Source organism: Peromyscus eremicus, chromosome 4 (assembly GCF_949786415.1).
Source record: "Peromyscus eremicus chromosome 4, PerEre_H2_v1, whole genome shotgun sequence".
In the NCBI taxonomy this organism is placed as follows: Eukaryota; Metazoa; Chordata; class Mammalia; order Rodentia; family Cricetidae; genus Peromyscus; species Peromyscus eremicus.
In genome coordinates, this window is record NC_081419.1 from 53,844,057 (window position 1) to 53,915,150 (window position 71,094).

The window sequence follows — 71,094 nt, forward strand, 5'->3', positions numbered from 1 at the left end:
TTAGGGTCTTCAAGGCTATTTAGTCAAAGAATTTAGGAGTCCCAGGAAGCCAGAGAACTATTTAGATGAAAAATTAAAAACTTGTGCATCTTGCTGTAGACAGCTTAGAGCAATGGATTTGACCCTCTTATTCTGTGCCTTTCCATGAGTTTCTAGGGGTGGTATGAGGATTACTTCTTGTCTCAACGTGATACACTGGCATTTGGGAGGTGACGAACTGTACATATTTTTTTTCTGAAAAAGAAAATCAAAGATTTCATGTTTGCCAGGCGGTGGTGGCGCACGCCTTTAATCCCAGCACTCGGGAGGCAGAGCCAGGCGGATCTCTGTGAGTTCGAGGCCAGCCTGGGCTACCAAGTGAGTTCCAGGAAAAGGCGCAAAGCTACACAGAGAAACTCTGTCTTGAAAACCCCCCCCCCAAAAAAAAAGATTTCATTTCATGTTTGTTACATAACATTTTTGGTTTATCATCTTACTATAAAATCTAGCCAAGTAATTGATATTCAAAAGCTGATACTAAACAGCATATTTTGAATAGCAAAAGACACAACAAAATGGAAACTGTGTGTCATTTAAAAAAAAAAATGCTGACCCTTTAATTCCACAGTGGCTGGCAGATCTCTCTGGGTTTGAGACTAGCATGATCTGCATAGTGAGTTCCAGGCCAGCCAAGGCTATATAGTGAGACCCTTTTCTTAAAAAAAAAAAAATTCCCAAAGGAACTCTATGGAGAGAGATGATTAGAAGATAATTTCAGCTTTATTTCAAACTGCAAAATGCCCTTTGTATTTATGTGGAGAGACAACAGGTAGAGAGGCTGGGAAGATATAACCCATCTTTGAACCACATTTCCTTGGGAGAACCCTCAGAAAAAGCTCTTTCCTTCGACACAAATGATATCATATATTACTTTCATTACAAAGTTATGCCATTTCACTCTTCTCTGAGACAGTATCTTTTGTGAGGAAGTAGCTAGTGGCTTACTTTATACTCAACTTACAATTCTAATTAGGTGAATAAATACAATTAACATCTAAATTTCACACTATTTGGGAGGAAAAAAGTCTTTGGTAAAATCCAGTGTGAGGTCTAAAAGAGAAAAAATAATACCTCTAAGTAGAGGGCTTGGGGATTTAGCTCAGTGGTAGAATGCTTGCCTAGCAAGCACAAGGCCCTGGGTTCGGTCCTCAGCTTGGGGGTGGGGGAGACTCTAAATAGGAAGAGCAAAAAAAAAAGACTTGAAGTTCACCAATTTGCCCAGTAAGGTTTGAGGCCCAGGGGGATGTGCCCGAATTGCTGTGCCTCTCAGCTACAGCAACTGCACAAGTTTCCCAGCCACACTGCTAATAAGAGGTAATTCGGGGGAGCAAGATGACTGAGATAAAAGAGCTCGCTGTGCAAGCCTAGAGGCCTGAATTCTATCCCCAGAATTCACATAAAACTGAGAGGAGAGAACTGGCTCTACCAACTTGTCCTCTGACCACACACACACTACGACACACACACAAACACTCCTACATGCACACACACACACACACACACACACACACACACACACACATAATAAAGTTTAAAAAAAATAAAAAGGGGCCAAGCAGCAGTGGTGCACGCCTTTAACCCAGCACTCAGAAGGAAGAGCCAGGCAGATCTCCATGAGTTCAAGGCCTGCCTGGTCTACAGAGCGAGATCCAGGACAGGCACCAAAACTACACAGAGAAACCCTGTCTTGAAAAACCAAAAAAAAAAAAAAAGGTAAAAGTAAAAGAGGGATTCAATATTATAGCTTATTTTTCTTCTGGATATAAGATCTCACCATGTAGCCCAGGCTGGACTTAGATTCATGGTCCTCCCACCTTAACCTCCTGACCACTGGAATCAGGTGTATGTCAGCACACCTAGAAACTTGCATTTATTTATGATATTTCCCCAGTCTATTGGGTCAGCTGTGGCTGTCATTTAGCGAAGCTTCTGCTTGGTACCCATCATTTTCCTCCTGCACAAAGGCCCAGGGATGCCTCCACAGCTGGTCAGTATGGCAGGGTCAAGAACCGGGAGTTACTGCTCTCTGTTCCTAACTGGACCTCAAATCACGTCCAGTCTTTTATCAGCTATATGATTATAAACAATTACTTAGCTTCTCTGACTCACAGTAACTTTATGTCTTCCATGGAAATAATAAACCTCCCTATGGTCAACCACAGGATTAATTTACAGCAATGTATATAAACACTTTTGACAAGGGGTGGGCTCTTTATCAAAGTTTCCACCCACCTCCGTCTTTTAAATAGAAGTGGAAATAGGAAACCACACTGTTCCTACTTTGTTATCTTTGTTGCTTAGAAATTCAAGCGCACAACACAGGAAACAAAAGTACAGAATCTAATGCTGGAATTGACGGAGAGCCAGGAAGGCAAGATGGCTGCCTTCGCTGCCCTGGGAACTGCTTGACTCCAGACAAACAAGTTCTCAAAGGAGCAACAACAACAACAAATTAATTTTAGTTTTTTGGTTTTTGTTTGTTTGTTTGTTTTTTGTTTTTTGTTTTTTGTTTTTTTGGTTTTTTTGTTTTGTTTTTTTGATTTTTCGAGACAGGGTTTCTCTGTGTAGCTTTGCGCCTTTCCTGGAACTCACTTGGTAGCCCAGGCTGGCCTTGAACTCATAGAGATCTACCTGCCTCTGCCTCCCAGTGCTGGGATTAAAGGCGTGCGCCACCACCGCCCGGCTAATTTTAGTTATGTTTTTAAAATATATTTCACTATGTAGGAATTTGACATTTTGAAAGTTTTTAGAAACAGTCTCTGTTCCACAGAGTAAGGAACACTTTAATATCATCCTCTTCGTTTCTACTATGGTGTAAAAAACACCTCGGAAAGAATGTGATATTCTTGGCAGCTGGAACTAGCCTGGTGGCTGTCCTTTCCATCCAGATGCTAAAAAGCTCCTTTCGCCTGGGAAAGGCGTATGGCCATGAAAGTAGGAACAAGACTGAAGTGTTTGTCACAGAATTTAGCTTGTGGATTTCAGCACGTAATTCCTTTGTTTGTTTTTGTTTAGTTTGGTTTGGTATGCTTTAGGATTTTATTGTTGTTTTGCTGTTTTTAAAAACAGGGTTGCCTAGCTGGGCGGTTGGTGGCACAGCCTTTAATCCCAGCACTCGGGAGGTAGAGCCAGGTGGATCTCTGTGAGTTCAAGGCCAGCCTGGTCTACAGAGTGAGTTCCAGGAAAGGCACAAAGCTACACAGAGAAACCCTGTTCCAAAAAAACCAAAAAAAAAAAAACCCAAACAGGGTCTCTCTATGCAGCCCTGGCTATCCTGGAACTCACTATATAGACTAGGCTGGTTTTGCTCTCACAGAGATCCTGCTGTCTATGTCTTCCAAGTGCTGGGATTAAAGGCATGTGCCGCCGGGTGGCGGTGGCACACATCTTTAATCCCAGCACTTGAGAGGCAGAGGCAGACGGATCTCTGTGAGTTCGAGGCCAGCCTGGGTTACAGAGTGAGTTCCAGGACAGGTACCAAAGCTACACAGAGAAACCTGTTTCAAAAAACAAAAAACAACAACAACAACAAAAAAAAGGCACATGCCACCACACCCAATTTATACTACTTATTCTTAATAGTTGAGATATCTTATTCAAGAGAGCATATCAATATATAATGATTATATTGTAGAAATAAATCATTTGTTATAGAATAACAAGAAGAATAAAACGTAAAAACTAAGGCTTTTCTTTTTTCTTTTTTCTTTTTTGAGACAGTGTTTCTCTGTGTAGCTTTGGAGCCTTTCCTGGAACTCACTTTGTAGCCCAGGCTGGACTCGAACTCACAGAGATTTCACCTGGCTCTGTCTCCCCAGTGCTGGGATTAAAGGCGTGCACCACCACTGCCTGGCCAAAGATTACTTTTTTTTTTTCCTCGAGACAAGGTTTCTCTATGTAGTTTTGGAACCTGTCCTGGGTCTCGCTCTGTAGACCAGGCTGGCCTCGAACTCGCAGAGATCCACCCAGCTCTGACTCCCGAATGCTGGGATTAAAGGTGTGCACCACCGGTGCCACCACCAGGCTTTTCTACAAAATAAAAATTTTAGCTGGCCAATAGTGGTGAACACCTTAATTCAGCACTCAGGAGGCAGAGGCAGGTGGATCTCTGAGTTCTAGGCCAGCCTGGTCTACAGAGTGAGTTCCAGGACAGTCGGGGCTAAACGGAGAAACCCTATCTCAAAAAAACAAAAACAAACAAACAAAAAAATTTTTTTCAACACCAATGCTATATTTAATATCTATTAAATTTAGTACATAATGCTTTGCTGATGATAAAGGTCAAAGAATCAGTTCAAAGTTGGTTCTGTTTTCTGTAACAGAAACCATAGGAATAGCCACCCATTTCGTGTATATGAATATTTTGATTCTGGATAGCACAAATTAAAATGAAAATGTATCTTACCCAAGTGTTCAGGAGACAATTATGTTGTGTCTTAGTGTGGTTACTGTTGCTGTGATAAAATATGTCCACATTAAAAAAAAAAAAAAAAAAAAAGAATCAGATACTTACCTGGCAGGGGAGATACCATGATCACGAAGGTGGTTTTCCCAGGGCGAGGCTTATCCATTGCACGCCGGATGTTTTGACCCCTGCGATTTCCCCAAATGCGGGAAACTCGACTGCATAATTTGTGGTAGTGGGGGACTGCGTTCGCACTCTCCCCTGAAAAAAAAAATATGTCCACATAAAGCAACTTAGGTAAGAAAGAGTTTATTTAGCTTACAATTCCTGGTTACATCCCATCATTACTGGGAAATCAAGGCAGGGACTTGAAGTCATATCCACAGTCAAGATCGAACAGACAATTAATTAATGAATGCTTTTAGTGCATTGGAAGACTAAAATGATGTGTTAATTAAAGGATTTGGGCTACATAATATCTAAAGTTTCTTCTGTATTTAATTTCTATCATAAAATTTCATAGACATTGAAAAGGAAAAACATAATCAGAGAATCAGTGAACTAAGGAAACACACAAGGCGCCGAATTCCTTCCAGTTGTCCAACTAGGCAATTATTTGATTAAATTTACATGAAACTTCATCATTCTAAAAGGAATTATAGTCACTCAAAAGAACTGAGGTCCCTGGGGAGTAAGTGACATGCTCAATGTTAAATGTCAGTTTTATAGACATTTGTTAAAATACTCGTATGACAAGGAAGGAAAAACTTTAAATAAGCACATTAGATTTGGTCTCTGGTTTAATTTTACAAGACAGGGTTTCATGCATCCCAGGCTGTCCCAGAACTAGCCATGTAGCAAGGATAACTTTGAACTTCTGACCACCTAGTCTGAGGTCACAAGCATGTGCCACCACACCTGGCTTTATGAAGTCCTGGAGATGAAACCCAGGGCTTCATGCCTGGTAGGCAAATATTCTACCAACTGAAGGCCCCAGCCCTGTTTCTTCCATTCATGGGCACTATCTGCTAGAATGTTTGAGGTCTCTATGAATCCAGGAGCCCAGACACAAGACGCAAAGCTCAGAGCCATGCCCACTGGAGGACCCAGAGCACTAATTTCCCTTGTCAGCTTCTGTTTCAGTCTTCTTCAGAATTTAATTAAAAGTCCTGTAAACCCAAGCAAAGAACAATCAGACTGCAACCCACAGAACCAGGGAGGCTATATAGCAGGGGGATCCTAGGATGACTGTGGCTTATAATAAGTTTTGGTCTTACTCAATTACTGGGCAAGCCTCAATGAAACATTTCACTATTAGGATAAGAATTTATACTGTATCAAGCTGATAATAGAAAAATAAATAAATAAATAAATAAATAAATAAATAAATAAATAAATTTAAAAGAAAAATAAAGCTACCCTACCCATCTAGGTCAAATGAAAAAAAAAAAAAAAAGTCCGGTAAAACTCATTGCAGCCATAAAATATTCTCATTGTCCTTAATAAAAGTTTGATTCTTTTGAAAATTCTAAATATCTTCCAAAGGTTTTTATTTCTATTTATTTATTGTTTGAGACAAAGTTTCACTTTGCAGCCTAGGCAAGCTCGGAACTCACTTTGTAGGACAGGCTGCCTTCAGATCCCCAGAAATCTGCCTTCCTCTGTTTCCTAAATACCGAGATTAAAGGCGGTCACCACCACTCCCAGAGGTATTTATGTGAGACACAGTCCTGTTCTGTAGCCCAGGCTAGACTGGAACTTACTATGTAATCCGTTTGGCCTTGAACTCGTGGCAATATGTACGTCTTAACCTCCTGAAGGCTTGGAGTGCAGACATGAGCCACACCGCTCATCAGATGTGTCTCTAGCAGATGAAAGACTAGAATGAGAAATTCAGGATCTATGTTTGATTATGAACAAAACATAAAGGGGCTGGATGGGGTGGCAGAGGCCTGTGATTCCAACACTTAGGTGGAGACAAAAGTCTCAGGAGTTCAAGATCATGAGCAGCTAACAGAGTGAGTCGGGTCCATCTGGCCAATTCACTCCATTTCCCTTAGCTTACTTACCTAAAAAGAATAGCTTACTTACTAACTTAGCTTTACCTAAAAAGAGTGAGAATAATAACAGGACTCACCTCTTAAAGTGGTTACGGGAATTAGGACTGGGGATGCAGTAGCTCAGTTGGTATGATGGAGTGCTCGTTTGGTATACACAAAGCTCTGATTGAATATGACTGAGGCCTCCTAGTGACTGTTGCAGATCAGACACTAGCACTAATGCAAGAGTTTGTAAACCAGGTTCCCAAGATTTATGTACATAGGAAGAGAAGGGCTGAGTAGATAAGTTTCTGATGGGCTTAACTCCATAAAATGCTCTTAGTAGCGAAAGGACTATGTAGTGACAATTTCTATTCCTTTAGAGTAGTCAGTGGTTTTTCTTTTCCTTTCTTTCTTTTTCTTTTTTTTTTCTTTTTTCTTTTTTTTTTTTTTTTTTTTTTTTTTTGGTTTTTCGAGACAGGGTTTCTCTGTGTAGTTTTGGTGCCTGTCCTGGAATTCATTCTGTAGACCAGGCTGGCCTCGAACTCACAGAGATCTGCCTGGCTCTGCCTCCGGAGTGCTGGGATTAAAGGCGTTCGCCACCACCGCCCGGCTGACCTTGAACTTCTTATCTCCCTATCTTTGCCTCACAAGTACAGGGATTACAAGTATGTTGCTCCTATGTCTGGCTCAGGGTAGAAATATTCATATAAAATTGTCCTATTGGGTTTGAAATCTATTTGCGTTTTCACATGAAATGACATTACATTTGTCAGTAAAGAGAGAAGTTGTTTGATTCTTTAGATAAAATTATAATTGTAAATTTTGAATGGCAGTGAAAAGTGGTTTTAAATATTTTATCACCCACTTATGTGATCAGAGTCCCGCAATGATAATGAGGATTCAGAATATGAGGAACTCATCATTAAAAAGTCTGAATCAAAAACTGCATAAAGCCACTTCAACCATAAAATTCAATACTAAAATATAGTTACAGGACCAAGTTCAAAGTGATCATTAAAAAATGGAAATTTTTATTTGAAAGTTTTATGCAAATTCCATTTGCAATATCTCCCCTAATAATTTGCATCTTATTTTTTAATCACAATTATATAAAGAAAATGTTATGAAAGTTTTAAATCAGCCATTACTTAGATGGCTCCAAATCGCTTGCCTCTTACCCTACCGTGCTTTTAAAGATGATTTTCTAAATTCAGGGTCACCCTCAGTTACACATTGAGTTCAAAGCCAGCTCCGACTGCGTAAAATCCCATCTCAAAATGTTTTTCTTATTTTCTAGGCTTGGTAGTAAATGCCTTTCATCCTAGTACTTGGGAGGCCGAGGCAGGCGGATCTCTGTGAGTTCTAGGCTAACCTGGTCTACATAATGAATTTCAAGCAAGTCAGGACTACATAATGAGACTGCCTCAAAAAAAAAAAAAATGTACCTTGGGAAGTGAAAGTGGAAAGACCCTCCTATAAAGTCTGTGGGCCATCCTTTCACACTGACACCCCATTTCCTTGTTCCCCACTTCACCCTACACTCCCTCATTTCAAAGAAAGTTAGGGCTACAAGGATGGACAGAAGGCAAGGTTCAACAGGTTTGAATGTACATTTTATAGGGTCAACAGCTAGATCGGGGTATCATATCTGAGATCTATTGGGCCTGAGAACTGGAGGTACTTTTAGGGGGGCGGGGAAGCATAGAAAAATAGCTAGGCATGGTTGCTCACCCATAGTGGGAGCTTTGCCAGGTTGCTGTGCAGCGTGAACTCCAGGCCACCACTACATAGCAAGACCCAGTCTTTTGTTTGTTTGTTTTCGAGACAGGGTTTCTCTGTGTCACCTTGGCTGTCCCAGAACTCACTCTGTAGAACAGGCTGGCCTTGAACTCAGAGATCCACCTGCCTCTGCCTCCCAAATGCTGGGATTAAAGGTGAGTGCCACCACCGCCCAGTAAGACCCAGTCTTAAAACACAAAACCCACCGGTTGGCGGTGGCACACGCCTTTAATCGCAGCACTCGGGAGGTAGAGTCAGGCAGATCTCTGTGAGTTCGAGGCCAGACTGGTATACAGAGCAAGATCCAGGACAGGCACCAAAAACTACATGGAGAAATCCTGTCTTAAAAAAACAAAACAAAAACAAAAACAAAACAAAACAACAACAACAAAAAAACAAAAACCACAAAACCCACAGGAGGGTGGTGGCAAAGCCTTTAATTCCAGCACTTGGAAGGCAGAGGCAGAGGGATCTCTGAGTTCAAGGCCAGCCAGGTCTACAGAGTGAGTTCCAGGACAGCTAGGGCTATACAGGAAACTCTGTCTTGAACTCCCTGCCCCACCCCCTATAAAAAACAACAACCGAAAAATACCCTATCAAACTACAAAACTCTAAAAAACAAAGCAAAACAAATCAAAAATAGAAAATAGTATGTCAGGGATGGTAGCTAATGTCTGTAATCTATTTGATAGGCCAAACCAGGAGGATCTCTTCAAGTTTGAGGCCAGCCTGAACTTCATAATGAATTCCACACCAACCTCGACTACAATGAGACTCTGTCTTAAAAAAAAAAAAAAAGAATTAGTATCTAAAAACCATTTACAATCAGGGGACAATCCAAAAGATGACATACCTTCTTCCCTGATAGAAGATTTAGTATTCCAACTCACCCTATTTCTCAAGTTAACATAAAAATATAATACAATTCAAAGAACGAGAACAAAAAAATATTGATTAGAAATGATTTGGTGAGACAACATGCAGACAGACAGACAGATGACTGCAGATCTTCACTGCGAAGCCTGTCCCTTTTCCTGAGTTCTCACTCAGAGTTTATCTTCTTTTCTCTTTCTTTGGATACTGGCCAGAGCCTGTAACCATGCTTTCCCAGACACACTGGACCTCCTGTTTCTATGAAGAACATACCCCCACGCCCCACTTTTCTACAGATGCTTGCCTACCTCCACGCCCTACTCCAAAGGAGTATTCCTCTTCTCTGCTTACAGCTTGCCTACTCGTACTTTTCCTCCCAAACTCTATTAAAATGGTCAAACTTCAAAAAGAAAGAAAGAAAAAATCCTAGACAACATAAAATGCCCTATTCTGAAGCCAGGTAAGTCTGCAGTATTTCTTAGCGAAGTACAGTCTGAATATCATATTTTGAAGGTCTTTGAGATTGTCGTTCCTTAACCAGCCAGGGGGGTGGCACACATTTTTAATCCCAGCAGAGGAGGCAAAAGCAGATCTCTTTGAGTTCGAGGCCAGCCTGGGTCTACAAAAGCCAGTTCCAGGACAATCAGAGCTGTTACACAGAGAAACTCTGACTCGGGGGAAGAACAAAATAAAACAAAACAAAGAAGATTGTCCTTCCTGTGAATGCAGCATTGGTCAGGATATAAGGAATACTTCACAGTAATCAGGCTCACAAAACCCTAGTAGTAACCTGCCACCACGTATAAACTTTTTTCTAATGTTTCAAGTCTGTTGGTGGCTCTCAGGAGAACCTGAAAAGCAGAATACAGGTTTCTTTGTGGTAATGGAATCAGAGAAAAAAGTAGAGATCATTTATTTCACCCCAGTTACGTTAAGGCTTAGTGACTGGTTTCTAGCCGAGAGTATTTATTTGTTCCTGTTTCCCAAATATATCTATCCTTTATGGACCACTCTGAGAACCAGCAAGTTCTTACTCTCTTCACATCCTTTTTCCAAGCCATAAGCCTATTACCCCTTACTAGTTAAAACAAATCCTGGGGGGATGGAGAGATGGCTCAGCGGTTAAGAGCACTGACTGCTCTTCCAGAGGACCCAGGTTCAATTCCCAGCAACCACATGGTGGCTCACAACTGTCTGTAACTCCAGTTCCAGGGGACCCTCACACAGACATACATGCAGACAAAACACCAATGCACATAAAGTAAAAATAAATAAATTATATATATATAAAAAATCCTGTGGGGTTTTTATTTGTTTATTAAGACAGGGTGTATTAAGTTGTTTGGTTTTGTTTTTTTTTTTTGTTTTTTTTGTTTGGTTTTTTGGTTTTTTTGAGACAGGGTTTCTCTGTAGCTTTGGAGCCTGTCCTGGAACTCACTTTGTAGACCAGGTTGGCCTCAAACTCACAGAGATCTGCCTGTCTCTGCCTCCCGAGTGCTGGGATTAAAGGTATGCGCCACCCCCTCCCCGTTTATTAAGTTTTATCAACTTGGTATAAATTAGAATTACTTCAATTGTGGAATTGCTTCTATCAGATCGGCCTGTAGTCATGTCTGAGAGGAATTAACTTGATTGATGATTGATCTGGGAGGGGTAGGCCCACTGTGAGCCTGGGGTGTATAAGAAAGCTAGCTAAAGATGGGCATTGTGGCCCACGTCTTAATCCCAGCACTTTGGAGGCAGAGGCAGAAGAATCTCTGTGAGTTCAAGGCCAGCCTGTTCTATAGAGCAAGATCCAGGACAGGTACCAAAACTACAGAGAAAGCCTGTCTTGAAAAACCAAAAAAAAAAAAAAAAAAAGGAAAGAAAGAAGAAAAAGGAAGCTAGCTAGCTGAGCAAGAGTCGGAGAACAAAGCCAAGCCAGTAAGCAAGCAAAAATCATCCACGGTTTCTTCTTCAGTTCCTGCCCTGATTTCCTTCAATGGTGGCCCATGACCTGGAAGTATAAAATGAATTAAACCGTTTCCTCTTCTAAATTGCGTTTGGTCATGATATCACAGCAATGGAAAGCAAACTAGAAAGAACCAGGGTATCGTGTAGTTCAGGGTGGCCTCACATTCCCTTTCGTAGCTGTGGATGTCCTTGAATTTTTTTCTTTTTGAATCAGGGTCTAATTGTGTAGCTGTCTGTCCTGGAACTAGCTGTGTAGGCCAGGCTGGGCCGGAACTCAGAAGTCCTTTTGCATCTGCCTCTTGAGTGCTGGGATTAAAGGTCTCAGGCACCACACCTGGCTGTCCCCAACTGACAATCTCCCACTTCCATTTCACAAATGCTGGGATTAGGGGCTGTGTCACCTTGCCCAATTTGAGATGAGCATCCAGGCCTCATGCAAGCAAGTTACTACACAACTGAATCTCTCTCTCTTTTTCTTAGAGATAAAGTTTCTCTGTGTAGCCCTAGCTGTCCTACAACTCACTCTGTAGACCAGTTTGGTCTCAAACTTGGAGATCCACTGGCCTCTGCCTCCCTAGGCACGGGCCACCCCGAATCCATTTGTAATCTTTCACAGGGAGAGACAGATAATTACAGAGGAGTTTGTTATGCAGAATATTAAATAGACGATTTGTTGCAGGAAAAGAAGGCTTGTCAAATTGTGTTTTTCTTTCCTCTAGTAATTTTATTTAAATAGAGATCTGCAGGGTTTTTTTGTTTTTTTGTTTTTCTTTTGAGACAGGGTCTCACTGTATAGCACTGGCTGCCCTGGAACTCCATGTAGGTCAGAGACCCACCTGCCTTCAGAGTGGGCGAGAGGAGTGCCATACCACGTCTAGCAAATCCATGCATAGATTATTGATTTATGGGTGTTGGGAGATCATCTAGCCCTATGTTCAGTTTTATTTGAAAAACTATAAAGTCTAAATAATTTCAAATCCCTTTGCCAGGCAGAGAAAGGATTCGATTTCCATTTCATCCATGTGCTTTACAATAAAACTGGAAGCATGTCATTTAAAAAGACACAAATCACTAGCCAACAGGTAGCCTCTCTGGCCACAAAGCCTTTTAAGAAACTTTGGAATTCGCTCCATTCTCTGTACCCTAAACAAATGATCCTGTTCCTTCCCCCTCAGATTGATAAAGTCTTTATTCTTTAAATCTTGGAGTCGCCTAAAGGGAACATCTCATTAAGTCAGCCGCGTTTTCCCGCCCGTGCGACGTGCCCGATGCAGGAAGGTCAGTGTCGCAGGGCTTGCAGCCTGGGCCTCCCTAGGAGGAGCGGAGTCACACTTTTCACACCTCGGGCCGCGACACTAGGACTCCCGCGAGGGAGGCCAAGGGGTCAGCGGACTTGCTCGCAGCCTGAAGCCGCAAGACAGAAAAGCGTGGCTTTCCTTCAGGCGCTGGACTAGGGCGAACTCGGAAACGGAGCCCCCAAGGCGCGCGGGGGAGGGGCGAGAGGCGCCCAAAGAAAGGGAAAGGCCTTTCTCCGGGCTGACGCGCGGTCACGCGGCTTTCTCCCGACGTGGGCGCTTGCCATTGGCCGAGCTGCCTCTGACGTGCCGTAGTTGCCCGGCGCGAACGGCGGCGAGAGCGGCGCTGCGTTGGAAGTTGGCGAGGCGCGCGCGCTCCCGCGGCCCGACCAATCCCCGCCTTCCGCGCTGGGCCCGCCAACCCGCTCGTCCAATCGCGCTCTGCTTCGGCGTGGCTCCGCCCCCGGTGGGCGGGCGGCGCGCGGAAAGCGCGTCACGTGATAACTAGCCCCGCCTCTTCCTCTCGGTCCCATATTGAACTCGAGTTGGAAGAGGCGAGTCCGGTCTCAAAATGGAGGTAAAACCGCCGCCCGGTCGCCCCCAGCCTGACTCCGGCCGTCGCCGCCGCCGCCGGGGGGAGGAGGTATTAGGGGGAGAGCGGGGGGTTGCTGGGTAGTTGCCGGCGTGGGGGGGGCTTTGGCTCGATGGGAGCGGGGAGGCCGGGTTGCGGGAGGGGGGGAACCGGGACGATCGTCCCGCGCTCTGCGCTGAGAGGGCGGTGGGAGGGGGAGGGGAGCGGGCCGGGCGGCCTCATCGAGGCCCTCCGTCGGCCTGGCGCTCTCGGTCGGCCGCACCAGCAGCCCTCGGAGACGCGGCGCGGCCGGGGAGGAGGTCCGCGGGCGGGCGGGGAGCCCGCGGCCTGCGCGGCCCGACTGGCGAGGCCGCGGGCGGCATGGCGGGCCTCCGCGGGAGCGGTTGGGAGGAGGCGGTGGGGGAGGGGAGGAGCACATCCGGGCGAGCGAGCGAGCGAGCAGGCGGGCGGCGGCCACATTGACATTGATCCGCTGCCGCGTTACGAAATGGCGCATTGGCCCGCAATGGCCGCCGCCTGGTTACGCCGCCAAGGAGTGCGTGGGATTGGAGGGAGCGGCGGAGAGGCGGCCGGGCAGAAAATGCCGCAGATGGCCGCGAGGCTCGGGCGCGGTGCTTTTCGCTGGGGTGCTGCCGGCGCGTATCCGGGCCTTCGGGCCTCCTCGGGGACGACAATCCGTGCGGTTCTCTGGCCGGATTTTCTCAGCGCTCATTTGGGGATACATTACTGAAAAAAAGCTTGCTGCTTTAAGGTGCTTCCTAACCCGCTACGTTCGCTCAAGTATTCGGAATGAAAGTGCTTATAGCGTCTTGTGGTCGAAGTTTTAACTGTTTCAGGGTTGGCGTGTAGATAAGTGTTTATTTGGAGCTTAATACCTTTACTGATCTAATTTCTCATTCTTTGGATTGGCACGGGTTGTGGTTTTCTGGATTTCGGTTTTAGAGAACTGCGACGACAGTTGAACATTTCACGACTACGAGAATTTTGTGTGTACAGGGATGTTGTTTTTGTGTATTGTCATGCATTTATCCGAGGCTTGAATACATGGGACTAAGTGAATTAATGCTTTGGGCAGTTGATCATTTAACGTGTTTTTAGTATGTGACAGTCTTTTCATACTGAATGCTTTAACACCTCTACTTCTAGAAGATTGAAGACGTTTTTAAATGTGAATGAGTCTCCTTTAACCATTTGTGTTGAATTGTATTAATGCGTGCACTAAAAGCGGTTCACTTGAATGTTAAACCTTAAATGAAAAATTCATACTAGATATTTATTTTTTAAGTCAATTACGGTTTTGTGTTGTAATTCCTCTGGCAGACAGTATATGCTATACGTGTCATAAATTCAAATTATGTACTCGTGAATGTAGGAGTAGTGTTCGCAATCATTTAACTATATGATATAAATGGGCATACACCAAGTTAAATTGACTACAGAAAGCTAAGTGGTGCATCCAGGTGTGATGATGCACACTTGTGATCCTAACACATGAAAAGCTGAGGTAGTACTGCCTCAAGTTCTGGTCTAGCCTAGCCTGTCCTTGAGACCCTGCCTCAACAGGACCACCCCCACCCCCAAGCACTACGGGGTTAAGTCTTAGCCATATTTTGTTTCGTTCTTTTGTGGGATATGTCTGTTTTTTTTTTTTTTTGTTTTGTTTTGTTTTTTTTTTGCCGCTAGGAATGTCTTTTAAATAACTGATTTGCAGGAAATCTGAATTTCTCTACATTTGCCACTCTAAACTTTTAAGTTGCATTTCATAGATCGTGTTTTAAAATTATGGGTTTGTTGGTGTTGCAGACTGATAGTGGAGATGGCATGGGATGAATGATGCTGACTTCGGGTTTTTTCTAGTGAATAACTTGTTACAAACATCTAAAATATATTCTTTCAGTTGTAGCTTTCAAAAAGTTGTGTGTTTTTTTTTTAAATCTGGAATTGTTTTGGGGTCAGTTTAGTTATATAATGTTTAAAGTGACTTCGGGTACCATTTTAGTGAGTTTTTTGTTTTTAAGACAACTCACCTGCTATGTACTTGATACTGTACATATTGGCTTTGAACTGGATAAGTAGTCCAGACTAGCCTCTGCCTCAAACGCTAAAATTAACTGGTATGTATTATCATGCCCAGCGTAGAGCAGATTTTTTAATTGGAGTATTCATGTTACAAAATTTATGTGACTTAATTCATTTTCTCCAAGAAAAAAATAAAAAACTATATTGATGTTTTTTCTCAGGGCCATGATCCAAAGGAACCAGAACAGTTGAGGAAGCTGTTTATTGGTGGTCTGAGCTTTGAAACCACAGATGATAGCTTAAGAGAACATTTTGAGAAATGGGGCACACTTACAGACTGTGTGGTGAGTCCTTGGGATAAGGATGGTCTTAGGAAGGGATGGGGACCTATATAGGACTATTTAAATACTTTTGTTCCTTTATGTTGTAGGTAATGAGAGATCCCCAAACAAAACGTTCCAGGGGCTTTGGTTTTGTGACCTACTCTTGTGTTGAAGAGGTGGATGCTGCAATGTGTGCTCGGCCACACAAGGTTGATGGGCGTGTGGTGGAACCAAAGAGAGCTGTTTCTAGAGAGGTATTTTAATAACATGTTGTATAATGCATGGAGCTGTGAGAGTTTGGTTTTTTTGACTTAAAAATTATTTTATTTGCAGGATTCTGTAAAGCCTGGTGCCCATTTAACCGTGAAGAAAATTTTTGTTGGTGGTATTAAAGAAGATACAGAAGAATATAATCTGAGAGACTACTTTGAAAAGTATGGCAAAATTGAAACCATAGAAGTTATGGAAGACAGGCAGAGTGGAAAAAAGAGAGGATTCGCTTTTGTAACTTTTGATGATCATGACACAGTTGATAAAATTGTTGGTAAGTAACTGTTCGTTGCAACATGCATGATTTCTGTGTTCAGCTGAATTCACTAACTATACTTCGTGAAAGGTGTTTTCATAAATCTAGATCAGTGATTCTCACCCTTCCTAATTCTGTGACCCTTTAATACCCGCCATTTCCTTATGTTGTGGTGACCCCAAACCATAAAATTATTTTTGTAGCTACTTCATAACTATTTTGTGAGTTACGAATCATAATGTAAATATCTGATATGGGATCCCTGTGAAGGTCATAACCCATCTAGATTGAGAAACATTAACTTCTCCAAATATACTTCCCTTCTCAGTGTATCATTTTAACAGTATTTTAATTAATTGCGTAGTAACAAAGGGTTGCACTTACATGGTTTTCCAAACAAAAAATAACTTCAGTTTTTTACTTAAAATTTTATAGTTCAGAAATACCACACTATTAATGGGCATAATTGTGAAGTGAAAAAGGCCCTTTCTAAACAAGAGATGCAGTCTGCTGGATCACAGAGAGGTAAGTAGGAGCAGATACACATAAATAATAGGCATGAACAGTAGTTGAAAGATAAGGAAACTTTCACTTCAACCTGTGTTACAGGTCGTGGAGGTGGATCTGGAAACTTTATGGGTCGTGGAGGAAACTTTGGAGGTGGTGGAGGTAATTTTGGTCGTGGTGGAAACTTTGGTGGAAGAGGTAAGGTGCTCATTTTAAGTATTAATTCATAAATTTACTAGCAAGTTGAAGTACTAGTAAGTTTTAATTCAAACTTTGGTTTTCCTCAGGAGGCTATGGTGGTGGAGGTGGTGGCAGCAGAGGTAGTTATGGAGGTGGTGATGGTGGATATAATGGATTTGGAGGTGATGGTAAGTATTTAAATACCGAATTTTGGTCTTTAATTTCTGCAGTGCTAGAAATCAGACATATGACCTCATACTAGGCAGTAAAACTTAAATACAGATACAGTAGGTGACATTTGACTGTTTTAACAACCATATTAAAAGTGTCAAATCTTCCAATCCTAAAACTTCGAATGGATTGATGAAATAATAGTTCCTAACTAGTACTACATAATACAAATCCACTTCCCAAGGATGGAAGTAAAATATTAACTAGACCTCTTCAGTCAGTAGGATTTATTTATACCAGCAGCTGAGCTAAAATTGCTTTGTGTAGTTGGGCAGGTGGTGGCGCATACCTTTAATCCCAGCACTCTCAAGGCAGAGACAGGCAGATTTCTTGTGAGTGTGAGGCCAGCCTAGTCTACAGAGTGGGTTCCAGGACAGGCTCCAATGCTACACAGAGAAACCCTGTCTCAGAAGCAACCAAAAAGAAAAAGAAAAAAATTGCTTTGTATAAGGCTATATTATCCTTAGTGAGAAATGGCTTTTTTTTTTTTGTTTGTTTGTTTGTTTTTTTTTTTTTTTGGTTTTTTTGAGACAGGGTTTCTCTGTGTAGCTTTGCGCCTTTCCTGGGACTCACTTGGTAGTCCAGGCTGGCCTCGAACTCACAGAGATCCGCCTGGCTCTGCCTCCCGAGTGCTGGGATTAAAGGCGTGCGCCACCACCGCCCGGCGAGAAATATTTTTTTGCTTTTTTTTTTGCTTTTTTTTTCCTTCGGTGGTTGGGGGTTGGGGGGGTGGTTGGGACAGGGTTTCTCTGCGTAACTTTGTACCTTTTCTGGAACTCACTCTGTAGCCCAGGCTGGCCTTGAACTCACAGATCTGTTTACCTCTGCCTCCCTAGTGCTGGGATTAAAGGCGTGTACCACCACCTGGCTGAAATTTTTTTTTTTTTTAATGAAAACTGACTTGTTTGGATAAAAAATACTCATCTTAAGATTTTAGCTATCGGAGCCGGGTGGTGGTGGCGCACGCCTTTAATCCCAGCACTCGGGAGGCAGAGGCAGGCGGATCTCTGAGTTCAAGGCCAGCCTGGTCTCCAAAGCGAGTTCCAGGAAAGGCTCAAAGCTACACAGAGAAACCCTGTCTTGAAAAAAACCGGAAAAAAAAAAATTAGCTATCGGGGCTGGGGATTTAGCTTAGTGGTAGAGCGCTTGCCCTGGGTTCGGTCCTCAGCTGGGGGGGCGGGGATTTTAGATACCAAGATTGCTTGGCTCTGATTAGATTTGAGAGTGTTAAATCAGTTCACTGGTTCATTGCCAGAGACAGTGCAGTATAAACCAGAAGTATTTGGGCCTACCCTGTACTTTCGTTTCTGTGTGGCTTTCTTTTCAGGCGGCAACTATGGTGGTGGTCCTGGTTACAGTAGTAGAGGAGGCTATGGTGGTGGTGGACCAGGATATGGAAACCAAGGTGGTGGATATGGTGGTGGTGGAGGAGGATACGATGGTTACAATGAAGGAGGAAATTTTGGTGGAGGTAAGTTACAGATATTCAGATTTATGCAAATTAGCATTTAAATTAATTCTCAGCAATACCCAGAAATGTTTAAAAAGATAGACTGGAAAAGAAGCTTTAAGTGAATAGCTATATTAAAATGCAGCTCATCCATGTAAACTTACTGGCTATGTCCATTATTTCTAAGTTGTGGAAAAAATGAGCACTGCATACATTTCACTATTAAAATACAATTTTTAAATGTATTCAGGGGGATGTTGAGTTCCAGATCAGTGTGACTAATATAGAAAATAAAGGTTTCTAGTGTACAATTTAATGCATATTTACAGTATTTTACAATCTTCATCACTGTTCCCAAAACATTTTCATCGTTCCAAGTAGGACCCAGCTACCCTGAAATATGTATTGGACTCTGGCTTTGAACCTTCTTGCATCCACCTCCCAACCACACCAGGCAGTTTGATTTTTTTTAAATTTTTTTTGCAGTGTTAGTGGATAGTCTAAATTGGTAAAAGGAACTTTAGTAGTAAAACAGACTAGTAATTAGTAAATTACAAGGGAATTTTTTTTTCTGGAGTTGAGGACCGAACCCAGGGCCTTGCACTTGCTAGGCAAGCGCTCTAGCGCTGAGCTAAATCCCCAACCCCAAATGGTAGGGAAGTTTTAAAATGTAGCTTATTGCTGAGTTTTCTTGGGGTACTTTTAAGCTAGGTAAATGGGATGTGCAAATTGTTTGAATACTTTTAAGCAAATAGGGTGCCATATCAGCTCTTGGAATAATTTGGGTGGTACTATATTATATATTAATAATGTTTGTTATGTACTAACACACTACATACTGTAACATGCACAATTATTACAGGTAATGTAGAGCTTTGTTAGGAAACTGTTGAACCTAACTCATAAATGTGAGTGGCTGATAATTAACTTTTTAGAATACCTTGTGTTGCTGCTTTAAAAACTGCATTGCATCAGAATCACATTGAATACCAACAATTTTGGTGCTCTAAATGATAGCAATGTGTAGCTATGATACAATATCAAAGAAAAAATGTTCTTCTGGACATGATTCACTTACTGTGCCCTTTTTAAAATTTGTTTATTAGATTACTTAGGCTTCTGGTAAATGGAGTTAGTGCCCAAGGTTGCAGTTAATGCTTGAATAAAAGTAATTATAATACTTGCTTCTGTGGTTGTCCAATTAAAGGAGTAAATAATTGTTTCGGTAAACTACAAATAAAATCTTTGTGATTTCAGGTAACTATGGTGGTGGTGGGAACTATAATGACTTTGGAAATTATAGTGGACAACAGCAATCAAATTATGGGCCCATGAAAGGGGGCAGTTTTGGTGGAAGAAGCTCAGGCAGTCCCTATGGTGGTAAGTCCTTTTTAGTCAGAATTCTTTAGTGCCATCCTGGTTAACATGGTACATGTATTTAGAACTGTCTGTGTTCTTTTCCAGGTGGCTATGGATCTGGTGGTGGAAGTGGTGGATATGGTAGCAGAAGGTTTTAAAAAAAAAAAAAAGCAGAAAAGGGTAAGTATCTTTAAATTTTTTTAAATCATGATGATAAAAGAATATATGGAACTGTTCACTGAGTGTAATAATTTTTTTATCCTGTATTATTCAACAGGCTACAGTTCTTAGCAGGAGAGAGAGCGAGGAGTTGTCAGGGAAGCTGCAGGTTACCTTGAGACAGTCGTCCTAAATGCATTAGAGGAACTGTAAAAATCTGCCACAGAAGGAGCGATGATCCATAGTCAGAAAAGTTACTGCAGCTTAAACAGGAAACCCTTCTTGTTCAGGACTGCCATAGCCACAGTTTGCAAAAAGTGCAGCTATTGATTCATGCAATGTAGTGTCAATTAGATGTACATTCCTGAGGTCTTTTATCTGTTGTAGCTTTGTCTTTTTCTTTTTCTTTTCATTACATCAGGTATATTGCCCTGTAAATTGTGGTAGTGGTACCAGGAATAAAAAATTAAGGAATTTTTAACTTTTCAATATTTGTGTAGTTCAGTTTTTCTACATTTTAGTACAGAAACTTTAACAAAAATGCAGTTTTGAAGGTGTTTCCTTGTGAGTTAACAAGTAAAGAAGATCATTGTTAATTACTATTTTGTATGAATTTTGCTAAAGTTAACTGTAAAGAAACACCTACTGACTTGCAATTTAAGGGGAATCTATTCTCCCCATTTCCAAAACCATGATGAATGGGCACTGATATGTGGAGAGAATAGATAATCTGTATGTTTGCAATGTGTGTTTTAGATAATTAGGATTGGGTAATAAAAATTAGCATATTTGTGAATTTAATAGCATTAAGATTACTTTCCAATGAAAAAGATCTCAAAAGTTCCTATTTGGTTTTTGTGCATTTTCTTTCGAAATGTAATCATGATTTTAGTATGTTAGATTTATTGAGTCCTAGCCGTGTTAAGAACATCTCCATTCCACATTTACCTTGATCACATTGAAACTGCTGCCAATAGTTTGGGGTATAAAGTGTTTATACTGCTCTCTACTAAAGGGTGGTGGATATATTTCATCTCCTAGTTTAACAGTCTTTTTAATACAGGACCACTAAGTCTGCTGTGTCTGAGCAAACTGGTGGATACCTGGTCTGTTCTGCTTTTTAAAATTCCAAGTCCCAAGCACATTGACCTAGTCACTTCCTTGGTTTAGTCTCCCCCTACACACAGCTTTTCAGGGCACAGAAATAAAAGTCACTCATTTGAACCCCTCACTGGCTGGCATGCTTTTCTGTTTATACCCTGTACATTTTGCTGGATGATGAAGCCAAGGATAGTTAAGGTGTCGTCCAAAACAAAGCAGCAGAAAATGTAGCACAGTTGCTTAGTATAAGCACCTCACTTCCCAAAGGTCTGAATTCAAATTTGGATAGCCCTGAATGCTTAAATCCCCAAAGAACACACGGTTATTCTTTGTATATATTTCATCCTAAAACATGTTGGTGTTTGTTCAAAGACCTTGGTTGAGGAGAGTTCTAGATACTAAGGTCATATATATGAAAAATGTCTACTGTTGCGCCCGCCAGCTAGTGCTTAACAACTTCATTCAAGCCCTAAGTGTGTGCTCTGCTGTTGCTTTCTTTGGCAATTGAACATTGAATTCAAATTTTTACTTGGTTTTTGAAGTACAAGCAAAACAAGCAATAAAAAGGGGAATGGGACGTGCTAGTGTTTGAATATGCTCTCTTGTTGCTCTAATTCTGTGCCTCTGTGCATTATTAATATTTGGATGCATGCAATGCTAGCATGGAACTTTGGTCTTCACAAATACTGCAGTTTTTCCAGAAAACACTCACAAACCAATAAATGTAACAGACAACATTCCATTTGTTAATGGGCATATGTGAATAAGCAGTGTAGAAAATAGGCTCATGTTAGAAAATGGTTACATCTTTCATAACTAAAGTGTGGTTATATAAATGGACACTGTCAATGTTCATAGTTTAAACCTGGGTACCTGGTCAAAATGCTTAGGAAATATTAAAACTGAGCTAAATTGTCTCAAGTCCTTTTATTCATATAATAAAGATTGAAAGAATTGGGGAGGTAACATTTCTGGTTTTGTTTGTAAAATTGTTGGACACAACCTTGACAGTATCCTTTAATGTCATGAGGTCAATTGTATTGTTAACCAACTTTTTATGTTCTGGAATAGTATAATAGTGAAACATTTTTCAGTAAGTTGATGTTTACAACCTATAATCAGGTGAAATCTGTATGTGACCTGTTTATAAGTTGTACTGGGTTAGCTTTTGTGAACAGTGTGGAAAAGTAAGCCATGAGCGATTTAACCAGCTTTAAAAGGACCTAAGTTGTGCTGTTTAAGCACTACTGGATCAAAGGAAACCCACTAAGACAGGACTTCAGCAGCCTTTGTGTATGGACAAGTCAGCATAAATAAAGAATGAGAAGGCAGCCCCAGCAAGAGCTTCAACTACAGACAAGTGGAGGCATAAGATTCTATGGTGATGATAGTGAGCAGCGTTCCAAAAGCTAGTTAAATCTGCTTATTGCAACTGAAATGTCGAAGAAAAGTAGCAGGAAGGAGCTCCGCCTTTTGGAACATCAATGAGATAGTTGCCACAGTCACTAGGTCTAGCATTTAGACCTGCAAGGAAGGGCAATAAGCATTAGGTAAGGCTTGAATTTGAATTTTTTCACTAATTAAAGAGTACTTTTTTGTAAAGCAAGGTAAGAGTAATCTTTTTGATTTGCAGGTGAATGAGAAAACCCTACTTGCCTAAATGAGGAATGTCTTTCCTACCATCTTAAATACGAAGGTTTCTGGCTGGGTAAGGTTTGTAGCTCACAGTAAAGCGTGATGACATTGGTTTCCCTACAAATCGATGCCACAGTATGAAACATTACCCCCATTAGTAGGTACACTGGCAGAATTGTCAAGCTCAGTTTTATTTTGGGTACCCTGTTGAACAAGTTCTAAGACTTCAGGTGGTCACATTCTGCAGTAGCCGTGGATATTTATCATGAGCCAGATGTAGCCTTTTCGTGTGTGTACAAACTCACTCACTGTTAGCATCTGTGGTAAAATCCGCTTTCTGTAAGGGAAAGAAAGTCATTGGCTTTTCAGAAAAGTTTTGAAGTATCGACTTCTGGTAAGATGCTAGTTCCCACCCTTGGGAAAATGGGGATCTTTTACAATTACCAGCATAATTGTCTTCCTCAAAGTTATCTTGCATATTAGTTCATGACTATGGATCAGTAGGAACAGTCAGTTTTTTAGTTGTCTGTCTATTTCTTCCATCCCCTAAATACACACAGGGTCTCACTATTGTCCTGACCTGGAACTCAGTCCACCTGCCTGTCTCCCAAATGGTGGGATGATTAAAGGGTGGTGCCTAATTGTCACTCATGCTCCTTAAAAAAAAAAAAAAAAAAAAAAAAAAAAAATCCAAAGAACAGTTGAGTTACTTACTATTCAAATAGGTTGCTGATTGTTCATAAGGGCTAATTTTTGCTTCCTTGAAAGGGCTTTGAAAATTGCTTAATTCAGGTTACTATTTAATATATCCTCAGAGGACAAGTTTGCAAAATGCTGGTTAGTAAGTTAGAGATCTTCTTTTCCATACAGGGATGCCCTACATCATTTGCTTGGCATTTCAGTCAGGACTGAATTTACACAAACTATAGTTACTAATAAGTAAGGTAGCAGTCTTTCAATGGTGATTCCTTCTTCATACAGATTTGGAGAAATGCATTTTTTAACAGGCATTTACATTTCATTTCTGAAATAAAATGATTTTACTTAATGTGGTTCCACTGTCGTTTCTGCAAAAACATTTTACATACAAAAGGTGGCCATACAAAACAGGAAACAGTTGAGGGTGACTGATTTTGTTTGACCTGTAGGATACTGCTCCCAGTTTACATGTCTAAAAGCTGCATTCGCACTTGTGTTTAAAGAGAACATGTTTAAGAAAGTCATCTGGTGGGGCTACAGAGAAATGGGCTTGGTTTCTGAGGATTCTATTCTGTTACAATTCAAAACACTTAAAAGGTATCAGTGATTGGCATGGTAAGCATGGGGGGTATGTGGGGTAATGTGAGGACTGGTAGTCTACCCAAGTACTCAGTTTTAAGCGTGTTTTATGACAGCAGAGGTGGTCTGTACTGGATTCAATTGTTTCATTTGTAGTATAATGAAATGTTACAGAGATGACTTTTTCATTAAAATATTTTTAGAAATGTGTGTGGTTTTTATCACCTTGCAATATTCCTTTGTCCTATATGAATATAGACAGTAACAAAATGAGGTTTGGGGCTTGTTTTGAAAGATGGGATGGAAACAAATACACTGCCACACTACAAGGGCAACGTGGGATAATTGGTGTATGTGGAATTTATGGACATTTTGGGTGGTGGGTAAGATAATTAGGCAAGTGAAATCAAAGGCTGGGTGAAAATGAGTATCCATGTGTGACAACTTTGAAGGTAAATAGGGTAAAGAAGTGTCTGAGCATAGTCTGATCTATACTGCAGATTTCCCCAAGACAGGTGGGTAGTCATTTGGTGACATTGGGTTCTGAGTTCTAAACCCAGGCCCACTGATGGTTCCGACTCCACTGCTGCAGCTTCCCGAGTTCTGGGTCTGTGAAGAGGCCTAGCCACACATGCTCCAAAGTGAGTTACTTTGTAAATAGGTCCCAGGTAAGGGTTCTTATTTTTAAACTTGCTTCACATACTGATTTTGTGTAAGTAGCAACCACACACCACCTTAGTCCTGGCCTGGATTTTCACCAAAAATATATACTAATCGGGATGGAAATAGCTATGTAGTGCCAGATATAAAGTACTGAGTGTTAACCTCTGATACTTGCCTAGCATGCCTAAGGTCCTGTGTTCAATCTCTTCCCCTGTTCACAAACCTGCCAAACAGGAAATTTGTAGTGTGCTTAAGCCTTATTGCACTTTAGCAAGATCAGGATCCCGTTAAGCAGTAAGTTGGCATAACTTTAGGTTGACTAAATATTGGAAGCGCCAATTTTGGCTGTCACATTAAAACAGGCAATAGTTAGGGTTGTGTTAACTGGTGGTTCGGAGCCTCACTTCCAGGAACTAGAAGGTAAGCATATATCCATCCTATGTAGACTTTAGAGACTACCAGTGAACAGATTCCAAGTCAGGAATTTTGAGCTTTAAAATCTTAGGATAGAGCCGGGCAGTGGTGGCTCACACCTGTAATCAGCAGGAGGCAGAGGCAGGTGGATCTTGAAATGCCAAATACATTGGATAATTTTTATGATACGTTACTTTTTTTGTGTAACCATTGCAGAACCAAACCTTTGTCCTCTGCAAGAGCAGCAGGTGCCTTTAATAGCTGAACCATTTCTAGCCCCTTTACATCACAATTTTTTGGGGGGTGGGGGTGGGGGTTTCGAGACAGGGTTTCTCTTTGTAGTTTTATGCCTCTCCTGGAACTCACTTGGTAGCCCAGGCTGGCCTCGAACTCACAGAGATCTGCCTGGCTCTGCCTCCCAAGTGCTGGGATTAAAGGTGTGCGCCACCACCGCCCAGCACGTCGCAATTTTTAATAGCTTAAAATAGTTGGCTTTATATGGAAGTTATAATGGGTAGCCTTACAGACATTGTGTTCCCCTGTGTGGTTAATGGAGACATCTTTCAAGCGTCAGGTTACTGCTATGCATTATAAAATTAATTCAGCTAAAATGCTGTCTTATGTCCTCATTTAATAATTACTAGGATGCAATTAGGTTCTGTTTAGTCTTTAAGCCTTGCCTATCAAGTTTAGATTGTGAACTTAGTTATGTGGGCTTGGACAGTTTATTTGGGTTTTCTGCTTTTCCTTACCTGTTTGATATTGCCAACAAAAAAAGCTTAAAATAATTGGGTTTGGGGGTTGAGGTGGCTTGGTGGCTGAGAGTATTTGTTGCTTTTCCAGAGGACTTAGGTTTCTCGGCACCTACATGGGACACATCTCAACCATCTGTACTTCTAGTCCCAGGGGACCCAGTGCCTTTTCTGGGATTGGGCACATGAGCGGTAGGCAGACGAAACACCCATAGACATGACTTTTTTGAATGTTGGTTTTGGGAGTTGTGGTGCATGCCTTTTAATTCTAACAGTTGGGAGACAGGGGTGCACAAGTTTCTCACTTCCAGGAGAGCCAGGATTATACAATGACATTTTGGGGAGATTTTTTTTTTTAAATTGGGCTTGGTTTGTTCCGAGACAGCTCAATCTGCCTCCATCTTCTGGCTAAAGCATTCCCAAACTGGAGTTATAGCCTTGAACATCTAATTTTGACTCAACGTTAAACTGCTTAAACGTGGGCAGTTTAAATGTTTAAAGTATTAATCGGGCTGGAGAGATGGCTTAGAGTTTAAGAACCCTGGCTGCTCTTCAAGAGGTCCTGAGTTCAATTCCCAGTACTCACAGGGTGGCTGACAACTGTTTGATCTATAATGGGATCTGATACTATCTTCTGGCTCAACAAGTTAGGTGCTTTATATTATATCTTTATTTCATTTGGTAGGTCTTAGATCTTTGAGAGTGTTGCCTGAGGATCTTTTGAGTTTCCAATAATCCAGTGATCTAAACTGAAGTCAAAAGCATTGTCAATGCTGTTGTCAAGAATATTAAAGGAGGCCGGGCGGTGGTGGCACACAACGTTAATCCCAGCACTCAGGAGGCAGAGGCCGGCGGATCTTTGTGAGTTCGAGGCCAGCCTGGTCTACAGAGTGAGTTCCAGGAAAGGCGCAAAGCTATACAGAGAAACCCTGTCTCGAAAAACAAACAAACAAACAAACAAAATTTAAAGGAAACGTTACTTTTCATTGTTACCAAAATTAAGTAACTGATTAAAATATTGAGACCTGTTGAGAAGATGGTCCAGTGCATAAGAGCTCTTGCCGTGCAAGCATGAAGACCTTGCTTTGGATCTCGAGCACAATGTCAAATGCAGGTGTGGTCACATATGCCCACTGAGGCTTGCTAGCTGCTAGCCTGGCTCCAGGTTCAGTCAGGAGACCATGTTTCAGGGGATGGAACGATGAAGGCAGTACACACAATGTCTTCGGGTCACGTGCATATACACCACAAGGAGATTCCAAGACCCAAATTTATGTTAAGAGCTATGCGTGCTGCCTGAGGTTAAGTGTGAGAATTGGCTAAAAGGGTACCTATCTAGAGTAATTCTGGTGATCATTGTAACATATCTGGAAGCATACCTAAAGTCTAATGGAGACTAGTTAAGTTAGGATCTTGGTTTTCTTTTTTCTTTTTCCGCCAAGAACTGAAGTCATTAGTTTTCTTTTTTCTTTCTTTCTTTCTTTTTTTTTGTTTTTTTGAGAGGGTTTCTCTGTGTAGCTGTGTACCTTTCCTGGATCTCACTTTGTAGCCCAGGCTGGCCTTGAACTCACAGAGATTCTGTCTCAGCCTCCCGAGTGCTGGGATTAAAGGCATGTTCCTCCACCGCCTGGCGTCATTAGTTTTCTTTAAATCTGTCAACTGAAACTGCTGGTCTTTATTTACTTTTTTGTTTTTCAAGACAGACCCCTGGCTGTCCTGGGGACCAGGTTGGCCTCAAACTCAGAGATCAGCCTGCCTCTGCCTCCCAAGTGCCAGGATTAAAGGCATACGCTACCACGCCCTAAACTGCTGTCTTTTAAAGTGGGAAGAATATGTTCTAAAAAAAAAAAAGTAGTAATAAAATTTGAGGCTGGCGGTGGTAGCGCATGGCTTTAATCCCAGCACTCGGGAGTCAGAGGCAGGCGGATCTCTGAGTTCGAGGCCAGCCTGGGCTACCAAGTGAGTTCCAGGAAAGGTGCAAAACTCCACAGAGAAACCCTGTCTCAAAAAACCAAAAAACAAACAAACACACACAAAAAAAAACCCTTTGTGTGTATGGGTTATTTGCATGCCTGTCTGTGTAACTGGTGCCCACAGAGGCCCAAAGAGGGGGTTGGGTCCCCTGGAACTGCAGTTACAGATGGTTGTGAGCTGCCATGCAGGTGCTGGAATTTGAATCCAGGTCCTCTAGAAGAACGGTCAGAGCTCTTAACCAATGAACCACCTTTCCAACCCCTCTATCTGAAATTTTAAACAATTACACAATTATTCAATGTAAATTTAAGTACAGTAAAATCCTATGTCCTCCAGAGGAGATGGACAGCATGAAAGAGAGAACTCAAGACCAAATATCTTAAGAATCGTAGATCCACTTTCAATCAAAAACAAGGTTTTTTTTTTTTTTTTTTTTTGGTTTTTTGAGACAGGGTTTCTCTGTGTAGGTTTGTGCCTTTTCCTGGAACTCACTTGGTAGCCCAGGCTGGCCTCGAACTCACAGAGATCCACCTGGCTCTGCCTCCCGAGTGCTGGGATTAAAGGCGTGCGCCACCACCGCCCGGCTTTATTTTTTTTAAGAGTTATTTATTATGTATACAATGTTCTGTCTGCAGGCCAGAAGAGGGCACCAGATCTCATTACAGATGGTTGTGAGCCACCATGTGGTTGCTGGGAATTGAACTCAGGACCTCAGGAAGAGCAGCCAATGCTCTTAACCACGGAGCCATCTCTCCAGCGCCCCCCCCCCCAAAAAAAAGGTCTGAGGATAAACAAACCATCCATTTACAGATGTTTCCATCACAGATGGGACAAGGCTGAGTGCTAAAGTGAGTGGATGGAGGCCTTTCTCTCGGAAATGACCAGAATAGGGTGAGTCTGGTGCCAGGGCTGATAAGTACATGACTGGTCTAATGTACTGGTAGGACTCTTGCTCTTGGAGGAGTCATGCTTATGAACATACACAGCTCCCAAGTGCATCTCCAGGAACCCCTTCCTCAAATTCCTTATGTAGCCCTGGAACTGCTCAGGCTGGGTTTGAACTTGGGATAATTCTGTCTCTTGGGTGCACAGCCATACCTTGCTCCAACTTTTATAAAGAAATAAATAAGCATGAACTACAGTGATTAGATGAAATTGAACTGGTGTTAGAAGTGTTTTTGTTGTAAAGGAATGCACATTTTCAAATTTTAGGAGCTCTGTTTTTATACCCTTCAGATGTCTAATAGGTCTCAACTTATCTACACATGTGAGCCAGTTTTCCCACCGTTAGAACTTCTTCATTCTTGGGTAACTCAATTCCTTGATTTTATTAGAAAATGATGGTGTATACCTTTAATCCCAGATATGAGGAGACAAGGGCAGGCAGATCTCTTGAGTTCACAGCCAGCCTGGTCTACAGAGTTCCTGGACAGCCAGGGGTACAGAAAAACCCAAAGAAATAAAAAAACAAAAAGAAATACAGTTGCATCTATGAACCTCACACTGGTCTCTCTGGTCCCACTCTTGCCTTCTAGATTGCCCAGGTGCATAAACCGGAGGGAATAGGCTCATATCCCACTTCAACCTTAGTGTCTCCTGTGGTGATATTGTGTCCCCAATATATTGTGCACCCTAATAAACTTATCTGGGATCAGAGAACAGAACAGCCACTAGACAGACATAGAGGCCAGAAAATGGTGGCACTCACACCTTTAATCCTATCACTTGGGAGGCAGAGATCCGGCTGGATCTCTCTGACTTCAAGGCCACACTGGAAATAGCCAGGCATGGTGACTCACGCCTTTAATCCCAGGAAGTGATGGCAGGAAGCAGAAAGGTATATAAGGTGTGAGGACCAGGAACTAGAGTCTTTTAAGCTTTTAGGCTTTTAGCAGCAGTTCAGCTAAGATCCATTCGGGTAAGGACTCAGAAGCTTTGTCTGAGGACTCGTGGAAACAGAATCGGATGAGGAATTGCCAAGGTAAGGTTGGCTGTGGCTTGTTCTGCTTCTCTGATCTTTCAGCATTCACCCCAATATCTGGCTCTGAGTTTTATTAACAAGACCATTTAAGATTCGTATTACATCTGAATTCGTGTTACATTCTCCCTGCTAAAGACTGTCCACTCCTACGCTTTTCATAGCTGTTCTTCCCATCATTTCTATGCCTGTGGCTCAGTCTTGGTCTGCAGTTTCTGTTAGCATGCAATGCTAACAAAAAAAGTTGTAACTTTTTTTTTTTTTTTTACTAGCATTCATTTACTTGGATTTTTTGAGACACGGTCTCTCTCTACATAGCTTTGGCTATCCTGGAACTCTCTATGTAGACCAGGCTGGCCATGAACTCAAAGATACTGGCCAGTCCCTGCCCCAGAGTGCCAAGATTAAAGACATGAGTCACTATGCCCAGCTTTTTTTTTTTTAAACCTGTTCTCTCAATCCTTTTTTTTTTTTAAAGATTGATTTATTATGTATACAGTATGCCTACAGGCCAGAAGAGGGTACCAGATCTCATTACAGATGGTTGTGAGCCACCATGTGGTTGCTGGGAATTGAACTCAGGACCTCTGGAAGAACAGCCAGTGCTCCTAACCTCTGAGCCATCTCTCCAGCCCTCAATCCTTTTTCTTAATGTAGTATGCTTCCTAACCCCTCTTTGAATGACACTTCTAAGAACACAGGTATTACTGGTTTTGTCTTTGTGCCACAGTACTGCACAGCAGGCATACCACTATTGTGAATAAACAAATTTCCATGGCAACATATACCATTTCCTTAGGATGACAATCCTAGTTAACCATTTAGTATAAAAAGGTTTTACTTTCATCTTTTTTGAGACAGGCTCTCACTTTGTAGCCCTCACTGGCCTAGAGTTCAGAGATCTCCCTGCCTCTGCCTCCTGAATGCTGAGAATAATAGGCATGTACTACCACGCCTGGTTATAAGATGCTTTTGAATTTTCAAAACCATTCTGAAAATGTAAAAGAACCAAATGTGGTAAATGGGTGATTCTCCTATGGAAAACACTGTTATGAATAAACTCAACCCAGAGTAATTTAAGTCATGATATTCCTTTATTAGTGCCAGCTCCTTTAATTTTTGTCAGAGCTAAACAATTTAATATAAAAAGGTCATTTTTTTGCTCATACAGTATATAAAAAAGTATAGTGGTTTGGTTAGTTTTGCAATAATTTGCTTTTAGCCAGATGTCATATAAATCTATGAATGTAACAAATAAGAACAGTATAAATAAGTTTTGTAGTATTTACACTTACACAGAAACTAGCCCAAATGGTGCCCTAAGAAATTAACTTCAGAGTTAAAATGAAACTGATTCAACATTGAGACTTTAATGCTTTGTAAAGTTTCATATTATTTCTACATTAGCTTTGGCTATAATTCTGCATAGTTACTTATAAAGTGTGTTTCTGCATTTCACATCACAGTAGGAAGTTTTAGCAGTACAAAACAAACACTAACTCAAAACAAAAGGATCCATCTTCCCGAACCTAGTTTTTCTTAATATCTGGCTTCTTGCTTTTGGGAACCAGGAATACATTGCCGTCTCTGGTCTGCTGCAGGGAGTACTCACTAGGAGAGTAAGGTTTTCCATCCTCATCCCGTAGCATGCTGAAGACCTCAAGATACAAGGTGCTGAGCCGCCTCTTGAGGAGGTGGAGGTTTCGGTCGTTTTCTCCCTTCTCTCGGAGCAGTTTTTCTCTCTCATCTTTTAAGTGGCCCAAGTCTTGCTCCAGTTCCACTATGTTCTCCAGTTTCCTTTTCCTGCAGTTCTGAGCGGCGACTTTATTCTTACCTCTCCTGCGTATATCTCGGATTAACGCAAGTTGAGCTTCAGTGAATTGCTCCTTGGACATCATTTCATTGAAGTCATCAACAGGGAGGTTAATGATTTTTTCAACAGGGAATGGGATATGGAGAGCTTTTGCCCTAAGCTCATCTCTTGAGAGATGAGCCTCCAAGCGGCTTGAATGTTTATCTTTTGTGAATGGGACTTTTTGATGACCAGGACTCACGGGCATTTCTTTTTTGGTTGTATTTTCACACTGGGCATCATGCACAGGAGCACTGTGGCCCTGAGCTGGTGACAGGGGTTGCTCTGTATCCCCAGAAGAATGTGCTGGCTGTGCTTTAGGACCATTCTGTCTGACACTCCCAGGGGCACTATCTAGCTCTTCCATTTCAGAGTCACTGAACCCAGGCGGTGGGTCTCCGTAAATGGAAGATTCCACAGAGTGCTCTGGGGATGCTCGGCTGGGACTAGTGTTCAGTGAAATGCCAGAGTCAGAGTCATTGAATTCTGCTGTGTTTTCAGGGTGCTTCTGGTTGAAAGCTTTACAGAGTGACAGATCACAGCCATCAATGGGCCCGCCCAGAAGTTCAGAGAGTGACTGACTGACAGCAGCAGAGGAAGGCATGCTGCTGCCACCACTGGGCTCTGCTATGAAAGCAGAGTAAAACTCATCACCAAAATCTGTGCTTAATGCGGAGTTGGAATCTAAGGAGTTCAGCTGGCTGGCTTCTTCCGTGGAGAGGATGCTGCTGAAAGAATCTTCAAATTCATGAAGAAAATGTGGACTGCAGCTGCCCACTTCTTTCTCCAGGGAGGGGATGGATGAGTAAAAATGGTAATTGCTTTCAATTTCTGTCAGATTGGCTTCTGGGCTGGGCACAGTGGTAGTCTCAACCAGTGGTTTGTTTTCAGTATTAAGACACTAGAAAAGAAGTTCATATGGTATGAATAGAAGGTAGGCATTTTTCAGATCAATTTTCTACCCCATTCCCAAGGTGTTCTTTTCAGTAATTCCAATAACTCTCATTTTCAACAGGTAGGCACGATTGTCAGAGCTCTAAATTAGCTTTCAGGCTTAGAATGAATCTATCCTGAAATCTTCAGCCTGCTTAACTAAAAACTGTATGTGTAAGTGAGCTTGGGAAGCTCGCACGAGTAATTTAAACACCCCCAATTTTCCTCTACGTGGGTGACACTTCAGTGATAAATAACCAGGATGACTAATTTAAAAGGCTGTATAGAAAACACCACACTCATAGAGCTAGCTCACTTACCTGTAACTCGGGAATGGAAAGTAGCTCCTGCCAAACTTGCTCCATGTCCTGCTGTATGCTGTTTAAGTCAGTCATGGCTGCCTCCAGAGAGCTGTTGACTGACTGAGCCGGATCCGGTGTGGCGAAGACTGGGCTTTCACTGTGGCCGGGAATATCCAGGGCGAGCGACTGAAATGTGGGTGAAGATACCTAAGATCGACAAGGCACTCACATGAGTGAGAGCCAAGGCATGCGGAGCATACAGCAGCGGGGTCCACAGGTCCCTGCTTCCTGGTCACTGTTTCTATAAAACAAAACATTTCTTCTTCCCCCATGACTCCACATTTACAGTCTACTAGGCTGTTACCCATGTATTTAAGGGTAGACTTCAAAATGGATAAAAATAATCATTAGGACTCAATTTCTATCTATATTATCTAGCAGAGTGTTTCAAACAATAGATTAAGATTGTTAACTGAAGTACTGGCTAATAGTTGTTCTTTACTAGCCAAAATATTTTATATATCTATATCCATTTTCTATGGAAAATTCTTCTGATTCGTTTTTCTAGCTGTCCCTGTCCTGTAGAGTTCCCTTGATAAAGAACGTCTTTGATCAAATTCTTCCTTCTCAAAATTTTCTTCTGTTCCCGTAATGGGGGGAGGGGGGGATATACACACGAAAGTGACTTATAACAGATAAGGGAGTTTTGCTGTTAAGCGAACATTTTTATACCTCATGGTCATCTACAAATGGGAATGTCTCTGCCAAAAGCTGCATGCAGTCTTCAAAGTACAAGGCATCTGGTTTGGGAATGTGGGCCACCTGGATCAAGAGGGAAAGGCACAGGAGAATTTATTACAAGTTCTACTGCTGAGCCAAGAGTCCTGCTAACATCAAGAGTTGTTCATAAACTAACGATACTTCAGAAATCAGTTTGTTGCACAAGTTCCAACCAGATCACTTGGGTTCAAATCTTAGTGTCCCTTACCCCCTTGATAAACAGTGCTGGGGGACTGAACACAGGGCCTTGTGCTAGGCAATAACCATCCCTAACTTTCTGAGTGATCTAGGTAAATGATTTAATTCTTTTGACACATAACACGAGAATCATAGTACTTAACACAGTTAAGTTAAATTAGTTATTCATACAACTAGGGCCATGCCTGCCACAACCCTGTGAGCAATGCCTACTGGCTTTACTACCAACAGTACATCCTAAAACTAGGATGTTTCTGTAATTCACAAAATGCTCCCTGCGATCCTGTCTCGATCATCACAAGGATTCCCTAAGAGGAGCTCAGGTACTGAACTCAGGAAGCTAAGCTTAGGAACTTGACCTGGTCACAAAAGACATGGTAGACAGCAGACTAAGAACTCAAATCCAGGTGCTCCACTTTGAGTTTTCCTTAGATCCCACCATACACTTTTCCTCGGAACTAAGTATACCTGGGAGTAGCTGGCAGATCCACTGGTGTCTGTCTGGATGTGTTGGGCTGGCTGAACTGGAAGGAATTCTCCTGTCTCTTCATCCAGTTGTAACTGAGCGAAAAAGGCCTTCTCCTGTTCCTTCTGGAGTTGCTCTTGTCTCTCCTTTTCAAGTTTTTTCTGTTTTTCCAGCTCATAGTCCTTCTGTCGCTGACTGAAGTCAAACACTTCCCGGCTTACCCCGAGATCTATGTCTTGCCTCCAAAGGATGTCAATCAAATCCATGTCCTGTGTTTATGACAGAAAAGGAAGGAGAACCATGGTTAATGTGGTCCACATTCACTGTATGCCATCACTGATGGGGAGAATACAAACTCACTCTGAGAATACAGATCTAACCAGCTAGAAGCGCACTGTTAATTCTATTCACTCAATCTATTCACTAAAAGCAACAGTATCTATCTACAGCCACCCATTCTAGTCACAATTTGAATCATTAATGACTAAGTAACAATAAAAATAGACAAATTATGCACATTTCACATTAGTGTGTTTTTTAAATTCTCATATTTAGAATAGAAATGATAGCAAATACACGGAGCCACTCAGGTTTGAGAGAGAATTTGGCTTTAACTTGTTCAGCACATACTCAGTTTACAGAGAAACAGATTTGCTCGAGCTTTAGTCTCTAAGTCATGAAGAAATTAGTAAGGAGGACTGCCTACTACCTACAGAAGTAGCAAGGCAGTGTGTGCTAACCCACCACACCTCTGACCCAGATCCTCACACCTCAAAGTCTCTCTAGAACAACTACTGTTCTAGAAAGACCCGAAGACATCACATTTAAGACATGGTTACAAAGAGAGGCCAAGATTTCATTTTAATTAGCATTGTCACTCTGAGATAATGTCTCACTCTGTAGCCCAAGCAGTCCTGCTCCACCCACAAAGTGCTAGGATTAACGTATGTGTCACTATGTCTGACATTGGAGCCTTCTCTCCAGCCCCAAATACATAACTATAGTTTTTAGAAAAGTCTAAAAAGGTAGAAAGTCGAAGTCCATTTCCATTTAATATATCACCTATACTGAAAACAATAAAATGAGGCTGGAGAGATGGTTCATCAGTAAAGAGTACCTGCTGCTCTTCCAGAGGACCCAAGTTCAATTCCCAGCGTCTACATGGTGGCTCACAACTGTCTGTTACTTCAGTTCAGGGGATCTGATGCCCTCTTCTGGCCTCTGTGGGCACTTGGATGCACGTGATATGTGAGTACAAGCCAGGGCTGATCCTGCTTAGCATCAAAGCAGATTGGCCATGTTCACAGTGATACTGGTCATAGGCCTGAATTCAGACATTCTGGTCAGAATGTAGCAGCAGTGAGTTTCTTCTTGTGCCTAACATGTTTTGTTGTTTTAGATTTCCACACAAGTTTCAGAAGGAAAATGTCTGAAATTTGATTTCTTTTTTCCTCTTAAGACAGGGTTTCATATTGAGCCCAAGATGGCTTTGAATACACAGCAATCTTCTTGCCCCAGGTTCCCAAAGTGTGTGCCACGATGACCTGGCTTCAGATATTGGATACTGTATGAAATATTCAAAGCATAACACTGGAGAAAAGCATTAATTAAACAAAAGTTTGTTAACCTGAAGCACTGCCTAGGAGGCCCACAGCCGAGTGCTGTTTTCTTTAATGACCAAATAAGCACTGAGCAGTTCCCGTAAGGAACCCTGTGACTGGCGCATGACTTATACCACAAAGCCCCATCCCTGACCCACTGTTCTGAAGCTTGACCATCATCTAAGAGGAAATACGAGGGTGGCGCCCGTCCGCCCGTAACAAGCGACAGCATGACAGCAGACAGCAGGGAAGGGAAGTGCCTAAGGAGAACTAAAACTGCTCGAAGCCAAAGCTTTGAGGAGCTGCTAGCTGCCTACCCCACCTTGTGGGTCCCCCAGGAGGGATGGCCGCAAAGACAGTCTGGGGAGGAAATCAAAGGCACGGAAGAGTTGGCACAGCGTTCCAACAGGTATTTCCTTAGACTGGCAAGAGCTGCCCAAGGGGAATACAAGCACAGGGTGGTGAGCCTCGTGCACATGGGACATGCTGCCTGCCACTTACTGTTTCAAGTTTTGTTTGTTCTTTATAGATTCCTGAGTGTGTTCCAAACTCTGCTTCAGACTTGGCTTACACAAAAAAACAGTAAGAAACAAAATGTTGGACAACTCGTGTTGAATCGCCATCTGCTCTAACAAAGTTATATTCAGAATGTGTACTCATCATTTGCCATCTGGGTAATCCATCACAGGCTTCAGGGAACTCTTCAGTTGGACAACAAATTCATGCCGTTTTGAAATAAACATCTCTGTATAAGGACAGAGACCCTGAACACTGGAGCCATACTGTGTCTCAAGACAATTTTAGTTCTTTGAACATTTATCATGCTTAGACAATTTTAAAAGAGAAAAAAAATTAAGCAAAGATGATATTCTCATTCTAAATTAAAGTAAACTGAGACTTTGGTATATGATTGAAAATATTTTAAACCATATCTTAAAACAAGATTTCTGTTACATTTTATGGGGAGGGGGCACATGTGCCACAGAGTATGACTAGAAGTCAGAGGACAGCTTAGGAGGGGTTTCCCTCCCTCTACCATGTGGGTACCAAGGACTGAACTGAGGCTGTCAGCGTGGGAGCAGGTGCCTTTACCCACCATGCGGTCGGTCTCTGCAGCCCCACAGGAACAGCATCTTCATAAACTGCTGAAAATACTTCATAAACTGTCCTGTCAGTTAGCCCAGAGTGAACACTGATCTTTGCTTCCAACTTTAAAGGAAAATTTCTTATTCCTTCCTTTTTTTTTTTCCCCCTTCTTTGAGACAGGATCTCACTATGAAGCCCTGGCTGACCTCAAACTCTTCATCCTCTTGACTCAACCTCCCAAATGCTGGGGTTACAGGTGTTTACACACTCTGAAATACACACATTCTCAAAGTCATGCATTTTCGTTAAGAAAACAACCTCAGTTTAAACCTCTGTTTCTCCGCATTCTCTCCTTCATCCAAATATTAGTTACTAGAACTCCCGAAGTGAGAACTCGTTATGCTGTTCTCATACACCTCATTATGATGTCCAGGTGAGCATATTATTCACTTAGAAAGTAAATCTGGTTTAGCTGCCCGCCCCCATAGACAAACCCCAAATGCTTTTGAATAAAATCACATAGAAAACATGCCTCCTGTTCTACAGTCTGAAAGGCATCCAGATGAGAGCTATCAGAAACTATAATATATTTACCCCCTTACTTCTCAAGACTCCTGTCCCACACTGCACTACACGGTAGACAAAACAATGCCAATTGTTCTCAACCAACATTCCAGCGGCGGCAGAAGACACCAAGCATTCACAGCAGTCAGCCCCACACCCAAGCATTTTTGGCTCTAGTGGATTACTTTTCTAATTCTTAATTGTGTTACTACTGTGAAATAGGTGATTAAAATACACAGAACAGTTAAAAATACAGAATAGTGTGGGGTCAAAGCAGGCCTTACAGCTATCTAAATCAAGCACAAATATTGCTACATTTATGTCTGTAACCACAGCAACATTAGAAAGACCTGGTTAAGCAACTCGTATACACTTGGCAGACTCTTAACACTCAGCACTGACCAAGATTTCCTCCTACAGAAATCCTCCCTCAATAACCAACAAGTAGAGATTCTAACCACATAAAACTCCCAGATTCACACCAAGCACAAATGACCCTGCAAGGTCAACGCCTAGACCCCGGATGTGCCGTTCCCTAGGCCGTGAAGCAGCCTCCTCTACTGTTCAGGCTGGAGAGTGGTCTGCTTCCTGAGTCTGGCAGGTCACCATGTGCAGGCACTTTCACGGGCTGCTTCCTGTTCTCAAACACGGTTCTTAGCAATGACTCACTCGACCTAAGAAATGTGATCCGGCCAGCTTACTGGAACTCTCACCCATTCCGCCGTCCGTAGCCTGCAACGCATGATGCAAGACGAGGCAAAACTGGGCAGTGAAGGCAGTCAGAACCCGGGCTTTCTCCAGAGGCCCATTTGTAATGTGGTCAAAATGAAATCCCAAGGAACACTTAGCTACTTCCAAACAGTGGGCAACCCCACTGCTGTTGAGCCTACACAGCTGTGACTTTTCCATGAGAAGTTCCACGCTTGGCTCTCGAGAGTTAGAGTGGTTGTGCCGGAGCAGAGCAGGGCTGGGGTTTACAGGGGTTACCACAGGGTGGCTGCTACTCTGTCAGGAGAACAGCTTGATGTGACGAGCAATCTTCAGAGTGAGGGAAAGCACCTGATGAACACTCCAGTTGCTGTTAGAATGACATGCACACCCCACTACCCAAGGAACCTCAGGCACACTGGTTCCACCTTCCTAGCCTGCTTCACGTCATCGAGTGGAAATGAGCTCACTAGACCAGGCAGGCAGCTGAGGGCCTTGCTGTCTCCACCCTTGACCTCTCTGACAGAGTCAGCTCAACAAGGGAGACTTCCAGTCAGAGGCTCCTCACAGAAGCTTTGGATGCTTCTAAATGATTTGGGTTTTCCTTTATCTTCTCTTAGGGTCCCCAAACTAAATTATTTAGTTTAACTTTCAAGGTCATTTTCAGCTAAAATAGCTAAAAATAGCAACAATCAGTCCACCGAGGCCTGAGGGATGGGTAAGAACTAAATGTTGCAGTGAGACAGAGACCCTGGGATCTTAAGACATGGCTGTGGTGATGTCAGTGGTGCTGAGGGATTTTAGATATGAATATGATGTACTGAACTATATTTAGACTACAACACTTCAAAAGCTTTTTTAAATGAACTGCAGGCACCTTTAGGGTACTTTCCAAAGGTCTACTTTTTTTTTCAACTATAAACTGTTGAGTATGAATTTTTTTGTTTTGTTTTGAGAGTTTTCCTCTGTGTAGCCCTGGCTATCCTCAAACTCAGAGATCTGCCTGTCTCTGCCTCTCGAGTGCTGAGATTAAGGGTATATGTCAACCACCACCCAGCAAATATAAGTTGTTTTTTGACTCAATAACACAAGGAACACCTCACAAATTTGCACACTGTCACTGTACCAGGGCATGCAACCTGTGTCGGTCTAATTTTCCTTCACGGGATGCTGAAGACAGCAAGAGCAAGCACTGTTTCCTGAAGTAATACGGACTAATGGCTAAAACTCTCGTCAACAAGAGCTCGTTACGACAGTGGTGGTCAGGCTTAGTGTCCAGTCGAATCAAGTGCACATTAGTCTATGTACCCACTGGATACATGCACACAGGTCCCATCTAAGGTGCCAGGGACACAAAGAGAAACAAGCAGTCTCTGACTGAAGTTATGAGCCATGATGAGCATCACGAGGGACCTCGGGCAGCACAGAAGTGTCACTAGGTCTGCAGAGACCCAACCAAAGCAGTGCTTGTCATCCAACAGAGCAGTCATGACCATGAACACCTTGACCACAAATACGGGTTAAGTCTGGACTCCCGAGGCCCAACTCAAGTGAGTATTTGAAAGTAACAGGTGCCAAGCATGGTCACACACATCTGTAATCACAGTACTCAGGAGGCCAGAGCAAGATCATGAGTTCAAGGTTAGCCTGAGCCCGAAACGACAAAAACAAGAAAGCTATTCCAGGCAGTAAGAACAAGCAAAGGTCACCACAGCTCCACCCTTGTGTCCTTGGTCTCGCTTCTGACAGTGGCAATGTTTTCTCTCATTCTCAACTGTGCGCATCCCCCAACTCCCCGCCCACACCCCAAAAGAGGTTCCAGTTTTCTAGCTCAAGGAAAATTCTCATCCCAAGACTTCCTCCTTTCATCTGGACTTTTTGGTACGTGTGACTCAGATCACATGGGAACCACTGTTTACGCCGCACAGTCACGGAAAAGCTACCACCAAAAGGGCTGCCAGAATTACCCAGATGATCCCTCTCATTTTGCAAAGAGGGTGACATAACTTGCCTAGCAGCAGAGGACCAAAATGTTCCAAACTACCTCGTCTACTTTTCGAATCTTATCCTTCCCATCAAGCTGGCAGAGAAAGAAGATGCACTTCTCTACTTCACCATTCCTTCTCAATGAGCTCCGTGGTTTGTGCTTTTCGTTTTGTTTTTGTTTTTCAAGACACGGTTTCTCTAGCTGTCCTGGAACTCAGGGATCCACCTTCCTCTGCCTCCAGAGTGCTGGGATTAAAGGCCCGAGCCTCTACGTGTTATTGTGTGTGGATGCATACGCAGGTATATGTGAGAGGAGGGTGTCTTATCACTCAGCCTTACTACTCTAAGGCAGGGTCCCTCCCTGAACCTGGAGTTCACGGTTTTTGGCCAGGCTAGCAGTCAGCAAGCTCTGGTGATCCTTCCCCAAGATACTGGGGTTACAGGCAAGCACAAGCCTGTGCCAGTTTGTTCTATGAGTACTGGATTCCAAACTGGGGTCCTGGTAGCTGTGCAGCAATCACCCTTAACCACTGAGCCATCTCCCCAGCCTGGGTTCCTCTATGACACTGTCACCTTCATTTCTTAATGAGCACACTGAGGCTTTGGGGGGAGCTCTCAAATCACAAGTTTAGCAACCAACAGGGCTAGGACTCCAGCCAGGAACTTCTGTGGGTGAAGGAAGGGGGATGGATTCTCCACATGTCCCGGCACCTTGGTAACTGGACATTCATACCAAAGCAGGCAAAAAATGTAGGAGGAGGGGCTGGAGTTAAGAGCACTGGCTGTTCTTCCAGAGGACCCGGGTTCAATTCCCAGCACACACATGGCAGCTCACAACTGTCTGTAACTCCAGTTCCAGGGGATCTGACACCTTCACACCAATGCACATAAAATAAATTTAATATTTTTGGGTTTTTCAAGACAGGGTTTCTCTGTGTAGCTTTGCGCCTTTCCTGGAACTCACTCTGTAGCCCAGGCTGGCCTCAAACTCACAGAGATCCACCTGGCTCTGCCTCCCAAGTGCTGGGATTAAAGGCGTGCGCCACCACCGCCGCCCGGCCTAAATAAATTATTAAAAAAGGAAACTCAACAACTGCTGTGCATCTCTCTGAAAAGACACTGACAATACTGTCGCCAGGTGTACTGGCACACATCTTGTCATCCTGCACTCGAGGACACAGAGGCAGAAAGAAATACTGATGTAAACTGGAGCCCAACCTGGGGTACAGAGCAAAAACCAATCCAAACAGGACAACATCAAAACCAAAAAACAATTGAAAAATAGAAAACAAAAAGCAAAAACTGGCTGTTCACTTACCTGTGAAGCTAAATTAACAGCCTGAGAAATGGTGTTATCAGAAACCCAGCTGACATCTGATCAGATGAGGCCTCCGTGAACCCTGCACTCTTCCAAGGAGGCCTGTCCTCCCCACCAGCAGTTCTGAACAGCACGTGGTTTTCCAAGGCTGCACCACCGCTTAACTCAGCAAGAGCCTCTCAACCCTCAGCCCACCACAGCCTGTCTACCTCAAGAGTAAGCTGACCTCCAACAAACTGCCTGAAACTCGTGTGGACCCAAATCAGGCAATGCAGGCCACTACTCACTAAAAGCAATACAAAGTTGACTGCTCCATCCGCAGCTCCCCAAAAGTGGGGATCAGGCACAGTCCTTGTCTTCCTTGAGAAAGAGAGCTCTTGGGCACTGGCCCTGACATTCGTGAGCTTGAAAGCCACAAAACGTTCACCTGCATCTTATGTCCTGTAATTATTCCTCTGCCTCCCTGTGAGAGGGTGAGGGGAAGAAACCAGAAAGAGGAAGCGTGCACACGGGCTGTGCCTACAGCTCAAGCTGCCCATCTCCACACCTGAGGGCTCCAGTCAGCAACATCAAGTCCGGCCTGGGAAACCAGAACAACATTCGTTCTCTTTCCTCTCACTCCTCAAAAAGTAAAACTCTAATCTGCCCTTAGGTTTGTTCAATGTAGCTGCAGACGGTCTCTTCAAGCGAGTCTGCAAACAGCACCATAAAACCAGGCCTACACTGCTAAGTGAGGACAGCATCGGAGCATCTGAAGTCCCATCTTTTCTTTTCCCTACAGACTAAAGCTATGGCTCTGGTTAAAAATCTACGACCTTGAGTCAGGCATGGTGCTGTCCTCGGCTCAAAGCCTTTAATCCCAGCACTCAGGAGGCAAAGGCAGATAAATTTCTGAGTTCAAGGCCAGCCTGGTTTGCAAAGCAAGTTCCAGGACGGCCAGGGCTACTCAGAGAAACCCTGTCTCAAAACAAAAAAAAACAAAACAAAACAAGCAAACAAACAAAAATCTCTGGCTTTGTGACTTAAGTTAGAATAGGAAAACCAATATGGAGTTCTCCAAAGTGGATGATCAAAATGTGGGAATGTGAACATTACTGTCGCCCCCCCCCCCAATCCCTCATGTGAGTGTCGCTGCCCAGGAATGACACACGTGGTGAACACCTATTGAACACACCATCCTTTCACTGGGGGGGGGGGGGGGAGATGGGGGACGGGGGATGGGGACGGCAGGGGGGCAGCATTCCTTATCACCTGCAATGCTGTGTGTGGTAAGGAATGGGTTAAGGACCCATTTTCAGTTTGTAACGGGAAGAGAACAACGACGCTCCAGTCTGCTCTGTTGCCTAGTCATGGTAAAGATGACTAGGTTCCAGCCCTACCTGGGACTGGGAGCCACTGACTTATAGAAACCTTCCCTATAAGGGTGGGGTTGGATTGCAAGACCTCTAAAATACATTCCTCTAAATGTTTCTGATTTTATGATGTCCAAATACAACTGAAAATTATTTTTTAATGTAAAAATACAGTAATTTTAAGTACTTACAGGATGCACTAAAGTAACTCTAAAAGAAATATAATGTGAGTAATATGTAATGGTGTTGTTTGCAGCTTAGGCACACTAACAAAAACAACGCAATAAATTTAATTTGAACTATGTATTTAATCCAATTGCTCAAATATTATTTTAACATGTAACAAAATGACTGTGATATTAGAAGTGGCAAACACACTCCAGCACAAGACAATCATCTTACCCACAAGCCAGCAGGAAATGCAGTCTCACCCAAACGACAAAGGTGTGTGTGCCTACAGGACCCCAGCCCCACTCCTGAGCTGTGGAGCGCTGCCTAAGGTATGGTAACAGAAAAGTAGTTTCTACTCTTTATAAATGTCAAGTTCATTAAAACGAAAACTCCAGCTTCTCAGTCTCACTCACCACCGCATCTCAAGCCTGCCAAGTGGCTAGTGACTGCCATGCTGGGCAGCACAGCTCTGCGGTGGGCCCCACTATGGGCCCTTGCACTCCTTAGGCGTCCTCCACCTAGGCAGATGCTTCTGTGTGCTACAAGTGTGGACACCAGCCCCTCCAAACACCCCAGGTATCTGTTAGCAATTACCTCAAAGAGCCGGTGTTAATCTGAATCACAAAGCGGGCTCTTAATGACTTACTGGATGGTATCCTACACTCTGCCCCAAACAAAGACATAAACTAACCCTGAGCTTGGAAATTATATTTCAGCTACTTTCAGATGTGTACGCTTGAAAATGCATTATGGTACTCACCATTGTTACTGATTGCTACGAAGCAATTTGGGTCTCTTGAGTCAGTTAAACCAATTGTTAGGAGCACTTCCAGATAGGCCAGGTTCTCTTCCAGGACCCACACAGCGGCTCACAACCGCTGTAACGGCATTCCCAGGGAATCTGATGCTCTTTTCTGGCCTCGGAAGGCATCAGGCATACATATGGTGCACAGACATACATACAGGCAAAACACCCAACCCACATACATGAAATAAATTTAAAAAAGGAGTATTAAAGTATGTAAGGTTCACTTTCTTAAAACTAATGTAAGCATCCTTTCCTTGATGTTCATCTTTTAATTAAACCCACTCTATAGTTGCGTGAGACACTGGTCACACTGAGCTTTGAAAATGGAGGGTTACAGTAGTGGATAGTCCCAATAAAGTAGGCATCACATTGCAACAATAACAGCCACCACCGACCACATACTTTCTACGTGCTCAAAAACCGTGTTCCAAATGTGTACCGCCTCGTCTGGATGCACAGCAATCCACCAAGCGGGCAGTATGTCATCGCCACTCTGGAGTAAGGAAACGGAAGCACAAAGAGCTTTAGTACTTTGCCAGCAAACATCTCATACAGTGACAGTGAGATCCAAAGCAGGCAAGTGATCATGCAGAGCTCTCACCCACTCTAGAACACAGGCTTGAACTCCCCGCCCCCTTCCTTGGGGAGGCTGCTCAGACAATGGACAGCACCCTATGGCTTGGAAGAATGGAGCAGCTTTGCTATTAACCGTGTAGGTGGCAGTGCCCATCCACCCACCCTCACAGTGGGGTCTAACACAACAGAAAGCCAAGATAATGCCAGTCTTCACAGAACCATCTTTTTAAAGAAAAAGTATGTAAATGAGTCTTTAAACTGTAAAGGAGAAGGCCAGGGCATGACAGCAACACTATTAATAAGTCTATCTCCTGTAACAAATGTCAGGGACTGAAAGCAGCTACGTTTTAGGCTTCTGGGTCTAGCTACTGCATGAAAAATAGAAGGTGAGACCATAACTTGTTTATGGCAACACAAATGCCTTTCAGCTGGGCCGTCTCTCTTTCGGGATCCCAGGAGGTTTTCTTTGTCTCCACGGCTCTGCTGACTTTAAAGGCCAAAGTTATTTTGGAAGAGATATTACAAAACAATACTTTCAAGCCTTTAAAGGAGGGGTGGGGGTGAGGAGAGGACAAGGAGATGGGTTTGCTCTCTTTGCATTTGGATTTAACCTTCCTCCAAACTCATTGCTGCTCTCCAAACTTCTCTATCCATTTGTTCGGACAGGACCCAGGGTTCCTAGGCCAGAATCCCGAGTAAGAAATTCTGTGCAAATGAAGAGACAGGATTGGAAGGCATCCTATATGATGGTTTATTAACCCATTTAATGACAAGGAATCCAGCAACAGGTTGGAGGGTCCCCAAGGGAGCCAGGCCAGTGTGTGGCCTTTGCTGGACTCAAAAGGCCTGTCCAGGGGTTGGCATTCAGTCTCCGGAGACTTAGTTTCCAACCAGGCTCTATAATAAGGCCAGAGAGCACGTAGGGAAGGATTCGGAAAACAGGACATTTATGGCAGACCACAACACACTTCAGGAAGAGAGGAATGTGGGTTTCTACCCGAACATGCGACCATGGGCCCTGTGAGGCCAGCCAGGGACAGCTGATTTCATGTTGTGACTTGTGAAGACAATCTAAAAATCTACTCGCTTTAGAAGTATTTTTTGGCCAGATGCACACTTTTAATCCCAGCACTCGGGAGGCAGAGGCAGGTGGATCTCTGAGTTTGAGGTCAGCCTGGGCTACAGAGTGAGTTCCCGAACAGCCAGGGCTACGCAGAGAAATCCTGTCTTTGGGGGTAGGGGAGTATTTTGGGGGGAGTTGAGAGCGAGAGTAGGAGTTGAGAAAGGCTCTCACATAGTTCAGCCTGGATTCAAAACATGCTGTGTAGCATAGCCTCACCCTGGATTCCAGGTCTTCCTGCCTCCACCCCCCACACACTGGAAATGCAGGCGAGTGCCATTATCTCTGGTTTTAAAGCTGAAAAAGTGCAACTTAGCTACAACCGCAGATCCTCACTCAGTACATGGGCTGGCAAATGGATGAAGCCATTAGAAGAGCATCCACATCTACTGTACAGCACAGGCCTCTCACCATCTCCTAGCCTCCAACCAGCCCGCCCGTCTTCTGACCCACCACAAAAGCTTCCTTGACCAACCCAACTCAGGTCCTCTGTCCTTTCTAAAACCTCCCAAGGCCGCCAGGGCTCTGTGATCCAGGTGTGGTGTAGCACACAGGAGAACTGGGGGCCCGCCATCCCACCCACCCCCACCCCGCCAGGTTAACCTTCTCAGCACATTAGATGCTGGAGTCCAGCTCATGCTTGCTCTGTTCTCCAGCTTTACTAAGGGGCCTCTAAGCTGAAAACATGAAATCTACAGGCTAGAAAATCCAAAAACCTGTCAAAATGCTACCACCTCCTAGACACTCTAAGCACCAAGGCAGAAGTGACATTTTCTTATGTGATGTCGTCAAGGCCTCAGTGTTTGTATAGAGTACCAAGCACCAAGACAGTAGTTCAGACTCCCTCCTCGTGTTTACTGAGCAACTACTAAACAAACGCCAAGCACCATGAGAATGTATACCCCAGCAGAACAGACACCATTAATGAAATCACACTAATCACCACATAAAACACACCCTGTAATTCAGTAGTACAGAGAGCCAAAGGGTTAGAGTAACTAGAAAGGGCAATTTCAGAAACTCTCGTCCCTGAAGAACAACTGCTGTACTATCTTGAGAGATTAAAGCAAACCTTCGTGCTGTGCCAGTCCGGACGTAGACCTCATGAATATTTGTGCAATAAGTATACCTTATTTAGTCTCAGAATCCAGTATTTTCATTGTAAACCAGGAGTCTGATTACAGTTCAAATTACCAAAGTAACAAAGCACATTTTTCATATTATTTATGACCAAATGCCAGTCACAGGAAAATTATTCAACTCCATTCCTATAGCAATACTTGAACATTATTGAGTATAAGAACTAATGTATCTTAAGAATATTAGTCTACACACCCTTTCAACACACACCTTTCAAGATAAAAACAATTATCTTTTGGGAGGAGTAGTGTTATGTTGCTAGAGATTCAGCCTCAGGCCTTGTGCATGCTGGGCAAGCACTCTACTACTCCCAAACTAGATTCCCGGCCTTAGCACTAGTTTTTAAAAGAAAACAACTGTGACAGCGTCTTGGAATGTCCACTAAAAGAATTCTGAATGCTGAGCATGTGCTGTAGACCTGGAATCTCAGCATTCAGGAGGCAGAGGCCTGATGACTTTGTGAGCTTAAGACCATGCTGGATTTCACAGAGCACTCAAGCCGAGCTTTGCCACCATGGAGAGTCTGTCCAAAAAGCAAACGTCAGACATGTGCGATCCAGGGATGCCGTGAAAATAAATTAATCCATCAGTCTACAGTTCTGACCAGGTGATTTTCTTTCAGCTATTTCCCTCACAGTGGTCAGAAAGGGGAGCCTGCACCCACAGACTAGCTTTTTCTAAAACTCTGAGCTATTGCCTTGGCCTCGCCATTACCATGGCCTCGCCATTAACTTGCTACGGCGACCTAGTCAGCCGTTCACAGCTCTCCTCGCTCTGACCTCACTCAGCATCAGACTTCTTCAGGTGAAAAGAACACGAGGAAAAACAAACATGGCATGGTTTTTCTCTCTCTCCTTATACACTAAACAATAATGTGAAATCCTATTTTCAGGGCCACCTCCTTGCTGTAGACCTGTGTCAGTGTCCAAACCAATCAGGCAACACTGTCCTCGGTAGGAAAGGAAAAGGCCAGTCACTCTTCTTGAATCAGGGAAAAGGGAAACGTGCCTGGTCTCTAGAGTCACCCATGGTCTCTCTTCCTTTGCCTCCTTCCCTTGAGAAAAAGGCACACGCAGTTCACTCTGAGGAGATGGTGGGTTTCCCTACAAACAAGACAGTAAATGTCCATCAGTGTTCTGCAGCCAGGAGTCTTCTAAGTACAGGAGGCAGAGGGTGGGGCCTTCTGTTCTCCATGGAGAAGCTGGGCACAGGCACACACACTGCCCCTTTGGCAGAACTCTCTAGTACTGTGTAAAGAGTCCTTCATTCTCTGGCCGCTAACAAAAGAAAATACTTTCTCCTTTAGAGAAGGACAAAATGAAAAAGGAGTGAGGCAGTAAACCAGGAGCCAGAAAGCAGGGATTAGGGACATGCAAATTCCCTATCTGTCACATGCATCAGTGTGATCCTGGAAAGTAGCTTAACCACTCCAAATAGCTTCTGTCAACTGTAACGGGATATCTACATAGACTTATTATTACTGTCATATGACATGTGTCTGTAGACGTGTGTGTGCATCGTGTGTGTGTGGAGGTCAAGGACAGCTTTGACATGTCCTTTACATGGGTTCTAGAGACTGAACTCATGATGTCGGGCTCACACAGCAAATGCTTTACTTTCCCACTGAGCCATCTTGCCAGCTTCTATGTAGATTTTTGTTAAGGGCAAGTACCAGAACTCATCTAGGGCCTGGTACTAGCAGGATTTCAACCAACAAGAGTTTCATCTCCCCCATCCCGGAAACTGCCAGGGCTGCAGGGTAGCTGGCCCTCCATAACCAGGACTTTCACACTGCAGATTCAAGCAATGCTTAACTGAGAGAATTCTTTCACCTGTCTGGACTGTGCATGCTTTACTGTCCCCTAACAACGTAACTCTTTATGGGCATTTACATATCATTAGACAGTGTCAGGAGTTACAGATAACTTACAGAATAAGAAAGGATGTGTACAGAGCATGCATATTTTACAAGGAGGACCTGAGCATCTGAGGAGTTTAGTACCCCCAGGTTCTAGAACTACATGCCCTGAGACACCTCGGGACACCAGAGATTGGCTATCTTCACAGGGAGAGGCTGAGTTAGTAACAGAGATACAGCTGTCCCCTCTCTCCATTATTGTCTTTTGTGGTGCACACCGACACTTTACAGCCACAGCCTTATCACATGAACTTTGAACAACTAAATCACACAAGACACAGACCTTGAGCTCTGGACTTCCTGCAGGCTGGGACAGAAGGAAACCATTTTGACCCACATCTCTGGAGATAGAGGGCTGTACTTGTGAAGGTCAATGAGAAGAGTGTTAAGGTGCCTAGTCGCCTCCCCCCACATTTCAGGGAGTGGCCCCTGAATTAGTCAGAACCAACTGCTTCAAGCCAGGTAGAGATTTTCTAGTGACACGTGAGACTGTCCCTAGAGAAGACCTGCTATCAGCCTGGGAACCACTAGGAACAGAAGAGTTAGTGCAGGTCCCCCAGCCAGCAGCACAAAGTAAAGCTGACCTTTAAGGGTGTCTTTGAATGTATATTCTTTGTTTCATTGAGAACTGCCAACAGCAGAAAAATAAAACCTTCAAAACTTGGCAGTTTTTCCTACTGCAGATACAAAATGGTCTGTTTATTCTGGGTGATTTTCATTACCAAGACTTTAATGGTTTAACAACCAAATTTCACGATTCTCCAACGTTCTCTATTCACAGAAACAAGAAGATTCTCTGGCTTGCCAGGCAAGGTGAGCTCACAAGGTGGTGTAAACCCAGCATGGAGAGCTGAAGTAGGAGGATCATAGTGAGTTTAAGGCCAGCGTGGGCTACAGTATGAGATCCTGTCTCAAGAAAAAACAAAACAAAGGAATCCCTGGCTCCAGTACAGCAAAACAAACCAACCGAGTCCAAATTCCTGGTCACCCATAAGAACCACAGCAGCAGAGTAATTCCGTGGGGCAGTCACAGCTCTGCAAGGCTCTGCTCTCAGCAGGCGCCAACCACAACCACTTCCCCTCTGATTCAATGCCTTGGGCTGGGCAGAGGTTAGGTTCTGCATCCATGTGCAGTACTACACATTCCCCCAAAACAGCAGAAAGACTGTCAGACTTGACAAAGGAAAATTCCAACTACCCTTTTCAGTGGGCCACTCACTTAAGACACACAGTCAACACAGTCCCAACATTCATGTCCTTCCTCTGAACAAATACGGGAGGTACTAACCCACTCCAAATGTCAAGTCTTTTAAGAACAAATATAAAAGTAAAATAAAATACCACTTTTCAAAATTTTAAAGCAATGGGAGTCAAACTTTTACCAGCTTCCTAACAGGTGACTAAACATACCCCAACAAGTAGCTATGAGAAGGGCTGGGGTGGAGCTCAACCAGCTCTGCCCGGGCAGCACTGAGCAAGAGAAGCTGTGAGGGCACAAGTGTGCAAGGAGTGTACTGGCCAGCTGCAGAGGGCACAACCGTAGACAGTTAGCCTCTAGTTCCAAATGTGTGAATCAGAAATGGCTCGGCCATGTAAGTACTGATCACTGTGGTCAGGATTATAAAGCTGCCTATAACAGTCAGGCACAATCAAAGAGTGGAGGTGTGAAAAGTTGGCTTAGAGATTCCAGAGCTTTCTTTGGAGAAAGAAAACAAAACACAGCAATGAAAAGTGTGGGGGATCCACACTCGACACCCACCCCAGCATGAGTATTCCATTCTCCTCCTGTTTGGAGACAGGGTTCTACACTGCAGGCCAGACTGTCCTCCAAGGCCAGCAATCCTCCCTAGAAGGCTGGAATTGCAGGAATGACCCACCACACTCCGGATGCTCACTCACTGCCTTTTCAAATAAAATGCATCTGCGTAGGGGTATATGCTAATGCATGCAGGTGTGGGGGTGGGGGTGGGAGGCTCAGGTCCTCCGGAGCTAGAGTTACAGGTAGTTGTGAGCCATCCGACAAGGGTGCTGGGAACTGAATTCGGATCCTCTTCAAGAGCAGCAAGCACTCTTAACTCCTCGGCCATCTTTCTAGCCCCCTCACAGCCTTTTTAATATGCCATTCCTCAACGATCTTATTGCAGGTTATCTACGCTCCTGAAAACCTCACAGAAAAGTCCTACCGGTTCTTTTGGGGAAAGCCTGTTGGTAACAAGGTCATCATGCAAATCAAGGGGTATTAAGGAACTCAGGTCATATTTACTGCATTTCAAACATTCTCCAGGTGACTTGAAACACAGGCTGTGATCAAACACAAGAACTTTTCACAACTAAAGCATTCTAACCAGCTTTTCTAAATCACTGCACACAGGGATACTTCCAGTGTGGACCAGGCACTGAGTTAGGTCCCCAAGTCTGAATTCTTTATTCAGTCAAAATCTCTAGGCATGGGTTTAAGCATTAGTGCTGTGTTTAAAGGCATCCATCCTACTGGATTCCAGCTGCAGCGAGGATTCAGCCTGGGCATCAATATTTGAAATACTGGAGGTGAGTCTAGTAAACAACAAAGTTTGGAAGTATAAAAAGTAGAATAACTCCAATGTTCCACAATGTGAAATGTGGTATGTCCACACAATGGAATAGTATTCAGCAATAAAAAGGAACAATGACACAGGATACACGTTATAACAAGGTGAATCTTCAAAGCATCATGCCAACCCAGTCATACAATGTTTCATTTCTATGAAATGTCTAGCATGGACAAATCCAGAAGGAAAAAACAAATAACGGAGTGGTTATCAGGGGTTTGGGGAACTGGAGGAAAATAAGTAAGAAGTGGCTACTAGTGGGCCTGGGGTTTTTTAGAAGTGATAAAATTAACTATAGTGATGATTACATAACTATAAACACACTGGACTACTGAATGGGTTTTAAATGGGCGAACTGTCTGGTGGGTGGATTATATTTCACTTAAACAGATCCTTCAGAAGGCAGCTGTTGCTGGCCTATAACGATGTTGAGAGTGAGTTGGTCATCAGAGGCCTGGATAAGATGGGCTAGGTGCTCAGAATCCCTCGTAGGCTCTGGATTTGTCTTTTTTGTTGTTGTTGTTTTTGGTTTTTCGAGACTGGGTTTCTCTGTGTAGCTTTGCGCCTTTCCTGGAACTCACTCTGTAGCCCAGGCTGGCCTCGAACTCACAAAGATCCGCCTGGCTCTGCCTCCCGAGTGCTGGGATTAAAGGCCTGCGCCACCACCGCCCGGCCCTGGATTTGTCTTCACACTACAACAGTCTGTGCAAAATATGCTTACATTCTGGCACAGACGGACTTTCACAGCTGGAGAGGTAAGCTCAATCGTGGCGTTTGTGCCTAGCACGTGCAAGGACCTGGGTCTGATCCCCAACACCCCAACCATCCACCCTCAGAACAGAGAATTCTAACACAAGGCTTTGTGACGCCAGTGTTACTGTTCACATGCTAGAAAAATGATATATTAGCATTGTACTGCTTCCAGCCGATGCATTTATCGAAATTTTTTAAAAAAATTTATTTAACTTTATGTGCATTAGTGTGAAGATATCATCAGATCCCCTGGAACTGAAGTAATAGACAGTTGAACTGCCATGTGTGTACTCGGTATTGAACCCGGGTCCTCTGGAAGAGCAGCCAGTGCTCTTAACCGCTGAGCATCTTTCCAGCCCCTCAAAATTCTTAATATTATTATAGCAAGGCATATACAGAGAAGCCCAATTTAGGATTTTGTTTAAGGTTTTGGACTCCAGTTTAGGATTTTGGTTTGGTTTTTCTGAGGGACAGACTCTCATAAAAATGCACTTGTATTTCCATAAACTTAAACACACTTTTGCTTTCCTGTTTATACACCATACCATTGCTAACTTGTCCAAGTCTTGGAGTGGTACCTTAAAGCCCTTTTTTGCAAAATGTTGTTGGCACTAACAGGAACAAAATTTCAGTACCTTCTGGAGATCACACCGTCAAAATAGAAACTCGTTTCCGTGTCACAGTGAAACGGTGCCTTTTTCAGCCACAGATGGAGTGAAGCAGGGTAACCACTAACTACCTCTAGCAAGTCGCCTCCACCCCAGTGTTCAGCACATGCTGAAGTGGGTGACCCAAAGAGTTCAAATATCTGGGCTCACCTACACGAAATTCAGGTAAATCATCCAACTAAACCCTTCCGAAGGTCCTGAAGCATATTTAATTCAGATAAATCAGATAATAATTCCTAACAAGATTTAACAATAAAGACCAGGAAATCAAGTAGTTAATCTCCAAATGTACTAGTCTCAAAGCTGCAGGCACACCTGAGCTCTTTTTTTTTTTTTTTTTTTTTTTTTTTTCAAGACAGGGTTTCTCTGTGTAGCTTTGTGCCTTTCCTGGAACTCACTCTGTAGCCCAGGCTGGCCTCGAATTCACAGAGATCCGCCTGGCTCTGCCTCCCGAGTGCTGGGATTAAAGGCGTGCGCCACCACCGCCCAGCTAGACTTGAGCTCTTAACGCTGGTTTCAATGACCAGGTACCAAGACAGGGGGTTCGCGTTCGGTTTGAGCCAATGGGTTTCTGTTAGCTGTTTTGAACCCCACCCCAATCCCAAATCCACTTTCTGTCAACCAAGTTCAACCTTGTCGGTCACACTGCACAACATACCCTTACTTACTAAATGTAATTTTGATCACCACCCCCAAGTAAACACAGGAGAACGTACCAAAAACAAGGCAGACAAAGGCGAAGATCCTGGCAGCTAAAAGATTTAATTAAGAAAAAGGGAAAATGGTCATTGGAAAATGTGAAGCAGACTGTCGGGCACTGTTTTAAAAATGATAATTACAGGAAAAAAACATCCTGCTTCTCCAACTGAAAAAGCCGCCTAGGTCTGCTTCTGTGTCTTCCTGGACAGGACCACCGGCACCATCCCATTGCCGGTTTACGGTTTACTGTGTCTTCCTGGACAGGACCACAGGCACCATCCCATTGCCGGTTTACGGTTTACTGTGTCTTCCTGGACAGGACCACAGGCACCATCCCATTGCCGGTTTACGGTTTACTGTGTCTTCCTGGACAGGACCACAGGCACCATCCCATTGCCGGTTTACGGTTTACTCACTCTTTGGGAGGATCACTGAAAGGATCTGCTCGCTCTCACATGGTTATTAACTTCCTCGGTAAGAGGGGAGGGTGCAGATACCAGCCTTTACTCTCCCAGCCTCTCCTCCCTGTTTGTTTTGTAATTTTATTTTTTAAATCTACCCACTTAAAAGGGAGGCTTTGTGGCCCTGCTTCAAGTTCCCTTTGGTCCAGTTTGGAAGTGGAGATTCAGAGCCCCAGGAGTCAGGCTGAGCTGGAATTCTATCTTAACATGGAACAGTTGGAGGAGTCTTGGCCTCTCTGCATGCCTCTCTCCTCACCTGAAAACTGAAGACAAAAAGTTATCCCCATGGGGTTACTGAGAAATTATACATCCGAGGCAATTACCATTTTTCTTGGCTTGCAAAGGAGTGTCTATTTGCTTCCCTACTATCTAGTATCTAAGTTCCAAACTCTTCCTGCATCCTCAAGCTAACCCTGGTTCAAGGGAAAACTAAGAAGGATGGATTTATGAATACCTTCTTTTAAATACGCTCAATCTCGATGAAGGAACTATCCAGAAAAAAGTGTAACTGCTCAAGTGCTCCTTTCTCCTGCGGCTTTGCTGAGCATAACTCATCCTAAATAAAGATAAATATTAAGAAAAACCATGTATCTGGCTTTCAATTCTCCCTGGTAATCCTAAAAAAGAGGGTTGTTCCCAGCATTGTTTTTAAGGACCCAAGTTAGTACAAATGGAATTTCAAAATGGCCCTTGTTACTTATAAGGCAGAAAAGACTGATGTACCCATGCGTTTATCAACCTACATTCGGCTGCTGTAATGTCTCAGAGATGTTCCACTATCTAAAAAGTCAAGATGTTCTTGCTTAACATTCATTCTGGAGGAAAGGCCTGTCCACTTTCTCTTTTTGTTCGGCTTTTAAAAATAATCTCATCTGTCTCGTTCACTATCAACTTCATCTCTTGTCTTCCAAAGTATTTTATCTTTCCAAGACACCACTGACAGAGTAATGGATGGGTTTTCTCCCTGAGATGAAGAATCTTTGATCATGTTAAAAACCATATCCTCCTACAACACCCAAACATTTGTTCAATTCAATTCAAATCATTCTGGACTACCAAATAATGACTTTAAGACAAATTATCATTTTTACTTCTTTTTTTCAAAGTCTTCAAGTATTTAAATCAATGTCTGGAAATAACAAGAATTGTTGTTGGCAAATGAAAACTTTCACATGAAAGAGAAAGCTGGTCTATCTGCCATTTCTGTACATGAAATGTTATGCTACACGCTGCACAGAAGAGAAGAAAACTTTAAAATCAAAGTTCGTTTGCATCGTGTATCCTGTGGCCAGACAAGCATTCCTTTTGATTACTAATGAAGAACAGAAGATCAAAAAGTACAGTTTACTTATTCATCCTAATGAAAACCAGGCTACAACCCCAATCATTTCTGGGGGAAAGTTCAAGAGACGGAGTAGAATTAATGCATTGTCAGTAACTAAAAGCTTACATTAGGACCTTCGGGGTCAGCCTAAGATTTTACATTTAAATTAACTGACTGTGTACCAAGTTACGTAGTCCCTTGAGCTAAATGTTTTCTTTTTTAAAAAATCCAATTACGACACAATTTTTTGGCAACATCAGCATTTGCTTCTTTAAAAGTGCCTGAAGTATGACCAGAAACTGGTTTTCACTTACATAACAATCTTCAAAACTTATCAACAAAGGGTTATGAAACGCAAGCGTCCCATCCTCTCTGTCTTCATAAAAGTGCGCAACATGTAAGAAATCGAGGAGGCAAAAATCTCACACAGCAAAGGAAAATGTATTAAAGACACAAGGGAGAGATAATGGCTAAAAGCAAAACTTCACCAACAGTATAAAAAGCAACAAATTCTAATCTACAGCTCTTACCCTTGACGGCAAGGAACAGAATATCCTGCTTTACACATTTTGGGATTCCAATTCTGTAATGCTAAATCCAAAGACAAAGCCGCCCAGGGGAAAATAACAATTGCGCAACAGATCAACAGCTCCAACTTGTCCCTTGGCCCCAGAGCGGCAAGGTTTGCACGCTATAAAGCAGGAAAGGGCCAACCGAGGGCCTCTGTGACTGCCAATCGGCCCTTGTCACCCACCCGGAGGCCACCGCCACGCACGCACGCAGCGTGGGGCCCCGCGAGTCACGGCGCTCAGAACACGCAGCCCCGCGCGCGGCCGACTCGGACCTCTGAGCCCGCCCAGGTCCTCACGTCCTCGCCTGACGTGAGGCCAACCCGGGACACCCGGGACACCCGGGACTCCCGGGCCGGGGGAGCGCGCGGAGCCCTGCCCGCCGGCCGCCCGTCGGGGCGCTGGAGCACGAGGGCCACCGGTGACTTTCTCTTCCGCCCCCGGAGGGCTGGGCTTTTCTACTTTCTAGATCAAGCCGGACTGGCGTGAGCCCACAGACGACCAGCTCTCGGGCTGAGAAAGCCACAGACGGCCAAGTGGGCTAGCGCACCGCGCCGGAGGTCGCGGCCAGGGGCGGGGACGGGCTCCGGAGCGGTCGCCGAGGAGACCTCAGCTCCCCCGAGCGCGGCCCCGTGACTAGGCACATTTTTTCACCGGCACCGAATCTGGGGAACCACGCAGGCCCGGAAAGGGCCGGGCGGCGCCGGCGAAGACAGCCGGCGTCCATCCCTCCCGCCGCCTCCGAGCATCCGACCCAGCAGAGGTGGTGGTGTCGCCCCCTGGCCCCACGAAGCACGAGCTTCCTCCACACCCCAACCCCGGCGCCCCGTGGGGGACCTCAGGCTCGGTTCCGACGCTCGTCGCTGCCCCACCATCCCCCGTTGCCCTTCCGATCCGGCGGAGCAGCTCCCCGGCCCGGCCGTCGCTGTCCGGGTTCAGACCGTCCCTCCCTCCCGGGGGCCACTGCCCCCTCGAGCTCCTGCCCGCCTCCTGGCACAGCCCAGAGGCCCGAGGGCCGGGGCAGCACCTGCTGGGACTGTAGTCCTGGCGGCGGCAACTCCAAGTCCATCATGCTGAGGGCGGGCGCTGCTCTGGGGATCCTCGACGGCGAGGCTGTGTTGGCTGCCGAGGTGAGGCGGCGACAGTAACTCGACCGAGCTGCCGGGATCCAGCAGACAGCCGGCTCGCTAGAGTGTCCGCCCCGCCCCCCGCCCCCTGGGGGCGGAACAAGGACCTGGGGAAGGGACGAGAGCTTAAGGGCGGAGTGCGGGCTTGGGCGAGAGGCAAGGGCTAGAGGCGGGGCTAGGGCCTGGGGGCGGGGCAAAGGGCCTGAGGGCGGGGCAGGGGCCTGAGGGCGGGGCAAAGGGCCTGGAGTCCTGCAAGGGGCCCGGGGCAGGGCAAAGGGCCAGAGGGCGGGGCAAAGCCCAGGGCGGGGCAAGAATGAGGGGACAAGGCGGGGCCAGAGGGAGGAGCAAGAGTCCGGGGGCGGGGCAAGAGCCTGGAGTGCAAGGGCCCGCGGGCCAGGACATGGCCTAGGGCGGGGCAAGGATAAGGGGAGGGACAAGGCGGGGCCAGAGGGAGGAGCAAGAGTCTGGGGGCGGGGCAAGGGCCGAGGGCTTCCGGCCAGAGTTCCCGCGTTCGCCTCGGCCTCCGCGGTTGACCCTCCCCTAGCGGTCTAGGTGTGGCGAGGTCTGGTGGGCTGAGGTCCTCCGGGGGCGGAGTGCGGGCGAGAGGCCCGCGGCTCCCGGAGTCCTCCGTAGGACAGCTCTCCCTTGCTAGAGATTAGCAGCTGTTTGCTGAAGGTCGTTCGGCCTCTGTCGCTTTGAAGCAGTTTAAACAGTTGGAGCAAACACGCCGGGAGCCCCGGCCGCGGCGCTGCTATCGGAGCTGCGCCTCCCTGATTCGGATCCGCAGAACCTTGCCCGCTTTATCTCGCCCCACCGGCTGACCGTGGCGCCAGCGCGGGGGTTGGGGCTCTCTGGGCTGGGACCGGGGCTGTGCAGGCAGCCAACTGCTCTCTGGCCCCCGGTCCCGCTCATGCTGGTGCGGGACAGCTCTGCCCCGGGGAGATGCGGCCATGCTGCAAACTCGTGCTCACTTAAGCGAACGCCCTCTACTTCTCCCATGCGCTTCCACGTGCCCTCGGCTAGCGGCCCGGGCTGGAGGAGTGTGCGACCCATCCGGTCGCCCATCCAGAACAGACACGAAGCAGGCACGCAAGAAATAGCATCCTTCGCCACACCTTTCCTTCCCGTGTACTCATGATATAGTTCCCCCTCTTTTTTACTACTTTATTTTGGAATTTTGAGAGAGGGTCTCATGAAACCCAGGTGGCTTGGAACTCCTTATCCTCCTGCCTCCACCTCCCAAGGGCTGGTATTATAGCAGTGGTTCTCAACCTTCCTAATGCTGCAACCATTTAATATAGCTCCTCTTGTTGTGACTCCCACCCATAAAATTATTTGTGTTGCTACTTTATAACTGTAATTTTGCTGTGATTAATCATAATTATTTTTTGTTTGTTTGTTTGTTTGTTTTTTTGAAACAGGGTTTCTCTGTGTAGCTTTGCGCCTTTCCTGGAACTCGGTTTGTAGACCAGGCTAGTAGCCTCAAACTCACAGAGATCCGCCTGCCTTTGCCTCCCGAGTGCTGGGATAAAGGCGTGTGCCACCATCGCCCGGCAATGTAAATATTTTATATGCAGGATATCTGAGATGCGACCCCTGTGAAAGTCGGTTGACCCGGGGGTCACGACCCACGGGTTGAGAACCACTCCATTATAGGCTATGCTACAGGTTCCGGTGGTGGTGGTGGTGGTGACTGTTTTTACAACGTCCATTCACAAACATACTTCCTAGCTCCTGAAAAAATTCAGTCTATAAAACAGTTCGTAAGGGCCTAGAAAAAAGAATCGAGGGATGTTTACTAGTGTGTTAATAGTGGAAAGCCCACGGAAGATTTTCATCTTTCTCTTTGTTGTTTAAAAGTATGTTTGAAATCCACAATGAATATCTTCTTTCGAAATGTAATTTAAAAACCATTACCCACCTGGTGGTGGTGGCCCATGCCTTTGATCCCAGCACTCGGGAGGCAGAGGCAGGTAGATCTCTGTGAATTCAGATCTCTGCCAGCCTGGTCTACAGAGTTCCGGGACAGTCAGGGCTACATAAAGAAACTCTGTCTCAAAAAACCAAAACCAACCAACCAACCAAACAAATAAATAAATAAAACAAAACCATTACCTTGCTATGGGTCTGGAGTCCTTCAGAGATTTACCAGTCTGGCCATTAATAGATTTTAACAAGAGGCTTTTATTCAGATAATGGTGCCAGTGGCGCCAGGTCTACACCCCTACACACCTGGGACTAGGGATTCTCAAATGCAGTGCCCCCCCCTCAGTCGGGTTTATAAAGGCAAAGAATACAAAGTTATGATTTGTTCTCTGCAAACAGAAGGTCCTCTAATGAAAAAAAAAAAAAAACTTGTTTACAGAAGTAGAAGTAGCAGTAAAAAATTTAACCCTTGTCGGCCCTTTCCATTTGGAGATCTAATTTTGCTTTATAGTTCTTGTAAGCACAGAGATTTTAAATTTTTAGACATAATGTTAGCCATCACATCGCGCCCCTCCTCCCCTTGAGTTATACCCTGAGCCAAATCCTTGACTCTGTGGAGGGTACCTGTTCATACTAGGACTTAATTACCATCTGCTTAGTAGCTCCTAAGTGGGAATTTAAATATCTGGTTAAAGCATTAATGATAGAGGGGCCAGTTGGTAGGGGCAGCAGAGCTAAGGGTCCTGGGATGGCTGACAGCGGTTACTAGCCAGGAAGAACCTGAGAAAGAAAATGGGAGCCATTTACTTCCTCCTCTTAGGGCCTTTTCCTTCTCTGTGAGGTATTTTTGAAGTTTGGCCAAATTATCCCAATAATTCCTCAGTGGTTTGCAGAGGCAGTGCCTTTTTTTTTTTCTAACTAGCTCTTACAACTTCATTAACCTGTTTCTTTTAATCAACCCTCTACAACATGGTTTGGTGACCTTTCCTCGGTCCCGTATGTCCTACTAGTTCCGCATCCTGCTGGCCTCTCATGTAAACCTACATTCATCCCTCTGATTTCGTCTCTCAGCCCGGAAGTCTCACCTAGTCTCTCCTGCCTAGCTATTGGCCACTCAGCTTTTTATTACACCAGTCACAGCAACACATCTTCACACAGTGTGCAAATATCCCACAACACCCTACCATGTTCTAAGGCTACCTCAGCTGCTGAGTCAACCTGTTCTAATTTTACAGTAGGCTTTCTTAATGCAAATACATCCTGGGCTATTTGATGTCCTAAGTTTTTGTTCTTGACATCGGCCATTGCTGTGCCTCTTGCCCCAAGAATGGCTGTGAGGAGTGTAAGAAGAGGAATTGCATGTTTCTTTCTGCCCCGGGGGCTGCAAAGATTTGTGGCTACAAGTGCTCTCTCCATGCTACACTGTCATATATAAACATCCAGGGAAACAGGAGCACTAAGATACAAAATTTGGGGGGCTTGATGCTGTATGCCAAAAAGCTAAGCGGAATGTAATCCATCATCATATGCAAACGGAAGAGGTGAAGGAAGGGATGTCCACCTGACAAGGTGTGGCCAGGAGCTGTGAGACTTTTATGGAAAGTTCGCATTTGCTCTTAAAGGGGCGTCTAGACATACACCCCACGAAAGAGCCGGGTGAACATAGTCAGACAAAACACTATTAATTTACAACCTGCATCAGTCTTATCTTTAGTGGATTTTCTCAGGCCATGGTGATGGTCCACTTTTCTGTAGCAAGTGTTGTATGTATCCAAGTGCAGATGTGGTCTACCTCACAGCGGTGAGGGTGGTAAGGATGACAAGGCGTAGTCCCTTCCAGTGTGGTCCCAGGTTCCTTTAGACCTAACATTCCAGCCTTTGGCTGAGGATAAGGGTAACCTATTCTCTTCTGTAACTGCTTTTCAGCTGAGATCAGGATGTCATTGTCAGGACCCATGAAGGCTGGATGCTAGTCAAAGGCCAAGGGTTCAGGGTTCAGGCATTAGGGCATGGTAAGTACTTTGAATCCCTGGTACCAGGTTTCTCCGCTGAGGCAGTAAGCCAGATCAAGCCAAATTAAAAGGTAAAGGACCAGGTTTAATCTGAGCAAAACACTCCCGGGTGATCTGGGGGGTGGGAGGGGTGGGGGATGGGGGGAAGAAATCACATGGCAGTTCTATGGACCGGAGCTTAAACACCCTGTAAATACCACAACACCTGGAATTTGGAAGGCAGAGGCAGGTGGATTCTGTGAGTTGGAATCAGCCTGGTCTATATAATGAGTTCCTTCTTAGCCAGGGCTACACTGTGAGACCCTGTCTAAAAAGGGAAAAGAAATCATTGCCTATAGCAAACACCAAGAATTTCAAAACATAACTTGAGTTCATAAATTCTTTTAAAAGGATGGGTTTTGTGTTTTCTTTTAAGTTTTAACAATCTAACTCTTTAATGTGACTTAGAGTTTTTTTTACTTCTTGGAACTATTAAAAAAGAACTGAAGCTGGTCATTTTACTGTTTCATTAAAAAACCTGACAGAGTATGCACACTGACTGTAGCAGATCAACTCTCAAAAAATTGCAAACTTACTTTCTCTTAGTTGCATAATTTGACACTCCCAGGATTTCTTTGTAAACTTTATGTTCAAATACTCCTTGAGATAAATGGAGCCTAAATTCATTACTTGTAATTGAAGCGAGCTTCTCCGACTTGAATTAAACCTTTCATCTGTTAGATAACAAGCCTGCAAAATGTTCTGCACAGTGAAAACAAGCTTGGGAGAAATTGTTTGCAAAGACCGCGACACAAAAGAGGGAGCGATGTAATAATGAAATGACGTTTCTGCATCAAGGAAAGAGGTAAGTGCATAATGTTAACGGTTCAGGTTACTTATTAAAGCTGCTGCTGGTGGAAAGGTGGACAATGAGCCCAGGAGGTAGGCTACCAAAGTCCTGGGTGACATAGCTACTGCCCTGAAGGAATTTTCAAGGTATTTTCATTTCCTTGTTAAGCAGTATTTCCACTGAGCTTGGGCTGAAGGAAATAACCATTGCCTCCACAAAATAAATTTACTGGGTTTGTATTATTCAGGCAACTGCAGAGTACACACTTTCAAAGAGAGGAGAGCTTGTGATAAGAGCCTTAACAAGTTAAAGAAAGAAAGCTAAACACAGCTTAAGACAATGAAACCTCGGTCTCAGACCACCCAAGTCAAGGAGCTTCCCAATCTTTGCGAACAGAGAAATGCAGTTATCTTCACAGGAAAGCCCAGGCTCTCTCCTTGTCCTGTAATGCTGTACACTGTGCTGAGGGAGCACCAACACTGCACACTGTGCTGAGGGAGCACCAATGCTGCACACTGTGCTGAGGGAGCACCAATGCTGCACACTGTGCTGAGGGAGCACCAACGCTGCACTCTGTGCTGTGAGAGCACCAATGCTGCACACTGTGCTGAGGAAGCACCAACGCTGCACACCGTGCTGAGGAAGCACCAGTGCTGCACACTGTGCTGTGGGAGCACCAAAGCTGTGTACGGGAGCACCAAGGCTGCACACCGTGCTGAGGGAGCACCAATGCTGCTCACTGTGCTGTGGGAGCACCAACGCTGCACACCGTGCTGTGGGAGCATCAACGCTGCACATCATGCTGTGGGAGCACCAATGCTGCACACTGTGCTGTGGGAGCACCAATGCTGCTTGTTGAAAAGAACCAGGGGAACGGGAAAGAGGATTTGCTAATTTCACCCTGTGTTCTGGTATAGGGAGAGCTGATTTACTACCAGACTCTCCACCTTTTTTTTTTTTTTTTTTTTTTTTTTTTTGGTTTTTCCAAGACAGGGTTTCTCTGTGTAGCTTTGCGCCTTTCCTGGATCTCACTCAGTAGACCAGGCTGGCCTTGAACTCACAGAGATCCACCTGGCTCTGCCTCCTGAGTGCTGGGATTAAAGGCGTGCGCCACCACTGCCCGCACTACTTTTTTTTTTTTTTTTTTAAAGGGGCTTGCAGGTGCAGTGCTGTGATCCAGCCCAGGGCCTTGGGCATGCTAGGCGAGTGCTCTGTCACTGAACTACACCCCTAGTCCTACTGTTTCATCCTCACCCCAAACTGGCCCCAGTTAGTTTGATTCTGCTGGTCCTCGCACATTTCCACTGATGTCTGAACTCCCTGTTGAGTCTGAAGTGTCAGGTCTCCACGCACGCTCCAGATGTGTCAGCACTGCTGTACCTCAGTCCACGGTGTCCCAGGAAGCATCATCAAAGAAGGCTTCCGAGGACACCGAGATCGGATGCTGGTGATGCACTGGCCCATCGTTCCCCCTTCTCTTGCTCTAATCCACCAAGTTTCAAGGCCCCAGGAATGTCAGGACTGGTTCATACTCCTCCAACGCTTCAAGGCTTGAAGAATTCCTCTCAGTTCTGTTGTGTTGGAGCTGGAAAATCTTCAGACCCTTTTGGAACTACAATGGAAACGCTCTTTGGTCCAGTATGCTGAGTAGCAAGTCTGCGAATAACAGCCAATGAAAAGCCCTCCTAATATCAAGGTGCATGTGCCCCCATCCCTCACATGTTGAATCAAGGCTGGCTTTGAGGCTCATTTACTGAAGAAGGCCAGAAACACCACTACGCCACATCCCAGCCTAAGCCTGAGAAAGGCTTGATAACTTTGAATATCAGATTCTTGGAAGTCAGCCATCTTGTTAGAAGTCTGACTAACTGGGGGAAAGAGAAGCCGTGAAGGATGAATCTGAGTAGGGAGGCTGTGTCAACTAGACTTGATGTGAATGAAGAAAGCATCATGGAAGGTTATCCCAGCAATCAAGAGGCAGGAGTGTTGTCGCTTGTTCGAGGCTAACCTGGTCGATCTAAGGTCCTGGCCTGCCAGATCCTCACAGGAGACCTTGCCTCAAAACCAAAAACAACAAAAGAAACAAACCAACCCCGCCCCCCAAAAATGGGGGAAGGGGTCGGGGGAGGGGGAAGGAGGGAAGAAATGAGGCAGACGATGGCAAAGAGGTGTCCTGCAAGTTGTCTTCTGACCTCTGACCTCTATACTTGTTCTGTGGGCAGCATACTACACACACACACACACACACACACACACACACACACACACACACACTCTAAATAAAATGGAATGTATTTTTTATATTAAAAAAAAAAAGGGAAGAAATTGCTGTGGACCTTGGGCCTTCCTTCCATACCTACCATCTCCAGTCCCTGGAGGATTCCAGCCCTAGGCATAATCAGACTGCTGCCACGTAACAGATGCCTACCTGTTTGGGCCCAGTCAACCTGTGGCAGATTACATAAATTACTTCCCACTCCTAAGTATGAGGTAGTTTGCTTCATAACAGTAGGTGATTAGAAGAGCATATGGTGAACCTCAGCGGCAGCCTGTCTCCTGGGTGCCTTGTTTATTAACTGCCACTGAGAGCATGCATAGGGACTGATCTTAGCAATTGCTTTACAGAGTCTCAGACCCTCCGAAAAGAATTAACCTCTCTGAGAATGAGGAAAATATTTTCCCCATAATATATACCTGCTGCTACCAATAGAGTAAATGACCTCATGACATCAGGCATTAGTTTCTGTCCAATAGTCAGATGCTGGCGAGATACCCTCATTAAAACGCACTTACGGAGCATGGACTCCATCAGCTTAGTAGTAGATGGTGATGTAAACGTATATCAAGGAACTGTCCCCGCCTGACCTCATTTATACCTGTTATATAAGATGCTTGTGAACAGCGACTAAGGAAATCTGAACTTGAGGAGCCGCCTGTCCAGCAGATAAACTAAACTCCAGCATGGCAGGGATCGAAATAATTGGGGGTGTTAGCTTCCAGACACACCCATAACCTTGGTTCTTGGACTTAAGACACTTCACTCTGCAAACTGCCGGTACAAAGAGCTGTAAGTCTACAAAGCCGGTTCCAACCAGTGTAGTTTCCTGTTCCCAGTAGAAACAGAGCCCTGCAGGAGGAGCAGTGAGGAATGAAAGGGAGCAGAAGTTTGAAAGAGTTCTTAGAATTGTGCCTGTTGACCTAAAAATATACACGGACGGAAAAGGGACTGAATCAATACCTTCCAAAATGTCCACCGATTAATCGTGTTGGCTGGAGACATGATTTTCTTCTTCTTCTTTTTTTGCCTGTTTATAGTTTCCTGAGTAAATTACTTTCATAAGAAAAGAAGCATGGGGCTGCTGTGGGATGTTCTGTATGGCAAATGTGTTGCTAATTAGTCAATAAATAAAACACTGATTGGCCATTGGCTAGGCAGGAAGTATAGGCGGAGCAAGGAGGAGAATAAAGCTGGGAAGTGGAAGGCTGAGTCAGAGAGACACTGCCAGCCGCCATGATGACAAACAGCATATGAAGATGCTGGTAAGCCACGAGCTATGTGGCAAGGTATAGATTAATAGAAATGGGTTAATTCGTGATAGAAGAAGTAGATAACAAGAAGCCTGCCACGGCCATACAGTTTGTAAGCAATATAAGTCTCTGTGTTTACTTGGTCGGGTTTGAGCGGCTGTGGGACTGGCAGGTGAAAGAGATTTGTCCTGACTGTGGGCCAGGCAGGAAAACTCCAGCTATAAATGGCGTCCAACGTGATGGCAAGAGTTTCCACCTAAAACCTGAGAAAAGATTCTAAAATGGAGCTAAAAACAGTACCTAATTGTCTCTCTCAAATGAGCAGCAGCTGCCGGTTTGAGCTACTTGTGGGTTCCTAGCGTGTGTGCTCGACCTGCAGTATGGCGGGAATGAGGCCTCTGCAAGTGGCACATTAAGCTGCATGGTGGATTTAGACATTGCTAGTATAAAACAAAAAAAGAAGTTTCTGGACTACATGCTGCTTGGATAAAAGCATAGACCCACGATAGCTCCCAGAGCTGGCGGTAAACATACCACTGCCATGTTGGGAAGCTGAGGTGGGCGGAGCCAGCAGCCACAGCTGCTGCAGTTTAAGGCAATAGATTCACAATAAGACAGATTCAGATGTAATAGTTTACAATGTGTGTAAAATATACGTAGGCTTGAAAGAGACAAAAAAGGTGATATATAAAGTTATATAAAGAAATAAATAGTTTTTAAAAATAAAGTCTTTAAAGAGACAGTAAAAGTAGTATAAAAAATAAGCCACGTAAAAATGGATATTACACAGAGAATCTGGATTGTGTTGTCTTTGGGATTTTTAACTGCAGAAAAACATTTGATTGTAAAAGCTGTTGAGTTATGCCAAAATGTATATTTTAAAGATACCTTGACTTCAAAATTTGAATGTAAGGATATGTTACTTTGGAAAGGAGACTCTGCTTTTGTTCCCACAGAAAGCCAAAGGCTCTGGATTTGTTCAAGATTAAGATACATCAGGTTTGACCAGCCAAGACCCCCTGAAAGGTCTCCTATGACACCATGGCCCAGATGATCCAACATCCAGAATGGTTTCAAGGCAACTGGCTCAGACGATACAGCCTCACGGACTACTCCATGATCCTAAAATTTTCTTTGTGTCCCCATAAGATACAGCGCCCCCCTCCAGCAGGAAGTAGTAAGAGAAGCTACGCCCAAATTCCCAAATTATATGTAATTTTACTTTGTTAAGGTTAAAACCTTCCTTTTTGAAAAAAAAAGGGGGAAGTGCTGTGGGATGTTCTGTATGGCAAATGTGTTGCTAATTAGTCAATAAATAAAACACTGATTGGCCGTTGGCTAGGCAGGAAGTATAGGCGGGGCAAGGAGGAGAATAAAGCTGGGAAGTGGAAGGCTGAGTCAGAGAGACACTGCCAGCCACCATGATGACAAACAGCATGTGAAGATGCCGGTAAGCCACGAGCTATGTGGCAAGGTATAGATTAATAGAAATGGGTTAATTCGTGATAGAAGAAGTAGATAACAAGAAGCCTGCCACGGCCATACAGTTTGTAAGCAACATAAGTCTCTGTGTTTACTTGGTCGGGTTTGAGCGGCTGTGGGACTGGCAGGTGAAAGAGATTTGTCCTGACTGTGGGCCAGGCAGGAAAACTCCAGCTACATGGGGCGGTGGTTGGGGGCTCAGACGCAGAGGAGAGAAGGGTAATGCTCCCTTTTCTCCCAAGCCACTGGGCCTATTTTATTTTCAAACTAGATTTAAATCACAGACTTTCCAAATGCATTCAATCTGTACTTACTTGCATAGAGCCCAGAGAATGGATTATTTCTTGAATTGTGTTTATATTTTGAGGGTCTAAAGAGGCTTTCCTCTTTCAATGTATTGCTGTACTTGCAAAGTTTTGTGCAGCAGAATAGGAGTTCCCAGACAAAGATGGCGGTTTATGAATCTTCAGAGCGAGGTGCAGAACACCCCATGTATTACACTGCTGTGTGGAGAAAGCGAACCTCCGTCTGCCTTGATGCTCTGCAGGAGTCAATAATGGGGTAGAAAACCAGATACTTTCCATTTTCATAGTTCTCTTCTTACATTTTTCAAACTAACATTTATTTATTTTGTGTGCAGGCATGTACATGCTGTGTGTGGAGGTCAGAGGACAACTTGTGGGAACCGGTTCTCTTTTTCCACCACATAGGTTCAGGGATAGAACTCGAGTCCTCGGGGATGGTGACAACACCTTTACTGGATGAGCTATCTTGCTGGACTTGATTTTTATATTTTTCTATGTTCAGATTTTTACAGAAAATAATTTTAGAACAAAGGGGAAAGTAATTAAATGGCTTTCATTTTGGACAAATAGAAGTCGGAAGACAGAAAATGAGAGAGCAGCGTGTCCGGTTGACCAGGCCCTGCAGAGAGGACTCAGCATGGGCAAAGGTGTAACAGGAAACCACAGCTGTGGGGGAGCTGTCCTCTGTCAGTGGTTTTACCCCACGGAGTTTGACTTCGGCTTTGCCCTTTTTGTTTGTTTTTTACTTTATTTTATTTATTTTTCATTATTTATTTATTTATTTATTTGGAGACAGGGTTTCACTGTGTAGCCCTGGCTGTCCTTGAACTTACTCTGTAGATCAGTCTGGCTTCAAAATCATAAAGATCTGCCTGCCTCTTCCTCCCAAGTGCTGAGATTAAAGGTGTGTGCCATTACTGCCTGCCTGGCTTTGCTCTTTGAATATTAAAATTAAAAAAAAATCTTAGACATCTTGCATCTCAGGAATGACTAGTATTTTTTTTTTTTTTTTGGTCTTTGTTCCTTTTTCCTGTCTCCCTTCCCTCTGTCTCTCCTTCTCTTTCCTTTCTTCTTTCTTTTAGATTTTTGTGACAGGGTCTTGCTATGTAGCCCAGGCTATCCCTGAACTCACAATAATCTTCTTTATTAGCCTCACCGGTCCTGGGATGATAGATGGGCACCAGTATACCAAAGAAAGTAGGTTTCGTTTAGATTGTCAACTCAAGTCTGTTACACAATGGCTGTCTACAATACTTTGTCGAGTGTTTGGAAGCAGCTAGCTATCCAACATTCCTTTCGTGAAGCCTCCTCAACCCCACTACCCCTGTGTTAGAATCAATCCAGAGCGTCACACACACCAAAGATTCACTGTATCTATATTAGCTGTATTAGCTGTCTATACTGCACTCTACTTCCTCGCTTCCTAATCTGGTATAAAAGGCCAGTGATTGATTATTAATGTCTGCAACGGCATAAAAATGATAGGACTAGTAGCATTTATTAGGTATTTATCCTGGTCAAGCTTTTGCTTTTATATTTGAGGAGACTGAGGGGTCAACTGGTTACCAGTGACCACCCACCTGCTACAGACAGAATCAGAAATAGAATGACATTTCTCAACTACTGGTCTTCTATTTATCTCCCACAAACAAATTGAGTTTGAGGGCCCATACTTACATGAGCTGTACTGAACCATACTTAAATGGTCAGATGTAAATACTATTCACATATCAAATCTTGGTTTTTGATTTTGAGGGGGATTAATAACCTAGTGTACTAAGGATAATAGTTATTGTATATATTTTATAAATGTTCCCTAAAAATTCAGGAGGTGTGATCGGACCTAATACAGATTAGACAATGACAGACTATTTTTAAGTAACTCAGAAAGCTCAAGAAAAATTGATACTGAAAACAGTTGGTTCCAAAGCCCAGGCTTCGTCCACGGGAGGTGGGGACTCTGGAGTCTCTTGGCTCACGCTGTATTTACTGAGCTCACTCACCGCAGAGCTCCCTGAAGATTCCACTTCTCCACGTTCTGTTTAATTAGTTCTCTGAGGACAGAACCACATAGTGTTGTTCACCGGAGAAAACCTGCAAACCAATCTGAGAAGAGAATTTCCACACATAAGAATTTCAAACTGGAGGGCAGAGGGAAAGTCAACAGCAGGATTTTCATTTTTCTCCCCATGAAGAGGTCTGAGGACAAGGTATAAAATATGTTGACAAGACCATAAGCTACGGCGCCTCATGCAATTGTTCTAATAAATTAAATTCCTCTAGTTGCATGCTTCTGGAAAGCCTAACCTTCAGATGAACTTCAATATCAGCTTGGAATGGTTCCTTCCTCCGGGGAAGGCTCAGGTCACCGTCATTCATGTTTTCCCTCTCCCAATGAAAGGCGGGCTATGTCTGTCTGCAGAGTCCGTAAACTAAAATGTTTGTGTTGGAGACGTGTTAATTCACTTGCACCTGAGCATGAGGACAGGGGTTTCTCTCTTCTAGCATCCGTTGTATGTTTGCTGTGTATGCTGACAGGTTTTTAGAACAGTTACATTTTTTTTTTTTAAGGATCCTTTCTTTATAACATACTGGACCTGTCGGGCAGTGGTAGCTCATGCCTTTCGTCTCAACACTTGGAAGGCAGAGGCAGGTGGATCTCTCTAAGTTCAAGGCCAGCGTGGTCTACAGAGTGAGTTCCAGGACAGCCAGGGCTACACAGAGAAACACTGTCTTGAACAACCAACAGGAAAGAAAGAGAGAGAGAAAGGAAGGAAGGAAGGAAGGAAGGAAGGAAGGAAGGAAGGAAGGAAGAAAGGAAATAACAACAACAACAACAACAACAAAAACCATACTGGACCTATGGACCTGTGAATAGTAATAATAACCTAACATAGGGCTGGAGAGATGGCTCAGAGGTTGAGAGCACTGACTGCTCTTCCAGAGGTCCTGAGTTCAATTCCCAGCAACCACATGGTGGCTCACAACCATCTGTAATGAGATCTGGCGCCCTCTCCTGGTCATACATGCTGTATGCAAAAATAAATAAATCTTTAAAAAAAATAACCTAACATAAAAAGAAATATTTCTTGATCACTGGGGATCAAGTGGTTTGTATGAATTGGTTCATTCTGAGACACTCAAAAAGGGAGGAAAAGAGACATGGTATATTATTACCCCTCTTAACAATTGAGGAGGGGTGAATGAGAGGGCTCAGCGGGTGAAGGTGCTTGCTGCTAACCCTGACAACCTGAGTTCAATTCCCAGGACTCATATGTTGGAAGAAAAGAATTAACTCCTGAAAGTTCCACACAAGCACTGTGGCGCGCGCACACGCACACACACACACACACACACACACACACACACACACACAATACATCTTTTTTTTTTTTTTCAGAACTAAGGAAACTGAGGCCTACAGAAAATGTATTTTCCCCCCATGCTCAGGAAGTAAGTAGCTTAGCATTGCCTTTCACTTCTTGTCTGTTTTTGTCTCTGAGACAGAGTCTGACTTTGTAGCCCAGGCTGGCCTCTATTTGCAATGATCCTCCTGTCTCTGCCTCCCAGGTGCTGGGATTACAGGCCTGGGACAACATGTCCCACTAATGTTCTTAAGTGTCATGATGACCGAACCATGGACATTTCAAACAATTGCAAGGTGAAAGTGGAAAGCTGTCTAGCACTGTTTTAATTTTTTTTTGTATGTTTTACCAAAAAAGTATTTAGACAATTTTTTATTCATTAAAAAAAAACCAAGTCAAATATTTAGTGAGTAGTAGCCTGCTGGTTGGGACAGGGTAGGGTTTGAGAGACTTGAGTTAAATACAGATTTTACTTTTAAGGCCCAACAATCCAGAAGTACAACATCACAATTGCCTATAGTAAGGAAGTTATGAATATTCATTCTCATGACAGAGGGCTGGGGCTTTTTTAAAAATTTTACACAAAACTGATATAATTTCCTTCCTTCCTTCCTTCCTTCCTTCCTTCCTTCCTTCCTTCCTTCCTTCCTTCCTTCCTTCCTTCTTCCCTCCCTCCCTTCCTTCCTTCCTTTTTGGGTGGTTCTAGGAATTGAACTCAGGGCCTTACCTATGCAAGGTACTTTTCTTTCAAAATAAAAAGGTTTTATTGAGGGATATCTGACATACAATAAATGACACCCATTTAAAGTACATAATTTGGTAAGCACACATACACACCTACACACACTAGTGAGGCCATTACCACAACCAAGACAATAAATCATCCGGCATCCCAGAGGCGTGCTCCTTTTGTATTGCTGGGGACAGAACTCAGGGCGTCATAACTGCTAGACAAGAACTCTACCACAGCACTACTTCCAGGGTAGGACATTTGCCTTGGGCTCAGTTTGAATCCTGCTTCTTCCTGCCTATTTTCCTTCCCAGGTATCTAC

At 44.1% G+C, this 71,094-nt stretch overlaps 2 protein-coding genes and 1 non-coding gene across 6 annotated transcripts; 2 read left to right on the forward strand and 1 right to left on the reverse strand.

The window, feature by feature from the left end:
* The first annotated feature begins 4,544 nt into the window (after window positions 1-4,544).
* On the forward strand, window positions 4,545-4,708 carry LOC131910193 (U1 spliceosomal RNA). Its single transcript, XR_009379049.1, has one exon. It is a non-coding gene; the product is annotated as a U1 spliceosomal RNA (small nuclear RNA).
* An 8,136-nt stretch (window positions 4,709-12,844) lies between these two features.
* Hnrnpa3 (heterogeneous nuclear ribonucleoprotein A3) lies at window positions 12,845-23,952 on the forward strand. Of its 4 annotated transcripts, XM_059260738.1 has the most exons (12): window positions 12,885-13,029; window positions 15,219-15,341; window positions 15,428-15,574; window positions 15,654-15,864; window positions 16,282-16,371; window positions 16,456-16,551; window positions 16,641-16,721; window positions 18,092-18,152; window positions 18,195-18,235; window positions 19,472-19,594; window positions 19,679-19,753; window positions 19,851-23,516. In XM_059260738.1, the coding sequence occupies exons 1-11, from the start codon at window positions 12,958-12,960 to the stop codon at window positions 19,729-19,731; spliced, it is 1,098 nt and encodes a 365-aa protein (XP_059116721.1). In that variant the 5' UTR covers window positions 12,885-12,957; the 3' UTR covers window positions 19,732-19,753; window positions 19,851-23,516. The 4 variants fall into 4 exon arrangements, with proteins under 4 accessions (XP_059116722.1, XP_059116720.1, XP_059116719.1 ...); XM_059260739.1 differs by having other exon boundaries at window positions 12,845-12,963; window positions 18,092-18,235; XM_059260737.1 differs by having other exon boundaries at window positions 12,884-13,029; window positions 18,092-18,235; window positions 22,467-23,952.
* Window positions 23,953-30,602: 6,650 nt separating this feature from the next.
* Window positions 30,603-56,664, reverse strand: Nfe2l2 (NFE2 like bZIP transcription factor 2). The gene is made up of 5 exons (XM_059260741.1): window positions 56,496-56,664; window positions 34,061-34,327; window positions 33,347-33,436; window positions 32,633-32,821; window positions 30,603-32,280 (listed from the first exon to the last, which is right to left on the reverse strand). The coding sequence occupies exons 1-5, from the start codon at window positions 56,538-56,540 to the stop codon at window positions 31,057-31,059; spliced, it is 1,815 nt and encodes a 604-aa protein (XP_059116724.1). The 5' UTR covers window positions 56,541-56,664; the 3' UTR covers window positions 30,603-31,056.
* Window positions 56,665-71,094: the final 14,430 nt, after the last annotated feature.

What these genes read in the sequence shown, in the direction of transcription:
- Nfe2l2 (XM_059260741.1), bottom strand. Translation starts at nt 56,540, where the DNA reads ATGATGGACTTGGAGTTGCCGCCGCCAGGACTACAGTCCCAGCAG. An exon ending in CAGGACTACAGTCCCAGCAG is followed by an intron (nt 34,328 to 56,495) that starts GTGCTGCCCCGG and finishes TCATAAACACAG; the next exon opens with GACATGGATTTGATTGACAT. An exon ending in GATCTGCCAGCTACTCCCAG is followed by an intron (nt 33,437 to 34,060) that starts GTATACTTAGTT and finishes CTCTTGATCCAG; the next exon opens with GTGGCCCACATTCCCAAACC.
- Hnrnpa3 (XM_059260737.1), top strand. Translation starts at nt 12,958, where the DNA reads ATGGAGGTAAAACCGCCGCCCGGTCGCCCCCAGCCTGACTCCGGCCGT. An exon ending in CACAGTTGATAAAATTGTTG is followed by an intron (nt 15,865 to 16,281) that starts GTAAGTAACTGT and finishes AAAATTTTATAG; the next exon opens with TTCAGAAATACCACACTATT. An exon ending in AGGAGGAAATTTTGGTGGAG is followed by an intron (nt 18,236 to 19,471) that starts GTAAGTTACAGA and finishes TTGTGATTTCAG; the next exon opens with GTAACTATGGTGGTGGTGGG.